General features: G+C 38.0%; 4 protein-coding genes and 1 long non-coding RNA gene across 8 annotated transcripts; 1 reads left to right on the forward strand and 4 right to left on the reverse strand.

The window, feature by feature from the left end:
* Positions 1 to 12335: 12335 nt before the first annotated feature.
* Positions 12336 to 14337, reverse strand: LOC125207875 (putative xyloglucan endotransglucosylase/hydrolase protein 32). Its single transcript, XM_048107376.2, has 4 exons — positions 14083 to 14337; positions 13839 to 13939; positions 13441 to 13658; positions 12336 to 13089 (listed from the first exon to the last, which is right to left on the reverse strand). Exons 1-4 carry the CDS (start codon positions 14288 to 14290, stop codon positions 12723 to 12725), a joined length of 894 nt encoding a protein of 297 aa, XP_047963333.1. The 5' UTR covers positions 14291 to 14337; the 3' UTR covers positions 12336 to 12722.
* Positions 14338 to 33213: 18876 nt separating this feature from the next.
* LOC125207686 (bifunctional cytosolic FAD synthase/FAD diphosphatase-like) lies at positions 33214 to 40586 on the forward strand. 4 transcript variants are annotated; one of them, XM_048107136.2, is made up of 17 exons: positions 33214 to 33373; positions 33683 to 33808; positions 33893 to 33938; positions 34212 to 34381; positions 34669 to 34780; positions 34881 to 34963; positions 35622 to 35681; positions 36179 to 36427; positions 37302 to 37398; positions 37922 to 37972; positions 38118 to 38198; positions 38430 to 38501; positions 39120 to 39182; positions 39501 to 39653; positions 39876 to 39933; positions 40019 to 40071; positions 40142 to 40586. In XM_048107136.2, the coding sequence occupies exons 2-17, from the start codon at positions 33708 to 33710 to the stop codon at positions 40217 to 40219; spliced, it is 1527 nt and encodes a 508-aa protein (XP_047963093.1). In that variant the 5' UTR covers positions 33214 to 33373; positions 33683 to 33707; the 3' UTR covers positions 40220 to 40586. The 4 variants fall into 4 exon arrangements, with proteins under 4 accessions (XP_047963093.1, XP_047963091.1, XP_047963092.1 ...); XM_048107134.2 differs by having other exon boundaries at positions 33217 to 33373; positions 34663 to 34780; XM_048107135.2 differs by lacking the exon at positions 33214 to 33373 and adding an exon at positions 33386 to 33499 and having other exon boundaries at positions 34663 to 34780.
* Positions 40587 to 40648: 62 nt separating this feature from the next.
* On the reverse strand, positions 40649 to 42970 carry MAT3 (methionine adenosyltransferase 3). Its single transcript, XM_048107137.2, has 2 exons — positions 42754 to 42970; positions 40649 to 42105 (listed from the first exon to the last, which is right to left on the reverse strand). The coding sequence occupies exon 2, from the start codon at positions 42096 to 42098 to the stop codon at positions 40926 to 40928; it is 1173 nt and encodes a 390-aa protein (XP_047963094.1). The 5' UTR covers positions 42099 to 42105; positions 42754 to 42970; the 3' UTR covers positions 40649 to 40925.
* Positions 42971 to 48857: 5887 nt separating this feature from the next.
* Positions 48858 to 51176, reverse strand: LOC148923231 (uncharacterized). Its single transcript, XR_016132591.1, has 2 exons — positions 50471 to 51176; positions 48858 to 50356 (listed from the first exon to the last, which is right to left on the reverse strand). It is a non-coding gene; the product is annotated as an uncharacterized LOC148923231 (long non-coding RNA).
* Positions 51177 to 68619: 17443 nt separating this feature from the next.
* LOC125204974 (S-adenosylmethionine synthase 1) lies at positions 68620 to 70962 on the reverse strand. The gene is made up of 2 exons (XM_048103750.2): positions 70807 to 70962; positions 68620 to 70083 (listed from the first exon to the last, which is right to left on the reverse strand). The coding sequence occupies exon 2, from the start codon at positions 70074 to 70076 to the stop codon at positions 68904 to 68906; it is 1173 nt and encodes a 390-aa protein (XP_047959707.1). The 5' UTR covers positions 70077 to 70083; positions 70807 to 70962; the 3' UTR covers positions 68620 to 68903.
* Between the last annotated feature and the right edge of the window lie 1127 nt (positions 70963 to 72089).

The following is a 72089-nucleotide window of genomic DNA, read 5'->3' on the forward strand; positions in this document are numbered from 1 at the left end:
TTCCTTTAACCAATATAGATAACAATAATATTAAAATAATTCCATATAAATATGCATATGTCACTCTGTTCAGTTTATTATTCTGTGACAGATCAAGCCTGGCATCTGTCCGGGATTCCATTGTATCTGACCTGAAGGTCTCATTGCCATTATACATATATATATATATATGACCCGAAGGTCCATTTCCATTGTATATATGACTCGTAGGTCTCATTGCCATTGTATACATATATATGACCCGAAGGTCCATTGCCATTGTATATATGACCCGTAGGTCCATTGCCAATGTATATATGACTCATAGGTCCATTGCCATTGATATTAGACCTAGGGCAAGACTGTCACATATCCTCTTTAATCCAATGATTCAAATAATTCCAAAACCATATGCAAACATATCAATTGCATCAATTACATATTTCTATCATATAATTCATTTACAATATATAAAACATATCCATTGCAACAATCACATGTCCATACCATATTCCACCATCTGTATCAAATAACACATAATTATATCAGAGCCACATCATATAATCAAATTATTCACTTTATTTAACACTTAGCAAAGAAGCACATAAAACATTTAAAATTAAAATTGTGATTTATACACACCTGGTCACGATGGATAAACTACTCAAAACCTCGATCTCTTCTCTTCGTCTACCACTCTCATTTATAGTTGTTACTTCTAAAGCCTAAATATTCTTCTTTCTCATTCTCCTGTTCTTTTACTGTTCATATTTTGTATTAAAAGCTTCCGCTCCTTTCCTTCTAAAAATATATATAGCAAAACTTATTCCCTTCTCCCTTCCTAATTCTCATCCTCCAAAATAAAGAACAAAAATATTCTATATATAGGCATGTACATTGACGGCATAATTTGGTGACTCACCTTATACTTATTTGTATTTTAAAAGCAAAACAATGAAAACTAAAATGTGTAACCTTTATAAAAATTTTGGCAATACAATAATATATTAAAATGGCATTTGCTATGCCACGTACAACATATATTTATTTAATGTATATCAATCTTAGTTTATACAAAAACATGCACATATCTAAATTTATATATATATAAATACGTACATGAATACTATTAATATTATCTCATGCAAAAATACACATGTTACTACTATTATTTATATTATATTATATTAATTTAGGATACTATCATTTCCTATGTAATACTATATATTTCCATGTACTAAAACTCTCCCATGTGTGTGAAATTATTTATATTATATTATATTGATTTAGGATACTATCATTTCCTATGTAATACTATATATTTCCATGTACTAAAACTCTCCCATGCGCACACACGCATTATTACATATGCACACACTTAAATTAGCTATTTAAGGTCACGTACACATACACGCTTATACACGTATATCATATTTATGTAAATAACATTATATATTTGCAATGATAAATTAATGTATTTCAATATGCAAATTGATGCATGTTTCGGGTTAGGGATGTCACACTATGTATCAACAAAACAAATCAAATCAATCACAATGTAGTCTTCAAGAATTCTTCACTTTTATATTCCGCATTTTAGTTTTCAACATAGTATCAGAGTAGGTTCGATCTCTCGCATGGATCAATCTGTCTCTATAGCAAAAAAAAAAAACGAAAAAAGAAAAAAAAAGAAGGAAGATGTTGTTCTTCACTAACAAAGGGATGGCATAGCAAGACCCGACGGAAACAGCGTCACGACGACAATGATAGTATGTGTCTGGGATTGGTGATGGTAGTAAGGAGGCTGGGAGAAGCCAGCACGGCGCTGGTGGTAGGCAAAGGCGATGGCAACGACAGCTGGACAGAACCATGAAGCCATGAAGTGTTGTGTTTCCAAAGAAATCTCATCGCCAAGAAAGGAACTGATGGAGAGAAGAAGAGAGGCCTTCGAGACGAAGGCCGAGAAAACGGAGGAGACAGGCTGCGACCCCAACCGCCCTCAAAATAGAGGAGAGGAAAACAGATGAGGAGTCCTCGGTTTGTCCAGCCGAGGGGGAGAGAAAGTATCCGACCTAACTACCCTCTCCAAATTTATGTTGGAGAAGAAGGCAAAGATGACCAGATTAGGAGGAACGAGCCAAGAGAGGAGGGGCTACTGCCAAAGAGGGGGCAGCCGTGAGAGGCTAATGTATGAAGTGTTTGGCCGAGGGGGAGATATAAGCCACCGCCAAACCATTCATCTCCTAATCAAGGAGACAATCGTCGAGGACGAAGACGGGGCAACCAACGTCTGCGCAACGAGGGGAAGAGAGATAGTGTCGCCGTACAGCCTCAGTATGGGCGGTGGCGGTGATCGGAGCAGTTACAACAGCAGCGGGAAGGAAGATGGAGATGCTGAGTGGATGGCCGCCATAAACTCAGTGATCTCCTCGGAAGTGCACGCCTCCAATGGCGCATCTCATCAACAAAAAGATGAAAACCCTAAACCCAAAGGTCTCGAGCATTATCAAATCAAGGCGGGAAGGTTTCTGAAAGACCTCCTAGACAAGACTATCGAAGTGGTCACAGAAAAAGCTCCTATTGTGGAGAAAGATCCTGCACAAGAAGATGTTGGAGTTCGACTTTTCAGAACTGCTCTTCGTGGCATAGTGTGTGTTTGATAAAAGAGAATGAGCTGCCCAGAAAGCCCTTTCCGGATGCACCGAAGAATAAGAAGAGAAGCAGGAGTTGTGAGTTGAAGGCAGGGGAATTGGAAAATCTAAGACGAATCTCATTTCTAAAACTGCTCAAAGGTACATGCTTTATTGCATTAGGGGGAATCAATTGAAGGTATTGAAGAAGGGTTCTGAAAAATTGGAGGGGACAAAGCCATTCCTGAGTTCAACTCCCCTACGTGTCTGACGAGATGCCGCAAATTGAATTGGATTCGAGAACAGCTGAATTGGCAACGGCAGCGAATCGAATGGAAAGCCGTCGTAATGGCTGAGAGAGGAGAAACCAAAGTGAAAGGGTTACCGCAGAAGTCTCACCGCCGGCTATTGATGCATTTCGTGAGGGGATGATGAACAGCCGATCTAGTAGCCGAGAAGAGGTTGCCCGGAATAGTGAGAATTCCGAACAGACGGGAAACACAATGCCGGAGAAGCCACGACTGATTTATTGGAGAAGAAAGTAGCGGCTAGGAAAGGGCGCACCAAAATTGTTGAAAGGGGGCCGCAAGCCGCCTTCAGAGGAGAAGGGTGTTGACGTCTTCTCAATCGAGTATTTCCAAGAAAAAAAAAAGAAAAGAAAAATTGGGCCTAATATTATTGGGCTCAAGAAATGAGCTCATTGTGTTTGAGCTAGAATGGGCCAAGAATGGCCTTCCAAAATGAAGCTTTGGGATGCAATTTAAATTTAGTTCAAAGACGAGTTAGCTCCTCGACACGAGTTAAAATTGTCAGTCAGAGAAAAAAAAATGAAGAGGCTCCTGGATACGAGCAAAAAAAAAAAAAAAAAACTGTCTAAGAAAGCTCCTCGACACGAGTAAAAACTGTTAGTCGGAAAAAAAAATTAAGATGCTCTTAGATACGAGCTTAAACTGTCTAGATTGACTCCTTGTCACGAGTTAAAGCTGCCAACCAAAAATTGAAGAGCTTTATGACACGAGTTAAAACTGTCAACAGAAAATTGAAGAAGCTCCTTGATAAGAGCCTAAACTTTCAATGATGAAGAGCTCCTTGATAAGAGCCTAAACTTTCAATAAAGAAGCTCCTTAAAACGAATCTAAACTTTCAATGAAAAAAAAAACCAACTCTTTGATATGAGTATAAACTATCAATGATGAATTGAAGAAGCTCTATGATACGAGCATAAACTGTCAATGAAAAGTGAAGGACTCCTAAATACGAGTATAAACTATTTATCAAAGTAAAGATCGTGCAAGTTAAGTGCCGAAAAAACTCGATACTTAACTCGAGGGAGAGTGTTGGAAAGATCACTTTAGGTGTCCCAAGTATATTGGGAGAGAAAGTGTGGAGTCTCGAGAATATTGGAAAGAGTCACTTTAGAGTTTTAAGGAATATGACATTAATAGTGTTATAGTTCCAATTGTTTAGTTTCTAGATACCTTACTTCTCTAGTCCTATAAATAGGAATGTACTCCCTCCGTTCCATAGTAATGGAGGCAAAAACTTTTCAGCACGGAGATTAAGAAAAATTGTGTTAGGTGAGTTAAGTAAAGAGAGAATAAAGTGGAAAATGAAAAACGTAGAAAGATGGAGATAGAAAAAAGTAAGAAAGAGTAAAGTAGGTGTGAAAAAATGTGTTGCCTTTTACTAAAAGGGGAAATGACTCTATTACTATGGAACGGATGGAAATGGAAAAACGCTCCTATTACTATAGAACCGAGGGAGTACTATGTATCAACAAAACAAATCAAATCAAATCAATCACGATGTAGTATTCAAGAATTCTTCACTTTTATATTCCACATTTTAGTTTTCAAATGGCAGCTGATTCAATATCTCGTCTACGGAGATGATGGTATGACACTAGTTGCACGATTGGTGAGTGCTTAACTCATTTTCTGGATATTGCTACCGCACGTGACTGATGCGCTGGTGCTGGTCCATTCACTACTTGTCTCTCTCTCTATTATTTTAATTGGAATTGGTGAGTATTCAATTTAATTTAATTTAATTTAATTTAATTCAATTGATAGATTACGCCTTTCTGTTATTTACCAAAATCCAATCTAACCTATGACAATACCACATTAATACAAACCTTACTTTCATTTTTGCATAGGATTAACTAGTCATCTGTACAACACTACAAATAAGCAATGGAATCTGATCAATCTGGGGCCCAGTGCTGTCATCCGTTTATCAAGAACTTTTACACATTTGCAATTTTAAATTGGCTGGCTCCATCATGTTTTAAAGGGTTCTTATTCTAAAAGCACATCTTAAAACAATTAAAAGATGGGTTGAAAATAAATCAAAGCTACTCCATAAAAGACTTCAATCATCATCCACCAAATATGTGTCCATCGTAATATATATGTATGAACCTATAAAGTTGAAGTACTGGTACGCCTGCTTTTTATCCATCAAAATAATTGCATCTTCATTATAAATTAATATTGTATGACTGCAGATGTTCAACATTATGCTTGTCCATACATAAATGTTGTAAAGTTCCATTCAAAAAAACAATTTGTTGTAAAGTTTGGCATGTTGACGCTAATAATATTAAATATAAATATATAATGCTACCAGTCACAAAACACTACCCTATGTCCAACCCTAAAGTGCTAATAATAGTAGTAGTATTTTTTTTATTAGTTGGAAATTGGACTAGGACGGAATCTAGTGGTTTGGATAGAGTTTGTGACTAATGTATAGGAATATTCAACTTAGAGACGGCAGCCAATGATTATTTAATATTGTGGTAAGTAGGCACCACTTATTTTCAGCACTCATCTTCAAATAATACAAATAATACTACAAGAATAAGCATACGGTGTCTTTCAACGCAATTATTTTAATATCTACATGGAATATTGTGTATTCATTCTCCAACTCTACTACTACTAGACTACAGTCATATATTAGACTTTAGTGTCTCATTGTAAAACACGCGGTAGTTTAATTTAAATTTTATTTCAGGTGCAAAGTTTTATATTATCACCTAGTAAATTGTTTTTGAAACTTTCAATGGATCTTAAATTAGTATGGTTAGCAACATCTCATTAGTATGGTTACCACGTACTAGTAAATTGTTTCTGAAATTTTCAATGGATCTTAAATTAATTAGTATGGTTAGCAAGATTTCACAAGCAACATCAAATAATTTCAGAAGCTACTAATTGCAAATGATGTATTATTTGACAACCATTAGAAATGATCGCATAATCTACACTCAACTACTAGAAAAATAAAATACAATGGATCCAACAAAATTCCCAGAGACATGAGAGTGTTTGTTGCTCAAGCTCAACGGTTTAATAAGAAATATTAATATCCATTCTTTAATTTCTCTTTTATTTTATCTTATAAAAAAGATCTTTTTTTATATACTATTAAAAATAATATACTCACTATAAAATTTTATGACGAAAAAGAAAGATTCTAGATTGAATAGGGTTGAAGGATTGTAGTCATTGTACAAATAAATTAGGCATGTACATATAAGTGTGACACGCCTTGAAAAATTATTGGAAACACGTGTAATGTGGTGTGTGTAGGATCAACACTCAGTGTTGTAGTGAAAGTATTTTGCAAGGGCATTTGGATCTTATTATGGAGATATAAGCAGTTAAATTCACACTTCAATTTTTATGGCTTTAACTGCTCCAAGATATTATTTTCAATCTATGTATACTAAAAACTACTTAAACCTTTAGGTTTTAACATTATTCACATTTTTTCACTAGACCTGATTTTTGGAAAATGCACGGACCTCAATCGGATCATTTGGAAGCTGCAATAAGGTTTGCGAGAGATGTCTAAATGAAAAGTTTGGCCAAAAACTTATTTAATAAGAATGGTTTGAGATACATGGACCATGGTTACAAACAATGATGGGTTCTAGAATTAATCATCGTTGGGATCGAACTATACTATAAAGCTAATATTTAAATAATTATTTCTTAAAAATGTACAATCAATACCAACAAAAATTTAATATTGACTTAGTATACCTAACAATGTAAGTTACATTTAGTATTTTTTTACTCCCTCCAACTCAAGGAAGATGACCCCTTTCTTGAGCGGCATGGAATTTTATGCAAATTTATTTTGTGTGTTGAAAGGAGAGAGGGAATAAAATAGAGATAAATGTGTTTCCATTTTAAGTAATGGGTCATCTTAGTTGGGACAAATAAAAAGGAAAGTTGGTCATCGGGACAGATGGAGTATTAAACAAAATTACAAAACTAAATGTTGAAGGATAGAATATTATTTACTAGTTTTTTTAGTTTCAGAATTTACGTAACAACTTAAAACGGTACGGAAAAATATGGCTACAAAATTAAGAAAAGTATTTAGTAACTTTTAGTAACAACATAATTATTATGTAATTTTAAATTAACAAATTAATGACTACAACTTATATAGTTTTTAGAAATTTTAATATAGTTGTAAATGTAATCATTCAATACCCTACACCTAAAACTCATTTCAAGTTAGTAGGATGCTATTGGGCCATCATTTTTAAAAAATTAAAGGAAAAATTAAGCCCAATCTATACAATATATGAAAGGGGAGTTTTGGAAATATTCACAAAATTGCCATTATGAAAATTTTGTAATATTAATGAAAAAAAAATTAAACATGTGACATTATCTCAATATTTTATCAGTAATATGTTGGTACTTCACGGAATCATGGGAGCAGTTCCGTATTAGTGGAGTGGTGGATGTAGTAATGCATTGTGAATTTTAATCGTGTTGTTATTTTTATTCCTCCAAATGATTTTATTGTATTTTACCTATATTCTAACAATAGTATTTAATTTTTACAGTTGGGTGGCAAATGGTGTCGCCGGTTCTCCTGCGTTTGCAGCCTGATCAAGGTTTGTACAATATCCAAAAGCTAAACTCGGTTCTTGAAGATATATAGCAAGTATAATTTGTGATATTGATTTTTCTTTTCCACTCATATGAAGGTTATGATGTTTTTCTTGGAAACATTCTTGGATTAGTTTCGAGGGAACACATCAACATGAAAATCTCATCTTGGACCAATTGTTGCATTTTTCCTGCTCCTGTTTGACCCCCATCAGGTTCACACTGTTGAAAAATAAAATGCGAAAAATAAAACTCAAGAACTCTTGAAGACTACATTTTGATTGATTTTGAATTGTTCTTTGTGATACATTGTACATCTCTATTTATAAGACTAGAGAAGTAAATGTGCATAGGGACTTATAAACTTGGGACTCTACCATAATAACTATATATTCCCTTGAGACCCTAAAGGTACTATTTCCCACAATCTTGAGACTCTCATATTCTATTTTCAACACACACAGTCTTATCATTAAATGTGTGATTAAGTGGTTTAAACGTTTGATTAGAATTCTAAATAAAAATATTTTTGGTTCTTTCATCGAATGCATGTGGTGTGAATTGTTTGATTGTGTACTTTCATGAGTCTCATCTTATGCTTTGCTATTGATTATTGATTTTATTCCTTATTTTTATTGTAGTTTTAGGTGAGGCGGGCGGCTTTAAAGATGACAAACGAGTTATTTTACCTATGAGTTCTATTGAACAGTGAAGAATTATGAAGAATTGAAGGTTTTAGTTTATAATGATTAGATTGAATTTAATTTTAAAGTTAATGCAGTGTATAAAGAAGTTTTAAAAATAATGACTAATTATCCATTGTGTTTATTTTTTTATTGTGATAGATTTTTATCTTCCTACTCCACGATTTAATGTTTAAACATTATAGTATGTGATTTGTTTCAAATTTATTATGCTTCAATGTTGATTTGTATAGATTTTTTTTTATTCTTATATAACTAAAATTGTTACTCATTATTTATTGTTAATATTAATTCTAATTTTATTTAATTAATTTAAAATTATATATTAATATATTAAAAATATACTGTATTAATTTGTGCATAGCATACACTTGATACTAGTTAAAAATAAACTCATACTCCGTATTTTCATAGAAAACACAAAAGTAAAGGTTGTCGGTGGATGGGGGAGAATTAATATATAAAAATAATATTTTTATTTCATTAATTTTTTCACTTATTTTTTTAAGATTAAATACTTTTTTAAAATTGGTGATGAATTAAAATGTGTATCTTTTATTCTTGATTGGAGGGGGTATAATTTTAAATTCTTACATAGAAGAAGACACTAGCTAGACCGAATTGAAAATAATAAAAAATTAAAATACTTACTCATTTCTACGAGAACAATGCACTCTTACATTTTTAATTTGTTCCATAAGAATATGTATTTTTTAATTTTGAAAAGTCTTTTCTTTTTAATGAGGTGAATCTCATTCTCCACTAATAATACTTTAATTACTTTTTATCTCTATCTCTCTCTTATTTTACCAATTTTAGATTAAAACATATGTCACACTCAAAGTGCATATTCTTCAGGGAAGGAGGTAGTATGACGTACATCAGAATAAGGTCTTGAGGCAATATCTCAGAAGGTTCAGCAGCCGTTAGATTAAATTTAGTAGTGATTTTCTGTTTGTTAGTTTTTCATTAGAGCATCTCCAATGGTACATAGGCCAGCAATATGCTAGCCATTCTCTCCCCTGCCACGTCAGCAACACTAAAAAATCTACCTGCCACATCAGATTTAGGCCAGCCATAGGCTAGCCATAGGCCAGCCGCAATAAAAATAATTCAAAATATACTACATTTACGGAATTAAAATTACGATTAAAATACGGAATTAAATTTACGAGACATATACGGGAAAATTAATCCATTCCATTAAAAAAAAGTACAAAGATTTTAAAAAAAAAGTACATGATTTTTTTTAAAAAAAAGGGGCTTTCACACACGAGCCCCGCCACTCTCTACTCCTCATCGCCGTCGCCGTCGCCGCCGCCGCTGCCGCCACCCGTGGTATCTGAGCCCACATCGGAACCCGCTAGCCGTGCCCTCGCGATTTCCAAATCAACCCGCATGCTCGCGAGCATCGAGTGAAGAAACATCTTCTCCGTGGGGTCAGTGGCGGTCCTCCAATCTTGGAAGACCTTGTACATCTGATCCCGCGTATGGTTACGCGAATGGAGAGTGTACTCGAGTGGGGCTGGTGGGAGGGCAGAGGACTGGACCTCGCGGGGCGATAGGGGGGATCCGCCCCTCGCAGCCCGTTGCGCCCGCTTCTGTCCAACCGGGCGGGGGCGACCAGCAAATGAAGGAGGGGATGGAAACTCCTCAGCATCCGGGGGGAGATCGTGGGATCCGCCGCTGCTGCCGCTGTAGTCGCCGGTATAGTTCAGCCTCTGCTTCTTCGGCCACCCAGCGTCGCACCCCGCCCGAAACTTCTCGGAGTCCTTCAGCAACAAGAAGCACTCCCAGAAGGTGAACTCCTTATACTTCCCCGCCAATGGGAACTGCCTCTCGGCTATCCTCCGGGCGTCGTCCTCATTCTGCCCACTACTGAGCTGACGGAGGGCGTTGGCGTACAAATTCGCAAAACGGCCCACCGCGGCCCTGATGCGCTCCACCCCTTTCGGACCTCCTCCCCACTGAAGTCCTTCCCGTGCGGGCAGTGCCTCCTATAGGCAGCTCTGATCTTCGCCCACATGTTGACGACCCGCTGGTTGTTCGCAACCAGCAGATCGTCGCACACCTCCAACCACCCCCTGGCCACCCCGGCGTACTCATCCTCCGTCCACTTCCTCCGGCCAGGGGTGTCGTCAACAGCGGGCTGCGATGACTCGCCGACCGCCTTGGCCTTCCCCCTCGTCTTCTTCTTCGGCGCGGCCCGCCTCGCTGGAACGGGAGTATCCGGATCCCCGAGATCGATCCCCATATCATGCAATGACAGAAGGTCATCGCTAGTGAACTGCGTCTCCACTGGGGTCGACGTGTGAGACGAAGCCGTCAAAAAATCAAGCGAGGGACGATATACCGTGTCCCCTCCCGGTGACCCCTGCATCCCGGGATGCATACCGTGCTGCATCCCCCCCTGCATCCCGCCCTGCCACATCATCCCCATCATCTGCTGCAGCATCATCTGCTGCTGCATCTGGGGCATACCCCCCCCCCCCCCCCACCCGGGCGCTAACTGCCCGCCGCTCCCCTGCCCCCCGCCCGGCATCCCCCACGGCATACCCCCCGGCATACCCCCCTGGTTCCCCCCCTGCATCCCCCCGGCGCACCGGCCATCATCCCCATCATCTGATTCCGAGGGATGTTAAACCCCGGGCCCATCTGCCCGCCCATCTGCCCCCATCCAGATCCCACAGGTACCGTGGGAGTCTGAGATCCACTCGTCGCTGGACTGGACTCGTTGTTGTGATCCATCGCTCGATGATGCTCTTGTACAGAAAGTTAGAGAGAGAGAAAACTCGTTAAAACAAGTGGTGCAAATGAAAATGAAACGAAAATCGCGTTTATATAGGTTTTTTTTTAAAAAAAAAAACAAAAATCGGCGCTGGCCGATCGGGCCGCCACAATGGCGGCTAGCAGATCGGCCAGCGCCGAGCGATCGGCCAGCCCACGCCGGTCAGCTCGCCGATTTCGCGCTGGCCGCCTCCAATGGTTCGGCTAGCCGATCGGCCAGCGCGAAGAATCGGCTAGCCGGTCGCTAGCCGACCATTGGAGATGCTCTTATATATTCAATTTTATGTTAGTCATTTCTTGAGCTTGATTAAGTGAATAAGATCTCTCTTTAAGATCTCTCTTTCATGAAGTTTCATTCTCATCTTTGGTCACATGATTTCGGTTCAAACATTTCAGGTCTCATAAATCAGCAGTTGATAATTAAACCAGCTACACTAATGAACTTCTCTGGCATCTCTCTAATAAAGATAATTAATATATAATCAATCTTCTAATTGTTAGGACCCATGCCGCAGTGTACAGCTGTCACTGCACTCTCACTTTAATGACACGAGTGACTGAGTGAGATACCAAATGGAATTTTTTACAATAAAACCTTGATATAATTAAAATTCAAAGACGATATTGGTGTTGGTTGTTACGGTAACATCCTACAGTATAATGGTGTAGATCAAATTGCATTGATCACTCTCCAACCATGAATATGCTTTATATTTATATGTACTCTTTATGTCCAATAAAAATAGCATATATTTTTAAAATAATATAAGTTTTAATATACAATTGTTAAAGTATGAGAAAGAAGAATGTCTATTATTTTTATTAAAAAAATAGGATATAGATAACACAAGTTTTAATAACACAAGTTTTAATAGCATATATTTATTAAAAGAGGCCCACTTCTTTAAAAAAAATTTATCAAATTAAAAGTATAAATAAACTATTAGGACAGATCCAAATAGAAAGAATGTCTATTATTTTTATGAGATGTATAGTATTACCCTCTTCGTCTCATAAGAATATGCATTCTTTCCTTTTTAGTCCGTCCCACAAGAATATGGACTTTATAATTTTGGAAAGTCTTTTCTCTTTAATAAGGTGAGACAAATTCTCTATTAACAATACTTTAATTACTATTTCTCTTTACCTCTCTCTTCCTTTATCAATTTTACATTAAAACATATGCCAAACCCAAAGTGCATATTCTTTGGGGACGGCTGGGGGAGTATTATTTACCACATATATATTGAAAAAACATGAAATAGCGTCGACTTTTAACTTTCTCCAGCTAGGAAAAAATGACATATCAGGAAGATTAAAACTTAAAGTGGCTTTATTTGAGAATTGACAAGTGAATACATACTATATATAGTGGCGGATCAAGTGAGGGTCAAGAGGCCGATCGCCCCTTCCCCAGAGACCCGCTACCATGGACCGGACAACATTACTATATACTCATACAGTACTATAGTATAGTACCACTGACACCACTTATTTTCTTGTTATCTCCAATAAATACCTTGAAACAAATACATCAACAAAAATCCACAAGCAAATAAATACTAGAAGTAGTACAATAGTTTTTCCCTCTATACTTTTTGGTGGGTTTGGATGCAGCTTCTAATCTTGCAGTCACATCTCAAGAAACCATTTTTTTAAAATTTAAGAATATTGCAATTAATAATAAAAATTCGACATAATTAGCGCCAGCACTCCGGTGTAAGGGAATGGTCCCTTTTATAGTCCTTGCAATAGTCATATACCAAATAGTGACTTTGCACCCATTGCATAGCTCTGGCCTGCTGCCCGGTCAGACGGCCCGACCGGTACGGGGATCCGGAGACAGGGCGACAGCGGGGCGGGGAGTAGGCGGTGCAGCCGGTAGCCTTGAAGTTGGTGAATCTTCCGACAAAGGGCTGGTAGCGGTAATCGGCCTTATATTTTCCATTCTCTGTCGCCCACGATGATGCATCCCATATCGATCCATAAACCCACATTGGCCTTAGTGGAAATGTTGTTGCACTCTTTCTTAGATACCTCCTTATCGGCACATCATCCACAAAGAATCTGAAATTTCATTCCCACCAAATTATTACAAAGTGCTAAGGTACAATGTAGATCACATCATCATCTATCATTGTGTTATTGTCATTGCCAATTGGATCTCAACATTTATTTGGAGTATTATTATTGAAGAATGTGATAGTAGGTATCGCTTTTTTCCGATGCTATTCATATTGTTACGGGCTAGCATTTATTGTTGAATGAAAGTTCTAGGTAGTGTTGGCAATTAATCTAGTGTGTGTGTTCAGTCAATCATAATGAATATAATTAAATTATGACTCATAGTGAAAATATGTTCGGACCACTAAATTTTTACTATTTTGTTGTGACTAACATCGATATTTAAATACTTACGTGATTTCTTTAGGGGTCCATAGGATGGCATAATGGTGAAAATCTTGAGTGGGATCAAACCATAAACGAAATTTCATCTCTCTCCCAACAATTCTTCCATCCCCACTTCCTCTCACATAGACATTAGTTTGAAGAGTGTAAGGCTTCCCAAATGTTGTCCCAAGAAACTCGATGTCCACCTCATCGTGGAAGCCCGGATGAGCTTCACTGTTGGAAAGCTGCATAATTCATGTCATGATCAAAGATTTAGCCTCATAAAAATAGGGAATCAAGAATAGTTACTAGTTAAATTCGGTGAAGATGAGTTGTCTCACTAAATGTAGTTTCGGTATTTACAATGCCACTTAAAGTTTTATGTTGCCATTCCTTTTTTAGAAACAAAAAACAAAATATCTTACATAGAAAGCTGTAATAACTCCGGCTGTATAACCACGCTGGAGTTTAATAGAGGCTCCAAAGTAACCGGAACGAAATGGTTTGACAGACTTAAACCCACTTCCTAAGCACCATCCAAAACTAATAAGAATTAGTCAATGATTTTACTATACTACTCGAATAAGTTGGTAGTACATTACATGAAGTAGAGACAATACCATTATAGCATATATTGCAAGTAAAACAAAAGAAGTTAAGGGAACCAACCCGAGTTTCTATCGAGCCAAATGGTGACACCGTTATTGTCCGTATTCTGGTGAGCCGGACCCCATAGATTCCTATAACCTTGATAGAAGCTCATGGTGCGGTACCGGGAGCTAGGGTAGTAGCCAGGAGAGGGAGGCCATTGAGCTGCATTTGCAAGAGTGGAAATGAGGGAGATGATGAGAGTAAGTGGAAGAAATGGAGATGCCATGACAAGAGGAGATGATCCAAATCAATGGCAGGGTAATTTAGTGTTTGGAGTTATAAATGTGAGGATGGGGAGGGAGTATGGCGTATTAATAATGGAAAATGGTAGGGCCAAATGGAGAAGTCAGTGATTTTGGCTTTTGGTGGCAGAGTAACTCAGATTGCTATGCCTATAGTCTTTGCCATAGGTGAAATTTTGTGGTGATGAATTACTTGCATTTTTCAGTCAATTTAGCTAGGCCAAAATGTCCAATTATTTGTGGATCTACATAGGAGAATTCTAGCCCCTATTGTATGATTGGGGTAGTAGTGCACACGGTGAGTTTCGCTTCGGGCGTTTTTTACTGCTCGTTTTATCGGTGCACCATTGCTACTTGATTATCACGGACTCACGAATTTGTTGGTATAATGCCATCTATATTAGATGTACGTCGTTCTAGATAGGCATTTCTTTACTTGCTGTTGGATATCATATCATCCTCTTTTTTTTTTTTTTACTTTTTTTTTCTACTTTATTCTTTCTCCACTTAACTAATCAAATCAAGTATCGCTTTATTTATTAATTATAATGGCAAAAGGAAACATACTCACCTAATTCTAATCGGTGGGGTCTGAAAATTTAAGGATGTGAGGGATGGTAAGAACTTAGTTTACCTAAAAATAAAAATGATTTTAGCTTATAGCAAATTTTCTTTCATGGAGTAGGGACAAGAGTATCTTAATATTGAGTTTGAAGATATGATTTGATTTTCTGTATGTGTCTGTGCACAACATTCATGAGTTGATGACTGATTTTTCCGGAGATTTAAATTTTGGACGGTGATTTTCCTCTGCAATTTAGTTCAAGTACACTCATATATACATCGCATGATCGCAATATGCTTAATTTACATTATTCAAGCTTATACAATACTTGTTTTTCTATATAAATAGTTTTTCAAGTTACAATTATTTTCATTTCACAAGAAATAACCGATTGATAATATGTTATGGAGTAAGGTATAACCAAGCAATCCCACACTAAAGATGCACTTGACTTGCAATATTTATAACTCATATACTTAATTTTTCATTCATCACTTAATATCAATGGGACACTAAGAACTTTAATGATCTAAATTACGGAAATAAGGAACAAAAGCTACAATAGAAACTTAAACGTAGTACAGTAATATTTTTTTATTTTCCAGCACCGACACTAAGCAACTTGAAACAAATAGAAACTTAAAGAAAGGTTGTATCAAACATAAAATAGTAAGTGTAATCAATGTAAATAGAAACTGGAAGTGTGAAATAAACAAAAATGATATACTTAACTAAGTAAATTGTTTACAGCAGTGATGCAACAGATCACTAACTACGAAATAGACATAATTAAACTACTCCACTACTATGGAACAGAGGGAATAGAAAAATTATTTTAGAAACAAACTACATAATTGAGGTGAGGCGCCCGTCTGTGCTGCACGCGCGCATAGTGTATGTCGTGTGAATTAGAAACAAGCGATTACGTGCTATCTTGGCATGCACTTCCCCTCCAACGTAACCGTGCACCTTGTTGTTCTTTGCGATGATCTAACCAGTTTAGACTTGTTATTTTGCATGATAAGTATGTGTTTGTTGTGGATTTGGTGACGAATTTTGTTCATATACTTACCATTCAGCAATCCAATCTTTTATCTCTCGATTGTTTGGGACCAAAGATTGGGCGCTCAGAATTTGTTTCTTTATCTTATTATTTGTTTATTTAATTTTGTGTGATGACAACTCGATATATAAGTTGATATTATTTGAGCTTTTAGTGCTTCAGTTTTACTTCTTTTAAATTATACAAATATGCGTCCGTCATTCAAATATTAAATGGTTTCCCAAAATGATAGTGAACTTTGTTCTTTGTTGGTGAGGGAACTCCCTTGTAGGATGTGATGAATTAAACCTTAGCCTATAGTGTAAATTGGTTTCTCATAATAAAGTCCAAGGTGGAGTATGTTGAATATATGTTGGTGGACTTTCATTTGTACTGGTTATTTATTTGGCCCGTGTGAGAATAGTTTGGGCTGAGCCCAATTACCTTACCTCTTATGCCAAATGCTGCCACGTGTACTCTTCACCTGGATTATGATCTGAAGCCGTTGGATTGTGGTTGTGTTAGATATGTGAGAGGAGACTCTTTGAGTCTCTCATTATTTTGATTTCTCTCTCTCTATTCACTCGATTCAGTGAATGCTCTCTTCTCTCTCTACTCTCTCTTCCTCTCCGATGTCTCCTCCGGCCATTGACTTATGGTTATCATGGTTTCCTTGAGTGATAGACCGGTGACTGAGTTGGTGGAAGCAACTGCTTCGGTTGCTTGGATGTTTCAGAGACCTAGGGTTTGGTGTGTGAGAGATCTTGCGTGAGATTGTGCTCTGTGGTTCTAGATCCGATGTGAAGGAGTTGCTTGGTGTTGGAATCTGCGGTGTGAGGTGAATCACTTGTGGATTCAACGGTGCTCCCTTGGATTTAGGTTTCTGGTGAATAGATTTGTACTATTAGCGGGTGGCTGAGCCATAGCCTTGATCTGATCCTTGTTCTCCTTAATCTGCTATTAACTTGTGTAACTGTTTTAGATCCGAGAGGATCTTGTTTAGTGTTTCTAAGTGTGCAGGCTATGGACACTCAAGAAGCGAGCTGGGGTTTAATCTTGATTGTAATAGCTAGATTGTAGTCACTTGTATCTAAGCTTGTAATCTTGATAACAAATTAGTCGCTTGGTAGAGTTTGAATGAGCTCTTCTAATGAAAAACAAAGAGGTCTTAGTAATTAGTGAATTCGAACCTAGTCTGATCCCTACAGAAACAATAGCACGAAATGCAATAAAATATGCGATTACAAGTTTGTCGAAATCAAAAAATTTAATAATATGTATTACGTGGTATAAGTTTCTTATTTGCCCACCACTCGGATATTATAAATTTTGCGCAGTGGCAAGAATTAAATAGAAATTACAAAAATAACGTAGGAGAAAAAAATAGAAAAGTATTGTCGGTCATTCCATTAATTTGTAACAATTAACTCTATTTTATTCATTCCATTAATTTGTAACAACTCTATTTTAGAGGGAACATTTTTTAGTCTACTTCGACTTATATCATTCGAGCTCTTTTTTATTTTTTTAGAAAAAATACCCTATCGCCATGAAAAATAATTTAGTCTATTTACTCTCTCTTTTTCATTAAAATATTTAATTTCCCTTTCTTTCTTATTCCCCTCATCCTTCTCTCTCTTCTTCCACATCTCAATCGTCCCGATCCAAGTGGATTCCTAGTTTCCTACATCAATTTGAAAAATACAAAGCATCAAATACAAGAATCCAAATTCACTTTTTTTTTTCTCTAACTACTTGTCACCCCCAATTTTAATGAAAAGAAATTTACCTTTCCTGGCAACTAATTGAAAAACTAATTGAGACAGAGAGAGTATAATTATGAATTAAAAATCACACGTTAAATCGAAAATGATCCACTTAAAATGAGTATAATTATGAATTAATACTACAGAGATTGAGGACGCTGTCCCCATATAATTTATACAGAAAAGAAAAAAAACTTAGTCTTTCCATTTGGTGAAGCATCGTATGCGTGTGTAATAATTAATTCTGTACCACCAAATTCACGAAAACATGCTAATAATTCATGTACGGCCACTATATATATAGTATTTGCATTTGCAATCGGCAGCAATTCTAAAATTCGAGTCATTCGACAGTTTTAATGACTAGGGACCTCTTTCATGTGACTTCCATACTTTTCACTTTCTTTTACCCCTGAATTAGTAATAATATTATTTTATGTTGCAGTTGAACTACAATTAGGATAACGTTATTATTTAGTTTAATTAAAGTATCAATCTAGCAGTATAAAATTAATAATAATAATAATAATAATAACAATAATAATAATTATATTATTATTATTATTACTATCGTTAAATAAATAATATACCGCTAGATTATTTTTAAAAAAATCATCCTAATTACTACTTACGTACTACTCCACTTGTCATTTCTTGAACAATTACGACTTTTCCATTGTCGGCGATATTTTAGCCTAAATTACTAAGTACATCGGATATTGTATGAGGGCGTGCTGTTTATTGTGAAAATAACAATTGAAAACTTCCTGCTTTAAACCAAAAGTCTCAGTTAATTAGTTAAATTTTTTATAGCTCTATGGGTAGATCACCCCATGGCGGATCAAGAAATGAGTACTCATGTTTGTCATTAAGACTTGAAAGAAGAGTAATAAGAGCATCCACAGCGGTATAAAAAAAATTCGTCAGTCTATCCGTGCCAGTGGCACGACGCTGCTCTTAGCTAAGAGCACGTCCGTGCCGCTAAGCAGCCCTACGTGGCACGATTTGATTGGCCAACGGCTTAGCCGTTGGCAAAATTGATTTTTCTTTTTTTTTTAAATTCAGAAATAATACCAAAAATTTTTAAAAATATATTTTTAGATTCCCAAAAAATAGAGCCGTTTATGGACGTTTTTTTTGAATTTTTGTGATTTTTTTAAAAATCCCAAAATCATCTATAAATACACACATTCATCATCCACTGTTCACATCAAATTATCTTTCATTCATACTTTTTCATACTAAATCATCTACATCTTCCTCTCTCACTCAAACCCTCTCTAAAAAAATTCAAAGATGGATTTCACCGATCTCATTGCGGAAGCGGAACGCGAAGAACAAGAATATTATGAACAATATCGTGCCGCCTATGTCGCCGCCAAAACCCCCGCCCCTCCTCCTCAACCAACTAGATCAAAACGTCGCTACATCCCTCATGATCAGGAGGGAGCCCACGAAAGGCTCGTTGCCGACTATTTTTCCGACCAGCCGCGGTATCCAGAAGATTACTTTTGGCGTCGTTTTCGCATGTTAAAACGGTTGTTTATGAGTATTGTCAACACATTGTCTACCCGTGTTGAATACTTTCAATTAGGTGCAGATGCAACAGTCGGCAAAGTCTCCCGGCGTTGCAAAAGTGTACTTGTGCCATCCGACAACTTGCTACTGGGCAAATGGCTGACCTCTTCGATGAGTATTTGCATGTCGGTGAGTCAACTGGAATCCTATGCCTCAAGAGTTTTTGCGACGGCGTTCGTTCTGCTTTCGGCGAGGAATTCCTTCAGGCACCCACCACCGACGATTGTCAACGGTTGCTTCATCTTCACGAAATAGTCTACGATTTTCCTGGTATGCTAGGCAGGATTGACTGCATGTATTGGAAGTGGAAGAATTTCCCGACCCAACGCTTATCCTTGAAGCGGTCGCCGGCTACCGCCTATGGATTTGACATGCATATTTCGGTGTTGCCGGATCCAACAACGACTTGAATGTGCTATATTCTTCACCACTCTTCGATGATGTTTTGAATGGTGTAACACCGGCGATCGACTTCACCGTCAACGAAAATGCATACCACATGGATTACTATCTCGCCGATGGTATCTACCCAAGGTGGTCGACTTTCGTGAAGTCGTTCAGCAATCCACAAGAGCCGTCTTTCTTTTTGCGCAGCATCAAGAGTCTGCTCGGAAAGACGTCGAAAGAGCTTTTGGGGTCCTTCAAGGCCGATTCAACATTGTGAAGTCCCTTCTCGGCTTTGGTACGTTAAGAATATCGCCGACATCATGTACACGTGTATTATCTTGCACAACATGATTATAGCCGACGAAGGACCGATGGCGGCTAACTTTTATGACGAGGATGAAGCTGGAAGCTCAACCGCGAGGTCTCCCCCAAGCCGAGGTGTGCATACTACGGTGAACGAGAGGATCGAAAGAAGACACACAATGCGCGATACAAGAGCCCACACTGAGCTACAAAAAGATCTAATCAATCACATTTGGGCGAAATTCGGTAACGAGTAGTGGGTCTTTTTAATTTTATGGATTTTAATTATGTAATTTTTAATTTTTAGGATTTTAATTATGTAATTTTTAATTTTTAGGATTTGAATTATGTAATTTTTAATTATTTTGTAAGTTGTAATAGTATTCCGAGTATTTTTTATGCATTTTAATATTGTGAGAATGTTTTTATTTTAATTGAATAATAGAATGATGAGACCCTTGAGCTTGTCCTTAGCTAAGAGCACGGATGTGGGTGTTATGCTCTTAGCTAAGGACAAAGAGTAAAATTGGATCCGAGTCCACTTCCGTGCTCTTAAGAGCACGGATCGAGATGCTCTTAAGATGGAATTCATGAGTAATTAGGATCGGATTATCATAGGACATTTCACTTTCACGCCCTAAAAAGCAACACCTATTGAAAACAAGCTGTTTGTCTTTATGATCCAACATTAAATCATCTTCAGCAAAAAAGCACAATATCCCTTAAAAAGGACAATACGTACAAAATTAATACTTCACATTAACCCAGATGCAATGTCTTAGGGTGTCCACTATAGTTGATCGAGCCAAGCCACAAAACATAGCCAAGCCACCACCCATGTTTTATACTATGGTGGACATCCTCAAGCCATCAAATAATTTATTTTTTTCATTGTTATATTTTAATTAAGAAAATGGGGGAAAATGAGTATATTTATAGAATTTGTGTAGAAATGGGGTTAAAAAATGGGTATATAAATATTTATAGAATTAAGAAAAAAAAAATTGAAAATAGGGAGAGTCGCAGTTCGTGGCCGCTGCAATAGGGGAGCCGCGACCAACGCCCAAGAGCCGCGGCCGGGCCACGCGAGTGGCGCTCTCGTGGGCACACCCCACACCCCCCACCAAAGCCCATGTTTCGCACTCTAGGGAGGCACGGCCGGGCCACAGGAGAGCCACGAGCCGCGGCTCTCCTATAGTGGATACTCTAAACTCACTCTTTCTCGTAAAAATATGAATATTTGATTTGGCATGAATTTTTAAATATAATTAGTAAAGTAAGAAAAATAGATAGAAAAAAGTTTTTAAAGTATGTTAGTGAATAATGGATCCCACCTTATTAAAGAGAAAATGGTTTCTAAAATTGGAATATTCATACTCATTAAGACGGACTAAAATAGAAATAGTTCATAGTTTTTATGGACGCGAGGAATATAAAAATAAATGTTTACTGTAAGCTGTGAAAAATTAAAATAACTGCATCTAGATTTTATATTTTGTCAATATAATTAACTGCAAATCTTCTACAATATTATTTTGATACTCTATGTCTTTTTAGCTCAGGTAAAGATAGCACTATTCGTAGGGAGTATATGAGAGCAAGTAATTTTGATGTCTACCGACAATATAGGGAATGCCTTAAGATGCTGCCAGCTGACAATAAATATTTATCAATCTACTGCAAAAGTTCAATCATACTTTAATTTATAAAAGATGCACCGTCGATTTTTCTACATATGCGAGAGCAGCTAATAAGTCTCCCTTTTCGGTGCCTACCTATAAATGCCAAAAAAATTTATATACGTCGACGACTGATAGATTAAATTTTATTTTTTATTTATGGTATCAGAGTATATTATAGTACAAGAGTTAATTATAGTTTATATCCAATTTTTAAAACATTTTTATTTATGTTAATATTTATAAATATAATTTTTATAGTTAAATTTTACAGTAAATTTTTTATTAAATCTATAACTGATCTATCACTCAATCACGTTTTCATAGAGATACCTATCCATTTCATCGATTTTCCCTATTAATTTAGAATATAGTAATAGGAGTATTATTTAATCTATTTTTATTAAAATATTGTCATGTTTTCCATAGATGATAAGGATATGCTATGTTTTTATTTGATTTGTTTTATTTTCTTAGGATATCTTTTTGTATATTTATATACTTTATTCATCCACTAATAGAGTCACATTTCTTTGCACGAGTTTTAAGATATAAGAAAAGTGAGTGAAAAATAGTTAGTAGCATATGAATCTCACTTATAGATATTGATTTTAAATGAAATATGAATGTAATGAATTAGTGGAATGTGAGACTTATTATCATTTATAGCAAAAATGAACTGGTTCCGACAATTATATTTTCACCTAGTCTAACTTATCAGTTTAGCCTCCTGTTCTTATTTGAAACCCAAGTAGTAATTCTTAACCCGTTTTTTGTGCGTGGCAGCAAGCAATCAAATCCTGTCCCAAAATGTCCTTCCACATACTTTCATATGCTAGTTAATAGCTACTTCCTCCGTCCGCCATTAGGAGTCTCGGTCACTTTTGCGCATTCATTTTATAAAAATGATAATAAATAGTTAAAGTGGAGAAATGATAAAGTAAGATAGCGAATAATATAGAGAAGAGTCTTCTTAACACTATTCTCTCTCTTACTTTAACATTTCTCCACTTTAAGAGGATCAGCAGCGCGGCTCGTCACTGGCTCCATCTCGTCCCGGCGAGACCGGTCGGCGGCGAGACCGCGTTGCAAAACGCATCTCGTCCCAAAGAGACGGGACGTCTCGTCGCGTGTCGCGCACGGAAGGGGCCGGCCACGAGCCGTCTCGCCACGCGCCAGCGGCACGTGGCGCGCGCTGGCGCTAGGCGTGACGCCCACTCTCCGGCCCGCGAGTGGGCGTCGTAATTATGACATCATAATTTGTTTTTTTTACATTCGAAATTTTGAAAAAAAAATTAAAAATTCAAACGGTCGATTTTTTTTATTTTTCTTTTATTATTCTATAAATACTCTCTTCCTCTTCCATTCTCCATTCTACACACAAACACTATACTCATCTATTCTTCTCTCAAATATCTTGTCTCTTTTATCTCCAATTTTTGAAAAAATGTCTGGCGATGGAAACTCCGGCGGCGGCCGCCGCGGCTCCGGCGGGTTCGACTTGAACTCGTTTGGCGATTGGGCGGGCATGTACAACGTTTTGGGTACTACCGATACCGGTTCGTCGCCGGGCACCCAAGGCTCGACGACTCCGCCGGTGTACCAAACACCACATATTTTGATGTGGATGCATACTATCGTCCCTCCCCCCCAGAGGTACGGGCAATCGCCGGGATTATCCCAAATTCCGGAGAATTTTCCGGATGAACGCACTCTGGAATACCGGCCGATAGGTGGAGGCTCCGCAGGATCAGCGTCAATGCCGAGGTGGCCGAGGAGGAAGAAGAGGAAGAGGGCGACGACGAGGTTGTGGTCGACGGCGACCGTCATCCATACAACCAAAAGGAGACGTTGGCTCTGTACGACGCTTGGATCACCGTCTCGTACGATCCTGTCTTCGGGAATCAACAAACCAGCTTGTGTTTCTGGAAAAAAGTCACCAAACTTTACAACGCAAGAAGGCCGAAGAAGACCTTTGCCCGCAACGTGAAGATGCTCCGCGGTCATTGGGACCGATGCGACAAAGATGTCAAAAAATTTTGCGCGATATACAGGGTAGAAGAGGCAAATTACCAAAGTGGAACCAGTGGAGCCGACATTCTGAGAGCGGCGTTGCAGGTCTTTAAAGACGACGTCGGTATAGATTTCAAGCATGTCGATGTTTGGTCGCAAGTCCACCACCTTGAAAGGTGGACTGGCGGTGTCCAGTCGGGCTCGAGCTCGAAACGCACGAAGCACACGGCGCGTGGCCAATACTCGTCTAGTGAGGGCGGCGAAGGCAATACCTCACAAGAGGGCACGCCAACCGATGATGCAGGGGGTCTTCCGGTTCTAGACGTCGGCCGCAAGGGACCAAGACGGCGAAGGCGGCTAGAGCGAGGGGGAGGGGCCGCAGCGAATCAAGCCATGCGGGCTCAGGCTCGGGCTCCGGCACGGGCTCGAACACCCTAATGTCCATGTACCTGCTCGCCACGATGAGTCCTCCCCAATTTGAAGCCCATATGGACGGAATTGAGCATATGAAAGCTTAACTTGGTATTCGGTCTCGATCTAACTTGGGTGCACCGCCACCAACTTCGGGGGATGATTCGCTGGCAGAGTAGTTTTTATAATTTAATTTAGAGTATTTTAATCATGTATTTTTATTTTTTTTAGGATTTTAATTATGTATTTTTTTATTTTTTAGGCCTTTAAATTGTAATTTTTATTTTATTTAATGAAGTGTGTTTTTATTAATTGAATTTGTTGGAATTAAAAATAAAAAATGAAATTGAATGAATAGTTAAGGGATGAGATGGTTAAGAGATGGAGGGATGCATGTGTTGTCTCTAGTTAAGAGATGGGCTGAAAAGTATATATAGTGGAGCCCATGAATAGTTAAGGGATGAGATGGTTAAAGGATGAATAAGAGATAGCGTTGTGGATGACCTAACTATTTATTACTGCCTCCGTTCTATAATAATGGAAACGTTTCTTTTCGGCACGGAGATTAAGAAAAATTGTGTTAGGTGAGTTAAGTAAAAAAAAGAATAAAGTGGAAAATGAAAAAGGTAGAGAGATGAAGAGAGAAAAAGGTAAGAGAGAGTAAAGTTGGTGTTGAAAAATGTGTTGACTTTTACTAAAAAAGGAAATGACTCTATTACTATGGAACGTACCAAAATGACAAAATGACTCAATTACTATGGAACAAAGGGAGTATCATTTTTATAAAACGAGTGTGCAAAAGTGACCGGGACTCCTAATGGCTTTCAACGACAAATGGGCTGAAAAGTACAGTAGTTTTGAACACATAGATTATGTGTTCAACGACAAATGATTAGGTCTAGTGTGTGTTTACTTGATCAGTCTATTAATATTTTCATGCACCTTGCACATTTGCATCTACGTCTCGAACTTTCGGCTGCCATTAGCATTTTAGAGAATCTAGTCCAACATGATAGGACCAAACATGTGGAGGTTGATCGACATTTCATAAAAGAGAATATTGAAGCTGCGATTATTGCTTTTCCATTTGTTTGATCTGGTGATCAGCTTGCAAACATCTTTACCATGGCAGTGAGCACGAATAACTTCCTAGGTATTCTTAGCGAGTTGTGTATCGGGAATCCTGTTACTTAATTTGATGGGAAGTCTTAGAAGATCATGCAGAATATCACAAAGATGGGAGCAGATCATATGGAATATCACATAATATGTTACCCTTGTATTGGCACGCTGTTTGTGGAGTTGTTGCATGTCTTCTTAATTCTTCCAACTCAATATCACGAAGATCGTGTTCACGCTTTTGGACTTCTCCCGGAATGATCCTTCGACATGGGGCTTCATGAATCTCGTGTCTTATACCACAAAGAAGATGGAATTCAATGATTATGATAAAAAAAATGTATGATCATTTTGGGAAATACAGAATAATAAATTACCACCTTCTACACCAAAACACAACTCGAAAGAATATAAAAGAGATAAAGGCTGGAAACTCACACTTCAAGAAAAAATCAAAAGATAAAGAATTTCAGAGATCAAAGCAATCGGAGCCAAACTGATTTTATTCATAAAAAGGTAGTGTAACATCCCGAAATTTCGAACCCTAATTTTAGAGCCGTAAAATTCTTATTGATGACGTGGGAGACGTGAATTAATTGATGAATGAATTTATTGCATGAGTTCTTATGACCAAGTTGTGTCTAGGGTTGAGGTTTGGGTTGAAAAGTCAAACTCGATGAGTGTGACGTGGCTTGTGAAAATTTGATTTAAAGGTGAAATTATGTGGTGAATTATTTGTTTAAGGGTGAGTGAGAATATTAGGAAAATTTCCATAAATACTATAACCACATTATTTGATATTTTCGATCCCTACTATTATTGGAGAAGGAATTCTATTTTTCCGGATTTGAATTAATTCTTGAGATATTTACCCAAATTAAATCCAAAACCTAATTATTCTCTATTTCTTAATGATAAAAATTGACACCCTATTGATTCTAGGTGATTTTCGAAAATCACCTATTTTTGGGAAGGAAGAATTATTTTATTTGTTTAATTGATCCCTTATTGATTTCCTTCCATACCTAAAATTAAATATTCTAGCAAATCTTACCATACCTCAAGGAGATCTTGCCATATCTTATTTTAGTTAATATTCAAAATCCATTCCTTATTGAATAGCTATATTACACGCCTATTTCCTACTTGAATGGGAGGATTTTTATTTTTATTTTTTTGCTCCGTGATATTTTATTCTACTCCGAAAAATATACCAAACAAAATCTTGGCTAAATAAAAGCCATAATTTTCGAAAATCCCTTATTTCCCTACCCTAATTCACGCCATTTTCCCCCTTCCTCTCTACTTCACAATATTTAATTTATTTAATTATGTAGAATCAAATCTTCCCAAATATTCTATTTAATTACCTAAAGATTTTATTTAACCCTATAAATAAGAGAAACACCTAACCCTAGCCATCAAAAAATCGCCCCCCACCCCAAATACACGCCTCTCTCCCTTTTTCCCTCTCTCTCAATTTTCTTCCACTTTTCTCCAATAATTCTTCATCTTGTGAGAAGAGTTAGAGTTTGAGCCTCAAGATTTTTGAAGAATCAAGTCTCTACTTTGTTTCTACCGTTCGTTTTGACAAGAAAAGGTACCTATATATTAACCTTTCTTCATCTAACCGATTAATCGGTATTCTTGAACCCCCCATGCATCTAGATTGAGTGAAAGTGGGTTAAATGGTATACGGAAAATATGTGTGCGTGTATGTATGTGTGTGCGTGTGTGTGGGTGTGACACGTGAACGACCCTCATGTATGACATAAGTTGATGTTAGATCTAAGATTGTTGAGTGTATAAACTTATATGATGAACATGCCTTGGTTTTGAACGATAAATGTAAACCGGATCGGTGGGAAAAAGGGGAAGCGTTGAGACATGCATGATTTAGGAGTTGATGTTGAAACTGATTCGTGATATATACCTATGTGATTAAAAGGTGAAACCTTGGTTGCGAAGCCGGATAACGAAAGAGAGAAACGTACTTGAAATCTAAGCAGTCGAGGTGGACTTTATTCTTAAACTCTTTTATGTTGCAAATTTATAAATGTGGAGAGATAAGGGTGGTTTGAACTGTTATGCCATGCCTGTGATTATTTGTGATGATGATGTGCGCCTGATGCCCAGTTTGAGAGTTCGCTCCATTGGGCTATAGGGCTATGGATATGTATAAACGAATTCGGGCCTGAGTAGAGCCGCAAACCCTACCAGGCTAGTGTACACGGTGGGATCGGGAGCCGTCCTTGCTAGTCGGCCGGTCTCGTGGGCGAAAAGTGTGGCCACACTTTCGTCGCACCATGGAAATGTTGTGATTGTGGAAATTGATGAGAAAAGTGGGGAGTTGTTTAACTGGCCAGTCTATGAAAATATTTTTGTGATACTCGATGATATTTATTTTTGATAATTGTAAAACTCGAGTTTACTATGGTAAGGGTGGCATAACTAATAAAATATTTTGGCAACGAGTTCACTAGGTATTTCAAAATACTCAGCCCTGCATGTGTTTTCCTTATGTGCAGGTTGAACGGCGATGAGCGGTGGCGGGTGTTGAGCACATTAATAAAATAAGATGGATATTTTGAACTTCGAGTGTAGTTGTGTCTTCATACATAGCTGCACTTTCTCTTGGTTGCTTCCGCTGAATTTTTGAAACTTATTAGTATTATTTAGATATTTTGGACTTGTTCCTTTGAAATTAGAAGATCGAGACATGTTGTGGGTTTTTTTTTGTTGAATTTATGTCGACCCCTTGATTTTTGATCATAGTTTATGGTATCTATTCTTCATTGATTTTCTAGGTTAAACCGTTGACTTATTGCTTTGATAGTTCGTTTAATACCTTGGTCAAATCTCTTTAAATGAAACCCTAGTCTATGCTTTTATTGCTTTTGAGTCCGTTTTGGTAGCAGTCGCCGTATTTATTATACCCTAGAAATCCGGGCTGTTACAGTACACACGCACATGCACTTCCCATACCATCTATCCCACTTTCACTCAATCTAGATGCATGAGGGTTCAAGAATACCGATTAATCGGTTAGAAAGAAGAAAGATTAATATATAGGTACCTTTTTGTCAAAACGAACGGTAGAAACAAAGTAGAGACTTGATTCTTCAACAATTCTTGAGGCTCAAACTCTAATTCTTCTCAAAGGATGAAGAATTATTGGAGAAAAGTAGAAGAAAATTGAGAGAGTATGCCCACTTCTTCAAACCTTCTAGTACAATTTAAAGACATAAACATGACACTCTCGTGACGACTATTCACTTTTCATGTTTCATTTCCCATTGCATTGCTTAGTAACTCAATTAAATAGATTTTGATAAATACACTCTCTTTTATTCCATTATTCTCTTCATCGTGATGTGCATTAGCTCGTGCAATTTGATCCCGTTCCCGATTCCGATTCAATCCCGATGATGGTTCAACAACATTTATATGCTCCATTATCATCAGCTTCATTAACCCGTTGATCATTTGGCAGCAATTCTTCTAGTGGAAGTTGGAACCATACTCATTTCTATTCGAATGAAACTATAGAACAAATGAATTTATGCACATCAAATTATTCCATCTATAACTATATTAGAGCATCCACTATAGGGGCGGCGCGGCGGCCGCCCCGATCGCGGCTAAGCCGCGGCGGGCTACTGTGGCGGACGCGTCCGCCCCGGAGGCGGACGATTTTTTGGGGGCGGAAGGGATTTCGCCCCGAAAGCGCCGAGGACGAGCCGGAGGGGAGAGAAACGCGGCGGCCGCGACGGCGGTCGCCGGTTTCCTTTTTTTTTTTAATTTCGAATTTTAAATTGTTTTTATTATAAATATTCCTCCCATTTTCATCTTCTCTCCACACACATCTTCACACCCATTTTACTTTCTATCCAATTTTTCTATCTCTAAAAATTTGTGGATTTCCATTGTTATGGATGATTTGTGGAATGAAGCATGAGATTCTTTGATTCAAGAGGTGCAGAGGGAAGCTGACGAGGAGGATGAGGTGGCGGCGGACAATACCACGAGACCATGTCGGAGTAGCTGAGCGGCTTATGGCAGACTACTTTAGCGCTAACCCCCGTTACCCAGCTGAGATTTTCCGTCGGCGTTTCAGAATGTCGCGAGCACTCTTCACCCATATAGCGACGACATTGGCGGACCGGTACGGTTGCTTCAACCTCCGGAGTGATTGCACTGGCCGGATCGGACTATCTACTTTTCAGAAATGCACCTCTGCAATAAGGCAGCTTGCCTATGCCGGACCGGCTGATATGTTCGACGAATACCTACAGATGGGTGAGACGACTAGTTTGGAGGTGCTCCGGCAGTAAGGGCATGCGGGAAGTCTTTGGTCCGGAGTTCCTACGAAAGCCAACCCCTAATGAGTGCCAGAGACTGCTAGATATGCACGGTGCGGTGCACAGTTTCCCAGGGATGTTGGGCAGCATTGATTGCATGCATTAGGAGTGGAAAAACTGCCCGGTGGCGTGGAAAGGCCAGTTCACTACTGGTTTCAAAAGCAAACATCCTTCGATGATACTGGAAGCCGTTGCTGACTACCGTTTGCGGATCTGGCATGCGTATTTCGGTGTTGCAGGTTTGAACAACGACATCAACGTTCTGCAGTCGTCGCCTCTCTTCAATGATGAGTGTCGGGGAGAGGGTCCAGAGATCAGTTTCGTAGCAAACGGCACGCAGTATCGCAGGGGATACTATTTGGCAGATGGAATATACCCTCGTTGGCCCGTATTCGTCAAGACACTGCGCTAACCGGCTGGAGCGAGGAGACAATATTTTGCGTGAAAACAAGAGGCCGCTAGGAAAGATGTTGAGCGAGCTTTTGGTGTGCTCCAAGCGCGATGGGACATTATACGCTGCCCGACACGAGTTTGGCACGAAGATGATGTCGCGAATATTATGGTAGCATGTATCATATTGCACAATATGATAATAGAAGATGAAGGATTTGCTGCAGAACGTTGGGCACCGAAAGATGGTGCAAGTACAAGTCACGGCGTTGCCTCCGCGCCGATACCATATGGGTGTACCACGTACTAATGAATATCTGATCCAACGTTTCGCTGATATACGCAGGAGCACAGCACATGACCAACTCCAGGTCGATTTGATTGAAGAGGTCTGGGCACGTAGGAGAGGCGGCGTAGTGTGAAGAACATGTGTGATTTTCCGTAGATCAAATTTTCGTTGTAATTTTTCCCTTACTTTAATCCGACGAAAATTTAGTTTTCAATTTTAATTTGTTTTATTAGCCGTTTTTATCTAATTATTTTTAGTCCGATAATTTTAATTGTAATTGAATTAAAATATACAACAAATAAAATAAAGTGAAATGTGGCTAAAAAAAGTGTCCACTATTGTTGCGGAAACTTTTTTTTGTGTGGCCGTGGACAAATAAAAAGTGGCTATGGACAAAAAACGTAAAAGTGTCCAGCCAAAGTGTCCACCCTATTGTGGATGCTCTTACAATATAAAAATAGATTTAGCCTTCATAAAATAATCTATATATTTTCAGGCTTAAGTTTTAAACGAACTAGTATTACACCCGTGCTATGCACGGTCTAAAATTAATTAAAAATATTAATTTTAGAATGTAATTTAATTAACTAAAATTATAAACAATATCATTACATGAAAATTGTTAATTTTAGAAATGGGTTCACTTTTTACTAAAAAAAGGAAACGAATCCATTACTATGGAACGTACCAAAATGACAAAATAATTCCACTACTATGGAACGGAGAGAGTAGTATAATATTATATGTTTAAAAATATTATCACCATTTAAAACTTCTAACTCCGCATTCTTTTCAAAATCTAGATTAATTTAATATTATGAGTTAATTTATTATTAGACACATGCTTATTTTGTATTTTATCCTTTTAAATTAGTACTATAATTTCTAATTATTAAATGAATTCATTAATACGATTTTATAATTTGTGATTAAATTTTAAAGAATACATATTTGAATTCCATAGTTGGATAGATAGCAAATGATTTATCTCTATTAAATACTCCCTCCGTCCCGCTTTAGGAGTCCCGGTTGAGTCGGGCACATGTTTTAAGAAAAAAGTGTTTGAGTGTGTAATAAATAAATATTGTAGTGGATGTTGGGACCCACTTTTAATTGAGTGTCCAATGAATAAATGTTATAGTGGTTGTTGGGACCCACTTTTAACACTTTTTAATTTGTTGTAGTGGATGTTGGGACCCACTTTTAACACTTTATAAGTATTTTTTATTAATTTATCTCAACCGGGACTCCTAAAGCGAGACGCCCAAAATTAATTTTAAAATTTTAAAATTTCGGATTAGTTATTAATTACTGAGATTGAGTCATCCAAAGTTTGGGTATATAATAATATGTTTTAAGAATAAATTACAAAATGACAATATTATTAGTGTGACATGATAAATTCAAGGGCATGGATATTTTCCGGATTTAAACAACTTTCTTATGTAAATTACCCGTAATTCAAAAATAAAATAATAATAGAGTCAATTGAACTCTATGATCTTACGAAAAATATAGTCAATTAATTTCAATAAGATTACACGGCTTCATATGTTATGCCTTGATTGAAAAATGTATATATAATAAATAAATTTGTTCCAACAATCATGGCGACACTATAAATGCATTAATTGCTAGGTTTGGCCGAAAATGCTTCTATTCCCTAAAATACTGCATAGTATTACTTCCAATAAGAAATGTATGTGGAATAAGAAATATATAAAAATAAAAAATTAAAATATCTTGTCATAAAAAACCGTTTCCAATATTATATGTGTATACAATTTGTTATTAAAAAAAAATATCCCTATAAATCTATAATCTAGCTCTAAAACCGTCCTATACATTACATATATAAAATTTTAATTTCAAAAAGGAAAATATCCCTATAATTTAGCTCTCGGAACCACCTTCAACATTACATAAGCAGCCCTTCTCTTCTCTTTATTATTCTTTGTTGGTGAAAACCGTTGCTCTCTTTGTATTTTGTCTGCCGGATATATTCTACAAACACACAAAAAAATAATACACACCCTTAAGAATATCTTCATTTCGGTAGAGAATTTGTGTGGTTGAGAAGCTCACTCTTCGCCTTCGACCCTTCCTCTTGCAAGAACTCGAGCAACTGGAACATCAGACGCCTATCCATGAAAAATAAAGTAGTGAGTGAGTGAATTTTTAGATACCAAATACCAATATTTATAGTTCCTACGAAATGGAGAGTTTCTATCCTTGTAAACCTATGTGAAACATGGTGAGTGAGTGAATTTCACTGCTCCAAATGGTCCAATTTATAGAAATTTAGTGTTTTTTGGCATTCTTCTCGGTCGGAATATGACTCTTTGAATACAATGTCATTTTTATAAATTACTCCCTTCGTCCGCGAATAAGAGTCTCGTTTTTCCATTTTAGTTCGTCCGCGAATAAGAGTCTCGGTTCACTTTTACCATAAATGGTAATATAGTCTCACCTTCCACTAACTAATTCCACTCACATTTCATTTAAAATTAATATATAAAAATGATATTTTTGTAAATATCATCAAACCCAATGAAATTTGTCTAATGTTTACAAAAATTTCTTAAATAGGAAAATTAAATGATAGCAATTCGGCACATTGTATTCCAAGTAACCCACGCATCTCATAATAAACTTTGCATAAATTCTGGATATTAAATGTATTAATAGTGTTTAATTATCCTAATTAAATTTTAATCGTTACTATTACTATCTTAATTTCTTAATTATTGATGGAGTCGTATTAGTGGAGAGTCATTTGAGGTTCAGTCTTTGTAACATTATTGTCACAATATTGATAGAGTCGTGTATTAATGGCATTAACAATTCTCAGCTACCTAAATTACCCTAAAAACATCTCTAATTTACTTAAATTTCCCTCAAAACTCCCCTCTTATATATGTATAGATTTTGTGACAAAAGGTAGTATATATCGTTTCCAAGTGTTCACACATAATAGATGCTCTACTTCAATTTCACAATAACAGTATTTTCTTCAGCGGGAAGTTTGATGCATGATCAGCTACAATGATAGTTTTGGCATTTTGTGTATAAAATAATTTTTGGGATTTTATCCATACGAAACCAAATAAACGGCATAGAAACAATCACAACGTATGTTTCAGAGCCCTCCAATTTCTCTGAAGGTAATGCCGCACTCCTAAGCCCCTTCAAACATAAAATCTCCTTCACGTTTCGCGTTTCAGAGCTAATCATTTCTGCAGATTGGTTTTGGTGTTTGTTCAGCTGAATTTTCATTTTTTACAATTTTTGTAAGCAGCTTCTGTTTTTTCATTGTTAAACCCTTGAAATGGTATGATGATTGAGTGAGTTCCTTAAGAATGCTTATGTGTATTGTTACGGTTGCATAATTTTTCCGATTGTGAAGGCGAATTAAGTTACGCCGGAATAGAATAATCAGAATGTTACTTACTAATTTTGGCACTTGAATTCAGAGTGGTTCAATCATATAAGTCAAAGATGGAGATTGATAGAGCAATTAATGAATGCGATGATAGAAGGTTGAAGACAAAGTATAACAATGCCATCTATGTTATCCAAAGGGCTCTTGCACTGTACTCGTATGCTCCCATTCCCCATGATACTCCACCACATCACAATTCTACTTTCTTAGTAGATATAATGCTGAATATTTTCATTGACAGTGTTGAAGAGGTTGCCTTGAGCTTCAATGGAGGGAAAGATTCAACTGTAAGTAACACTTTTTCCCCCTAATAAATTCCTAGGCTGTATTTGGAGGGAGTGATGGAATCCAGTAAAGTCACTTCAATGATTATTTTTATAATTCATTTACAATCCATAATTCTCAGTTCAAATATTTCTCAAGTGATTGTGTTAAGTTGCAATGATATGTAGTCAATTGAAGTACTTTCCCCAAATTCTTCCACATAAATGCAACCTTAAGACGTCTATTATCATGAATGTTACACATATATAATAGCATATAGTTCTCTTTTTCTATAGGTTTTGCTGCACCTTCTTAGGGCTGGCTATTATTTGCATATGGCTGGGAGGAAGCTGTCCTTTGGGGATCATGGAGATGCTGAAACCACATTGCCAATAAGGACAATTTATTTTGAGAGCCCAACTGTTTTCCCTGAAATCAATTCATTCACTTATGAAACAGCTTCTATGTAAGCTCTCTCTCTCTCTCTCTCTCCTTTAACTTATATCCATGTACCTCTATATTTTGACAATTTTTTCTCCTTTGTTTCTTTGCGTGAAGCTCTGCATTCTTCTTCCTTTCTTTCCGTTATTATGAAAGTAAAGTAAAATGTATAAATATGCATGATACAGCATGATATATTTCTTTCTATTCTCTTGCAAATAGATGATAGGTGCAACACTCCTATTTTGCATCCTCTAATGATATTATCCTTTTATTATTTATACACTTTCTTTCCAACCTTGATAGTTTCAGATTGCAAATGGACATTGTCCGCTCAGATTTCAAGTCTGGCCTGGAAGCTCTTTTGAAAGCTAAGCCCATTAGAGCTTTTTTTCTTGGTGTTCGAATTGGTGATCCTACTGCAGTATGTGTTCAACTTTCTCCTTGCATGGATGTTGACTATGCATTATTAGTTTGAATGAGAGAACGGAATTTTTAAAGATTAATTTGACCATAATCTTTAGGTAGGGCAAGAGCAGTTCTCCCCTAGCTCACCTGGTTGGCCACCATTCATGAGAGTGAATCCCATCCTGGATTGGTCTTACAGGTTGGTTCTCTATTTTGAAGTTGTATCAAGTTTTGTAATTGTTTAGTATGTATTTATTTTCTTTTTCTGAATGATATAGTTAAAAAGATCTATGAGTTAGTGGAAGATTCTTGCATCATACAGTGACAAGGTTTCAAAACATTTGCTGATATCTTTCAACTCAATACTTCTTCAGTTCAGATAAAAATAGATGTACCTGGTGATTAGAGTATGCTCTTTTTATTTATCCTTGTTTTTAGAGGATTCAAAAAGTATGAATGTTTCTTTAATCGTAAGTCAGTTATCTAGAAACATAAAGAAACTTGTATATTAAACTGTTCTTAAGCTATAATAGATTTTTATCATACAACATTGTTGCATATAATGGTGTTTTTATTAAACTGTTATCATTAATCCAAACTGATACACACATACATGTACACAAAACTAGGACAAATAGAGAATCTAGGTAAAGGTGCTTAGTGGTTTATATTACTTAGAATGCATGGCTTGATTAAGTTTAATTATCATTTCGAAGTTATTGGCTACTTGTTCATTTTGGGAGGAAGCTACCCAATATCATGCCAGAAATTTAGAACTTGTTTCATTGTAGGATGAACAACTTCTTGTTGTCTGTTACCTAAAGTGTATGTCTAATCTTTAACTAATTGTTTTGCAGAGATGTTTGGGAATTTCTCTTGACTTGCAAGGTCTCGTACTGCAGTCTCTATGATCAAGGGTAATTTATTGCCTGTAGGTCTTTGAATCTCAAGTACAAAGAATACTACTCCCTCCATCTGTCAAAACCGGACATGTTTTGCCGTTTCCGGTTGTCCACCATTTAAAGACACATGTACCTTTCCATTTTTAGTAAATGGGTATCATAATATATAAAAATGGGACTCATATTCCACTAACTTTTTCACTCATTTCCTTTATAAGGTTAAACAATTTCTTAAAAGCCGTGCTAAGTCAAAACGTGTCTTTAAATGGCAGACAGAGGGAGTAGTTTTTTTTAGCTAGCATGCATCTTTTGAATAATTCGTTGAAATCTAATATCTTTGTAGTGTTTGTTGTTCTCTCCTTGATTTTGGTCTTGTCTTTATATTTACTGTATTCTGCTATGTTCTCAAAATTGTTTGTGGTATTTTATTTTCATTTTCTTTTCTTTTATTATTTTTATCTTTTCATGCATTTGATATTGTTCTAATTGTTTTTCTAAAACTTTTTCTCCAGTTACACTTCAATTGGTAGCATTCATAACACAGTTCCTAATGCACTGTTGTCCCTGAGCAAATCCACCAGCAGTGAAGATAAATTTAAACCTGCTTATATGCTTTCTGATGGAAGATTGGAAAGAGCCGGGAGAGCTAAAAATTTCATTTCTCAGCCATCATCTGCTGCTGTTAACGGCTTGAAAAATGAGGGTTATTTCTTGAAAAGCATGTTTACAGCCTCGGTCATTGCTGTGGGTGAAGAAATCCTGTACGTTCTTTGTTGTCCATTCCTATCTTGAAAACTCTTTTCGGCCTTGGCCTCCGTAGGGATGCATGTGATCAAAAGTTCAAATTGTGGTCGAATGTCTTCTTGCTTAATGCATTAATTATTTTTCCTGATTTAGTGTTTGTCTATTAGCTTGTAAGTATTAGATTTGTTTGGCTATCGTTTTTCTACATTGTGTATGCTCAATAGTCAGTCGTTCTTGTGTAGATGTGTTTATGTAAGTGCGCATGTGTTATTCTTATTTTCCCATGATAAATTAGTTTTGCTGCAGTTGGTTATGGACCCCATATATTGTTGTTTAGTTATAACTCATTCATGTTGAATTTCGATTTTTCTATTAGCATTTAGTGTAATGTATCCACAAATAGGTTTTATTATGCCAACATTTCCTCCTCCTTCTGAGACTGTTGCATCGATTGAACACACCTTATTCAGCATTTGTACACACAACTAGTTATATAAACTAGTGGCACTTGTTTCATGAAGAATTTAAATTTAAATGCAGAGGATCTCCATCTTGCTTCTGTATGGGAAAACATTTCTGTCAATAGAAAGGTATCTTTAGGGCCTGTTTACTTTGCAAGTTATGCCAAGAAAAGAATTTCAGATGGATTTTACTTGTGTTTAATTTGCAAGTTACAATTTTTAATGGGCCTTAGAAATTATGTTAGGTCCAAGCATTTGTCATTTACTAATTCATAGTTAGCATTGTCATTCACCAAAAAAAAAACTTTATATTCTCCAAAGACAGTTCTAAAGTCTAACCCTATCTATCTAGTTATTGTACTATATGGTTATAATATGTGATTCTCTTTGTTTTGTAAACAATGTTTTTTGTGTTGTTTCCATAGCTCAGGTTTGGCACAGTTGAGGATCCAATGAGATCCATATTGTCCAGGAAGCTTCATTCCATAGGCTGGGCTGTTTCACATGTTGCTGTTATCAGAAATGATGTATACTTTTCTAATATGACGCCTCTTATTTTTTACTTTGTTCATGCTCTTTGCTATGTTGAGCCATAGGCCTCTGCTATGTAAATATATGAGTTTTAACTCATTTAGTTAAGATATAAACTGGTAGGTTTCACTTGCACCTTGCACATTCCCCTCTGCACCTTGCACAAATTGCAATTTTCTTAACATCCTTCTGCTGAATCATATGTTGAGCTATAGGCCTCTGCTATGTAAATATATGAGTTTTAACTCATTTAGTTAAGATGTAAACTGGTAGGTTTCACTTGCACCTTGCACATTCCCCCCTGCACCTTGCACAAATTGCAATTTTCTTAACATCTTCTGTGTGCTTGCATAATGCTGGGAAATTCATTAGCATGATTTCTGAGTTCATCTTCTTCTTTCTCGAGCAAGACATGCTTGTTTGCAGCCCTTTCCTTTATAAGAGCTTATGATTTGTTGAGATTCTTTTTCTGTTCAAATTCATGTAATGCATTTAACTTCACTTTGGGTCATCTTCCAGATTGATTCTGTTGCGGATGAAGTTGAGAGACAAAAGTCTATGACTGATATGGTATACCTTATGTCTCTCTCTGTCTACCCTTCACATGTGTGCGTAACTGCGTATGCACACACATATGATTGAGAATTAAACATATTTAATTTCAATTTGATTTGAGACTTTCTCTAACTGATATAAGGGTGTATTGCTAACCCAGGTTTTCATATATGGAGGTTTTGGTCCATTACCATCTGATGTTACTGCAGCTGGTGTCGCCAAGGCTTTTGGTGTCCGCATGGTATATCTTGTCTGTTGCCTGGATCTTTTAGCCTATGTTAATGATTCAAAATTCTATTCCTTGTGAAAAATATTAGTAGTTCATTTTATAAATTGTCTGACCTATTTACCTGGGTCTTAGTTAATCTTATAATGAAAAGTGAGGAGTCAGTTACATACCTTTGTAGAAATTATTTATTGGCTGTTACCTTCACATACCCATACGCTTATTACTGCTCTTCTTTCTCCAAAGGCCCTTGAAAAAGAATTTGAAGAATGCCTACAGCATCTTATAGGGGAAAAGTGCACAGTTGACAGGAATGAGGTAACTTAATGAGCAATGTATGTGGAGTTAATGATTTCATTTCATGATGAAATATTGCTACAAATAGTGGGGCTATATGGATAAGCATATTTATACCTGGATGAATGTGAATTTACTCGGAAGAAAACCTTAATCACAACCTGCTTGAACTAGAATAAAATTTTTCTCATACAAAGCCGTCAGCACAATCTACTCGTTGAAGATATAACATCTTAGTTCATTTATTAGGTTTGCATAAGAAGTGGGTGTGAACTGAAGTGGAATTAATTCTGGACATCATCTTCTGTAAATGATAAGAAGGGTCAAAAGTACATGTGAAGGTGAAGCATGACTTCCTTGGCTCAGAGATTAGGACTGGAGCATTTAAAGAACTTGGCACTATTCCAATTTAGAGGCTTAAACAATCCAGTCAAGGATGAATACACATTAGTGAATAACTATCAAACCTTCTCTTGCAGGTTTTATGTTTCAGAGAATTGATTTATAAGAAAAGGGGCTTACTCCTTTTTTTTAATCAATACACCCTAAAGGGTGTTACTCCAGTGAATCATTGATGTCGCATATCATAAGTATATTGAATTTCTATTTTCACAGTTTAACTCTGTTTCCAATCGCTAGATGGCTAAGTTGCCTGAAGGAATCACTGAGCTGTTGCATCATGAAAATCTGAGTGTGCCTTTGGTAAGTTAATCTCATCTCCTGCAGTTTTGGCCCTTATAACAAGAGTGTTTGAGACGTAATGCTGACTGCTTTAAGATATTTGCCTCATGAGAGCAACGGAAAATCTTTTCATTTGATACATATAACATAGTGTTTGCTTGTTTAAGCTGCCAGTTAGTTCATGTGTTTTACATATTAGTTTATCTATCATGTGAGGAGACTTTAGAGATTAGTAACTATTAAGCATGTAAACCCATTATTGCTTGGAAATTCACTTGTTTTTATTTGGGTATCTGAAGATGGATCTCATATAATTCTGTTTCCAACTCTATTTTATAGATCAAGTGCCAAAATGTGATAATTCTTACTGCAACAAATGTTAAAGAGCTGGAGCAGGAGTGGGATTGCTTGATTGAATTAATGGGATCCCATGGCTATTTGCTAATGACGGGACCATTTGTGTCAAAGAGACTCGCAACGACGCTTTCTGATGTGAGTCTCTATTGGCCTATTATTTATAATGTTATTATTCTTCTGTTTGTCAAACCTTGCATTTTAGTCAATGGACAAATTTCATGTTCATAAGTCATAAACTTACATTCGTGGTTGAATCTGAGTAATATTATGAGTACACAATTAATAATCTTCCACTAGAAGAAGATATCTTCCTAAATTATGTCTGATGGTACAACATTGTAATCATCCGTGATGCAGGTGGAAATTGCTGAACCTCTGTCGGAAATTTGTATGGAGTTTCCTGATCTAGTCATTGGTAAGATTATTATGATAATGGATCACTTGGTTGATCTGATCTTCCATCAAACTATAATTATGTCATGTTTCATTGGTACGTGAAGGTGGCTATAGGGAATCAAGAAGCGGCCCTGTAGTCGTTACCTTCAAAGGAAAGGTATGACTGTTTACAATATTTCGACAACATACGTATAATGAGGTTGCATAACATGTCGAACGATTTGCAGGATGAAGCTAGAAGCAGTGCTGCTATAGCAGCATTACGTAAGAAGTTCCATCATGGCGCCTTTTCTGAAATCAACTGAACTGGATTGCTATTCAGTGCTTGAAAAGCTGCTTCGATTTGTCAAGATTGTGGTAAAGGACTATAAGGAGAGATGTCGAGCAGATTAGATGAGGACAAGGAGTGGAGTCCTGATTGAAAGGGAAAGGAATTGAAATATGAATATGACGAATGACTCACAGTACTATCACAAGGAAACAAATTTTAAGACCAGGGAGTAGAATGATCCAAGAAATGACCCAGTATCTGTTTTGTTTGTAAATGAAGCACCCCGCCCGACTTATCTTTGCTGATGCAGTATTGTTTTTGGCCCAAAACACCGGATTTGATCTCAGATTTGCTCCGTTTGTGATTGATTGCATCCAATAAAAGCCTCTAGTTAACATGCATTTGAATAGAGGCACACTGCACAATGTTACTATAATATTCATTTCTGAGGGAAAAGGCTTGATAAATCATAAAATGTATACTGGTATAATATTCAATCCAGAATGTGAAACGGGCTTGATAAAAATGGTTAAGAGGAAAGTTTTGCTAGCACAAAACAGAGGAAGGTAATTGAACAAAAAAGAAAGGAAACGATGAATTCAAAAATAGAGCAGGCTCCCACATTTGAAACACACAAAATAACATTACTACTGCATCTGGGAGTCCTGAAAAATATAGGCGTAGTCTTTGATATATCAATCCAAGCTTGTTATTGGACTGCAGCAACGAGCTCAAAGAATTCAAGCTTTAGGCTTGAGGACCTTGACAGTCTCCCAGGTGAAGTCAGGATCATCACGTCCAAAGTGACCGTAAGCAGCAGTCTTCTGGTACCTGAAGTTTCCTCCTCTCAGCAAGTCTAGGTTGATGGCCATCATTCCTGGCCTGAAGTCGAAGTTCTCCTTGATAAGGCTCAGAATATCCTTGTCAGGGATCGTCCCCGTCTTGTATGTATCAACAAACACAGACAGTGGCTCTGCTACTCCAATAGCATACGACACTTGCACAATGCATCTACGGGCAAGACCAGATGCCACAATACTCTTTGCTGCTTGCCTCACAATGTATGCACCACTCCTGTCCACCTTGGTTGGATCTTTTCCGGAGAAAGCACCTCCACCATGAGCACCCCACCCACCGTAGGTGTCAATAATGATCTTCCTACCAGTAAGACCAGCATCTCCATGGGGACCACCAATCACGAACCGGCCAGATGGGTTGAGATGGAAGATGGTCTTGTCATCAAGATACTGTTCAGGAATCACGGGCTTGATGACATGCTCCTTCAAGTCAGCTGCAATCTGATCATTTGTAACAGTCTCATCATGCTGGGTAGAGATGAGGACTGTGTGAACTCTAATAGGAACCATGGCACCTCCGTCATTTCTGTACTCAACAGTAACTTGTGTCTTGCCATCAGGTCTCAACCAAGCACAAGTCTTGTTCTTCCTCACTTCAGTGAGTTTGGCCCCGAGCTTGGTCGCAAGGACGTGAGTAAGCGGCATCAGCTCTGGTGTTTCATCAGTGGCATAGCCAAACATGTGCCCTTGGTCACCAGCTCCAATCTCCTCAGGTTTCTTAGTGAGGTGACCGTGAACTCCTTGGGCAATATCAGGGCTCTGTTGCTCAATGTTGACAAGGACCTTGCAGTTATCAGCATCGAGGCCAACATCTGGTGATATGAACCCGATCCCTCTGCAAGTATCACGAACTATCTTTTCATAGTCAACCTTAGCCTTGGTTGTGATCTCACCAAAGACCATGACCATGTTGGTTTTCGTGCAAGTTTCACAAGCAACCTTGCTCTCAGGGTCCTGCTCTAGGCAAGCATCAAGAATGGCATCGGAGACTTGATCGCAGAGCTTATCGGGGTGTCCTTCATTGACAGACTCTGAGGTGAACAGGAAGGTATCCATATCGTATCTGCAAATCAGGATCAGTGATACGTCAGTTATAGATTCTAGCATATGCAAAAAAATTCAATAATTTAAATGACAGTTAAGTAACTATATAGGCGCCAACCTAAAAAACTACCCCTATAAAGGTGCAACAGAATTTAAGTTGACTATCACAAAATGAATAAACAGCAAGTAGCTATAGTAGAATCAACTTATATTTCTCTTCCAACTCCTAAGTTACCGGAGTAAATGGTACAGACTAATTGATATATAGGAACATTTAGAACTTTTGAAACGCAGATGTAGCAGATCTAGACAATTTCCTAATCACGGATCAATAAACAATCTTCCGAATTATGTACAGAAAAAAAAACGCAGATCTTAAGCTGATAACCACAGCATTCTCTTAATGACGAACAAGATCTGAATCTAACTAACAATCCAGTACAAATATCAACATCCAACATCACCATTGCAATTAAAAATCTTCGATTCAGTAAACGAAAAGTACATTCATCATCGAAAACAATATAACTGCCGACATTAAAGAGGCATTAAATTCAGAGATCGGTATAACACAAAAATGAAAGCGAAACACTAGATCTACAACAGTAACAAAGCATGATTGCCAAATCTAACACAGTAATTAGAAAAAAGCAATCATTGTGCATACCTTCTGGCAAAAGAAGAGGCCGAGATCTGCAGAATGATACGAAGAAGGATGAGAGAAGCAGCGCAGTGAGAGACTGAAATGAGGCAAGGGTATTTATAGATCCGGATCCAAAGGAATCGCTGACATGCTAATTAAAATTCAAAGAATAAAATATACACCACCCGGGTCCACCTAGAGGCCATTAAGATGTTGCCAGCTGACGCCGGAGGCTCGATCGACGGTTGCCTGCTGTATTCTGTCGGTAGGTGAGTTGTAAATTCATAAATATCAGAAAATACTGTAATATGCGAGTTGTACCAGGGGCATGAGGGATTGTACTTGGGTTGGTGGCGGTGTTGTTGACAACTAAAGTTGAATTGGAAATCAAGAAATATCATAAAAATAGAAAATATTGTGGGATCTTGACTAGAATAATTTTTGTTTCGAATTAATGCATAACCATTACTTTTTCCATTTTCATATTGCTAATGGTAAAACAATTTATTAAAATTTTTTGTTTTAATAAATTTGTATGTATCTATATGCCTATATGTGTCTTTGTTCAAAAATTTGATAATTTACCTACCCTAAATATTAAACTTTCATGTATTGTATACGTATATGCGTCTTCGTTCAATAATTTAATAGTTTGCCAGAAATATTCACTGTCTCACCTACTTATACATTAATTAGTTTTTTCAATTTTCTAGGTAGATATTGCGCAATGTCACTACCAATTTTAAATGCAACTTGCCTTTTATTTCATCATCACATCCGATTGCATCCAATTGCAAATTGTTTCTCTCTAGAATTAGGATGACCATGACCCTCATAACTGCTTCGCCCCCAAAAAAATAACTATGCAATGCCCAATCAGTTAATGCTCCAAGGTCCATAAATTACAAAATAAAATTATATATATATATATATATATATAGGAATGTGTTAATATGACAACCCTCTTTATTGTAACACCATACCACTATTTTAGGCCATTGGATCTGAAAATCGTGTGCTTGTCATATTGCCACGTGTAAAAACACGGAGGGGTAAAATAGGAAATTTCTAATTTTACGTTACCAGATTGCAGTGCTGTTCATTGAACATTGCAGTCTTACCACAACAATATTGCAGTTTACCACGACTGCAATATCTAATACGGTAGACTGCAATATCTAATACAGTAGACTGCAAACCTGTGTTTTTTCACGAAACTTAATCCTAGGCGTCCATAAATGAGATCTAACGGACTATATTGGTGGTATGGTGTTATCCTAACTATGGTGGCACCCTAGTGCACCCATATATATATATATACTGAAATATATATTTCAAAAACTTAAAATTTAACAATTGGTAAAAAAAAAAAATTAGACTCCCTCTGTAGTATAACAGTTGACACAATAGGATAATAAAACAAGATTTTAAGAAAAGTTATTTTGTGTGTTAAGTGAAAAAAGAAAATAATATATTTATATCAATGTGAGAGATTATTTTTTCTAAAACATCTTTTATGAGACAACCTAAAAATATCTTTTGGAATAATTACACAATGCATACAAAATGTTTCACTAATGTTTTAAATTTACATAAATATACAAAAGATTTCATTTGTGTTTTAAATTAAGAGGGAACATCTTTTTTGGTCCACGAACTTTGTCAAAGTATAATTTTAGGTCCGTGGACTTTAAAAATACGTCCTCCGTTCCACAGTAATAGATGCATTTCATTTTGCACACTCATTTTAGAAAAATAATTATAAATAGTTAAAGTGGAGAAAAAGTAAAGTAAGAGAGAGAATATTGTAGATAAGACTCTTCTCTACATTATTTTCTTTCTTACTTTACTCTCTCTCCACTTAAATTATTTAATATCATGTTTTCAAAATGAGTGCAGAAAATGAAATGTCTCTATTATTGTGGAACGGAGGGAGTATCATTTAAGGTCCATCAACTATGGTTAATATCATTTGAAGTACTTTTTTACTATTTCCAAGTTTTTCTGGACGAAAATACCCTCAATACCTTAAAGGGTATATATTCTTAATAAACTTATCATATACTCATATTTTTTATAAATATCTTTACAATATATTTTGACGAATTTTCTAAATATAATTTGACCTTCAATATTATTTAAAGAGTTAAGTGGAGGAGAGTAAGTATGAGAGAATAAAGTGTAGAATTGAAAAGAAAATAAAGTAAAACAAAGGAAAGTTACTATTTTTTGCTAAAAATGAAAATGACTCATTTTGGGTGGGACGTTCAAAGACCAACACCAACAATCGTGAGCTTGAACATGCATATCCGATCCTTCCCCCATAGAGGATGAAATCGCTTCGAAGTTTGACCAAATTATGGCGGTTATCGCCAAGTTGGAGGTAGACCTGCCCACGGTTCATAAACCGGTGGTTCCGGTTTTGGAAAATATAGAACCGGAACCGAACCGTGAGGCTATTTCACGGTTTCGGTTTTGGTTCCAATTCCGGACCACCGGTTTTAAGACGGTTCATAACGGTTTAGGTTTGGTTTTGCGATTTTTTTTCTTTCTTTTTTTTCTATGTAATTTGAGCTTATAAAATAAATTGGAATAAGACAGTGGATAGATTAAATTGAAGTAAGACGAGTAAGGTGAAAATCATATCAATTTCATTGAATTAGAGTTGTAACGAGCAACGATACATTACAAATTTACAATTAAGATATACTCCCTTTGTCCGCGAATAGAAGTCCCGTTTTTCCATTTTAGTCCGTCCGCGAATAGGAATCCCGGTTCACTTTTACCATAATTGGCAATAGGGTCCCACCTTCCACTAACTCATTCCACTCATATTTCATTTAAAACTAATATATACAAGTGAGACCCTTTTCCACTAACTTTTTTCCACCCACTTTTCTTAACATTTCTTAAAACTCATGTCGTTCATAAATGGGACTCCTAATGATGGACGGAAGGAGTACAAATTACAATTACAATGTGATATAATTTTCAAGTATCGTACTCATCGAAACGTAAATAAAAAAAAACATGAAATGGGGGAAAAAGGAAAAAATTGAAGGGCTTGAGCTCAACTTAAACTTTAAAAGTTAGAATTTTTAAATTTAAGTTGAGTTGCCTACATATCCACAATTTTATTAAGGAATCAAAGCCCACGTAGTTCTCTTACCTCGCTTACCTTTTTGGTCGGTCGTGCTCGTAGCCGCTCGTCGCTTCCCCGTCAATGATATTGTTGTGCAATCTCGCTTCCGACCTCTTCATCGGTGGTAAACTCTTCACCATCACTTTCTACACGGAAGTCAAAATCTGGCTCTTGTGTCCTCATGTCCGCCTTTGCCCAATCATCAAGTAACATAGTGGCTTCCATGTTTTTGGCTGAGAGGTTGCTCCTTTTGTCGCCTAGGACACAGCCGCCGACACTAAAAGCTTGCTCAACGGCGACGGTGGAAGCGGGAACGACAAAAATCTCCTTGGCCATTATCGAGAGTATTAAAAACTCATTGTCATGTGTTGACCACCAATCAAAGACATCGATTTGTTAATTAGGAGGACCTGCATCTTGAAAAATAGAGTGCAGTTCCAAGTATATGTCCAACTCACTACTAGCTCTAGTCCTATTGGTTGTAGTACCGTATAGATCTTGCAATTGTGATACTACGTCTAGATCAATTATGATGTTGCTATAGTTCCCTCCACCAAAATCAAATGTAGAAGGACTAGGAGGAGGGCGTACCTGGTGAGTGGTGTTATAAAGCATTTCATATTCCGTGTAGAGAGCACGAAGTGCACTATCTAACCATAGCTTGATTTGTTCAACATTCGGAAGATTTTGTTCGAAGGTTTCTCGTCTTCTCAAATCCAAATCTCGAAGTTCAGAAAAATCCAATAATACCAAACAACCATAGTACATGTCCAAAATTTTATGAACCCCATGCAACTTCCACTTCGGATACAAGCATTTTGCAATCATAAACACATTTAGAATACGTTCGAAATACTTGAGCCATTTTTCGATCATATAAAATAAAATAGCCTTCAATTCCATGTTTCTGGTATTTTTCACACATGTCTTAAAGCCAATTGCGACATATATGCAATGCTCCAAAACGCGCACACAAGTAGGATAATAAACATCGGATAACCAAATAGTAGCATTTTTTGAAAGCTTGGAATAATCGAAACAAATCCATGCCTTGTTTCCAACAAGCGGGTATCAAAAGAAAATAAGAAGGAGCATGTGGGCAAGTTCTAAAAAAATCACGTAAGTACTCAATGTGGTTCAATGGCGATTCCAACATATCGTACGTCGAGTTCCAATGAGTTGAAACATCCGTACGAAAATTGGTGTACATGCACTGCTTGCTATGACAATATTTCTTCCAAGCTTTACCAATAGGAGGCTTGTTATGAATTAACTTAATTAGTTCTAATAGGATCAACATATTTTTGCCACAACTCGCTTGCATCTTGAACACATAAACGCAAAATATGAGAAATACATCGCACATGAAAATATTTTCCATCAATAATAGGAGAACATGCAACGATTAGTTCATCTATACTAGCAGTGTTAACACTTGCATTATCAAAACCAAAAAAAAAAAAAATATTGATCAATTGAAATTCGTTCAAAACTTGAATGATCCAATCAAACGTTTGTTCAAACTCTAACTGTTAACAACGAAATGTACAGTGATACCCATAAATGAATTTTTGCAAAAATAATTAGTCCACACACCAGAGCAAATTGAAACTTTATGTCTGTTACGCCCGCCCTCTCTAAGGATAGAAAGAACAATTTATCGCGACTTGAGATGGATAAAAGAAGCGGGGAAGAAGGGGGAATAACTTGAATATAATCAGAGTATCATCTCGACAATTACATAAACTCGATCAATATATGTGATCTCAATAGAAAAAATGTTTTAGGGGAAGCGTTCAAGAGCGAATGACATCATGTATGGAGACATGATGCATCCAAATACTATCGAAGGAAATTTGCCAACTCTGTTCAACACCGCTCATCGTCATCACTGCCTCAACCTGCACATTTTTAAAACACATCCAGGGCCGAGTATTTGATGTACCCAGTGAACACAAGCCAAAAACATTTTCATAAAATTGTGATGTCAAGCCATTACTAAGTGAGCTCGGGATTTTATCTTAAAAAAGGTCCGAGTACACTAAAATCATTTCATTTCGTAAAATAGGATTAATCGTCTAAGCTTTAAGTTTTTTTACGTAAAGTACCATCTCATTGCCTTCGACTGATCCTTGAGTTCTTTGAAAAACTGTCATATATGTTGTTTCTGGTGCCGTGAAAGTGGCCACCTTCCACGGTCACAAAACAATAACCGACCAACCCACTCGATGGCTCACGGTCTCTGGTGTACACTAGTCAAAGTAGGGATGCTACCCATACTGAGACCCGAATTCGATTAACCATACGTGGCAACAACCACATCAGATAGGTCCCATAGACCACATCTGAACTATACATGAACCGGAAATGTGTGATGCACTATTTTTTAGCACTAAATAAACCTGCAAGTATAGAGTATATATAGTATAGCTAAAGGTCAGTACCAGATATCGAACACGGGGAAAACAAACACAAAGTGTCTATCCTCTACTAAAACTCAATTACTATCTGGAGAACCCAGAGATTCTGAAAACTTTTGAAAACTGAAAACAATACAAAGCAAATAACAACTAGATGCAAATAAAACACAGAGATAAACGATAGAGATAAGGGGAATTCCAGGGATGTGCATTCACAGTTATGGTTATTCAAATTCCAAACTACAATACCCTAGCACAGTTATTACTTTGATAGGACGAGTCACCTAGCTTATGCTCATGCGATATAAACGTTGATTACAATATTAGGGTTGTCAGTCCTAACACGTAACTCCAAAAAGCTCCTAAGACCCTTGAAAAATCCTCACTCTCAATTAACAGTATCGTTTTAAGGGAAGCTAACTGTAGCGTCTACTAAGTGGACCTAACTCGCTAAAACTCTCTCACAGTTATGAAACAAGTTATATTAAATCATACATAATTGTGTCACTCAATCATGTAGCATTAAGATTACTTATGGAAGAAACAAAGTAAAAACAAAACGAATATTAAATAGAAAACTGGAATTGTATAACTAAAGTCGTTACTAACACATCCCTAGAATCCTATGAGTTTAGTTACACATAGTGAAATAAGCTAAACACATAGATTGAAGGGAAGACAATTTGAACATAACACTAAAGCAAATAAAACCCGTAGGTTGAATCCTTGTCGTTTTTAATGTTCTTGAAATCCTTCTTCAAATCCTTGCACAATGACGTACTCTAGCTTTTAATCTCAGGAATTTTTGTTGCAAAAAGAAGTTCTCATTTAATGAAGCTTGAGGTCCTATTTATAGGGAAAAGTTAATCCTCATTGTAGATGGAAAAGATCTTCAAAATATGGTAAATCTTGGAGCAGATCTAGGGCAATTCGGATTCACCGCCTTTCTCCGGCGGGGCGCCGAACCTTGGCCGACGGTCGCCGCGTTACAGTCTAGAGTCTCTGTTCCTTCGACGGCGGACCGCTGCATGACCTCCGACGGTCGTCGGGCGAGACTCGTTTTCAAGCGTAAATTTCTGAGGCGGGCCGCTACATAACACTGACCGCCGGGCACCGGCGGTCGCCAGTCGCTATCTGAACTCCAGATTTCCAGACGTTGCGTTTTGACTCTCTTTTTCGGCTCAAATATGCACATTTCTCACAAAACACGTCAAAATACCAAAATGTATAAAATATGCAATTATTGGACATATAGAGTGACTTTGACATAAAAAACGGACCAAATAATGGCCTAAAACAGTGCAGAATCCGAGCGTATCAGTGTGGCCACATTTTGAGTCCACTAGACCGGCCAACTCGAAGGATGGCGCCCGATCCACATGTTGTCTACACTAGTCTGGGTTGGGACGCTCACCACACCCAGACCCGAATCCGATTATAAAATAATTGGGACGCTCCCCTTGCTAGACAAACAGATAGACATTTCTTAAAATAAAATATGGCATGACAAAATAGTTGTATCCTCATTTCCTCATAAAACCAGTTTGAAACATAACTCATGTTTATCGGTCAACATCGAGCATCGAATAACATCATATCAACCAAGTCGAACATCGTATAACATAATATCAGCAAGGCTGAGCGATTCACAATCCACTCAAAAAGCTATACATAGCAACACATGTCAATCACTTCCACTTTAAGCACATGTATCACATCATCTTGGATTAAAAATAATAATTTCAATCACACTTAAAAGAACATCTCTTAAATAGAAAGCTCACACGTAGCACCAATTTCAATAAAAGATAGACTTGACACTTAATTTGTATTTAAACCGAAAGCCTACCTCGTTCGTTTAAAATCCTTAACTTGCATTTCTCGCTCCAATCTTAACTCGTTGAGATAGCCCCTTTTTCTTTCGTGGCCGCCCGAGGCATCGTGGGCGACGCCGGCCGGCCATTTGCGCCTTCCGTCCGCACTTAACACCTTCACCACTTATTTTCAGCTCAGCTAACTAATCCTTATACCCCGAATTTAAATTCTAAGATTTATTTGATCCAACCTTCAAATAAATAACCAAGCCCATATATCTTCAATATTTGTCTCAAAGTCACTAATTAAATTTAAAGGCCCAAGTCGATTAATTAGAAAAAGAATCCAACATTTCATATATTACCTTCTCTCTATAGTGAAATCTAAAATCAGAGAGGTCACACTCTTCCCTTTCTTTTGTGTATTCAACGCCGTCTCAGCTTCCAATTGTCGGTGCTCCGTTGCTGATGTCGCAGTGGCTTCCTAGCCATTTATTTTGTGGCGCCGTCGTCGATTACACATATTGGGCGACTTCTCTGCCTCGGATAGCGCCGCTGCTCCTGTGCTGCATTGGGACTAGCCCATAACCGTCGCCGCCGTCATTGCTGGGAGAGAACAACCATGATCTCAGCGCACTCAGCTGTCGCCACCAATCCATGCTGCTGCTCGCTCTCAGTGAGAACGCAGCGGTGTTGCTGTCATGATGCAGATGGCATCGTCCCCGGCAACCTCCAGACTCACCAGCAGCCACCATCAGCTTCGCTTCACTACAACGCTAAAACTGGTAGTCCTCACCGTGAGACTCCGTCGAGCAGCTGCCTTGCCGTTGTGTAGGTGTTATCCCAGCTGTCTCGGCTCAGCAATTCATGTTGGCCTCTCATCCTATCTCTCTTATTTCCTTTCTTGTAAATTCTAATTGAAAGAACGTGGTGGCGATCATGGTGAAGAGCAGCTATGTAGATATACTAATTGAGATGGTTGGAGTTAAATGAGTGAATTGATTGGAGAGTAAAGAAGATTAAATTGGTGGGTAGATTTCAGGTAGTGGAAAGGAGTAACCGTTGGAAAAAAAATAATCTGGACTACTCTCCCACTTTAATATCTCAAGTATGAAATGTGTAGTGTGATCGTGTATGAAGTGTTGAATCATTTGGGAATACACGTATATGTTGCAGATCGCATTTGTTGGGTATTAATGTGCATAAATGATTGTGTAAATGTGGGAGCGAATGAAATTAAAAGAAATTGATGGGCGAATAAATAGTGGTAATGAGGATTAATTATGAATTAATTTTCAATTATTTTGTGTTTAATTGGGATTTAATCTGTATTGATTTCAGGTTTAATTTTGCAGAAGCAACGGATAGAGTATAGGAGCAGATTTGTTAAGAAGGACAATCTGCGTGAAGAAGAATAACTCTGCATCCGGACAATTTGGGTTCAAAGAAGAGTTTTGTGATTTGGGCTCACAAAAGAATTGTACTTTATTTTAAAACGATTAGGCCCATAAATAATAACAAAAGAAATTCCTTGTTATTATTCCATGTAGTAACCGCAATTTGAACTCCTCTTGATCGATTGTACTATCCAATACTACTTAATTGAGCGCAGGAAACTAAGAAAAATTTGGCTCACAAATTCGGCCTTCTTTACAGAACGATTAAAAGAGATAGTAAAAGACGGGGTGTTACAATGTCCCAAGTAAAGAATATACGTACCTAATTGCACCTTCTTTTCCAAGCATTGTCGAACAACAGCCCGAGTCATAGAAGTTCGACGCAATTTTTTTTGCAGGAAGCATTATAAACTTGTCGCATACTCAATTCAAGCTCATTATTATCAAAAACATTGGAAGGAAAATTTTTTATCACAACAAACCTAGACATCACATTCAGAGCAATTTTGTGATCATATTTTAAAAGAGAAGAGCTACACATACCTGATGTTTGGGATGATCCCGTCCCACTCCCAGCTCCAAGTCCAAAGTTGAGTTGACTTTGGGTTGGAGTGATACCAAACTCGACCGGATGGGCTTTCTCCATGTGACAAGTATATGTAGTTATGTACCATATCCCCTCTCCCTTTCATAATATGTACACGTTGTCGCAACGCACATTAAAAGCGGTCAGGTCATTAGGATCCCGTACCTTCTTGAAATGTTTGGTCATGATGATTGAGGTTAAAGTCCTTTCAGTAGATTTAGGCGGTTGTGGAGGTTTTCCTCGACCACGACCACCACGACGAGCCCTTGGTTGTGGTGGTGGCGGCGGCATTTCTTGTCGTTGTTCATCTTCCTCCTCCTCCTCCTCTTCATCATCAAGATTCACCTGGGTTGGGATTGATTGTTCAAAATAGTCGTCGGGAGCATTACTACCACCACCAACATAAGTTTCACCACCACCGTATCCACGCCCGCCTTGGGATTAGGAGCGGGAGAGAGCTATAGCATGAGCCATATCTTGTTCTTCTCGATTCTACAAAGCAAGTAATGTTTGTAGTATAAATATCAAATTAAATTATGAACAATAATTAATATAATTAGCAGATAATAAATATTAACCTGCCACATATTCACGTTCATTTGGGAAATCTCGTCAGTCATGGATTTCCGACTTGACCTCTTAGTCTTGGATTTTTCCTTTTCCCTTATCAACACGGGCTTCACGAGATGAATACATCTTGATAGTAATATAGAATTATATATTTTTTTATCAATTGGGAGAAAATGTCAACTTATATAAGTATAACAAACAATACGTAAATAAAAGTAGCACTAGCACTTGAATTCTCAAAATGTAAGCACAACTGCACAAATGAGAAATATGAGGCAAAGAGAGAGAACTGAAGGACTGAAGAGAGAAATTCTTATTAATACAAGAATGAAGTGAGTCTAAGTGAAGATAGAGTGGGTATTTATAGATAAAAGAGGTAACATCTTTTTTGGCATACTAATTATGCTAAATGAGTAAATTTGGTCCATAACATTTTATAATATCTTTTGAAGTCCGTCAACAATGCCTTAATATCTAAACAAGTAAATTTTTGCTATTGCATATATTTTTCATCTAGAATTACCCTCCTGCACATCAAAGGGCAAATTAGTCAAATAATTTATGCATCTATGTGTCAGATGTCTCATCACTGCAAGTGTAGGTCTTAGGGAGTGGGGGTGAATTGAAAGGTTTTTGGAGAGTTTAGGTGTGTAAATGAAAAGGTGTATTGGCAAATCAAAATCACATTATACCTAATTCCTTCTCATTCCATCTCTCTCACGCCTTTTACATACCATCCATTTTTCCACACCAACTCCTAAAACCACCACCAAAGTCCAAAATTGTCGTCGAAGTAGAAAAAACGTTGCTAACGACGATACAACAAATTGCTTTCGAAGACGAGGCAAGGAGGGAAGCGTTTTGCTACTTGGAACGACGAGGCGAGAAGTAGTGGGGCTAAATACACAAACCCCATACTTGTGGAGGACGAAGATGACTAGGTAGTTCGGCCGGAGGAGCTTGAATTTTTTGACCCTTATAGTAGCGAATATGGTGAGTTCCCGACTCTCGTATTCTAAATTGTAGGGTTCATTTGAATTGCAATACCTTAATTTGTGTTGTGTTTTTATATTCGGTCCAAAACTAAGATTGTGTTGCCCAATTTTGCTACAATTTTATACCCCGTTAATGCGATCCCGCAACTATTTTGAATTGATTTGTTCATTTTTTTTAGTAACCCTTTGACGTGTGGTTTTGTAACAGAGGGAAAAGCGGACTATTTTACCATAGGAATGCATTATGGTGGGGTATTTCACGATGCAAAGTACTTAGGTAGGCAGGTTAAGTTCATAGATTTGTGCAACGTGAGTCGGTTTACGCTTAACGAGATTTAATCGATAATAGTGGGCCTTGGCTGCGGTTAACAGTACGTCTGTGACCTCTTCTATGCTCTTCTAGAAAATAGCCTGAATCGTATAGGCTCGGATGTCGGGCATCCGCTACGGACCCTTGTTGATGATACACATTTCGAAGGTTTCATTGCATTGCTTCTTGGTGCATTGAAAGAAGTTCATATATATTGTGTTGAGCTTACAAGGACCAAACCCGTAGCGAAGGCGAGATCAACAGAAGGTGTTTGATGAGTTCTACAAAGTGAATTCGAAACCGGTTGTTATCGAAGAGATTGAGGAGCTGGATATCCCTCAGCCAAAGCCAAAGCCTAGACAAATATTGAAACGCAAAGCAAGTCTGTTGTTACTCGAGTGGTATGAAGATCCCGAATTCGAAGAATACATGAAAACTAGCTTGGAGAAACAATGCAAGATTCTGCGTGGTGAGGAACTGGAAAGTATGACAGAGGATCTTGGCTCAAAATTTGATGGTACAGCAGATTGTGTAAACGTGCATGGTGTAGAAAATGAAGAGGCATTGTGCTCTTATTTGACTACGTACCTGATGCACTATTTTTTAGCAATACAACTACATAGCAAGTATACAAGGTACAAATAGTATAGCTAAAGGTCGGTACCGGGATATCGAACTCAGGGAATATAATTGCAACTGGCTATCATGCACTAAACATCAAATACTATCTAGGGAAACACGAAGTTTTGGGATGAATTAATTAACTAGGCAAAAATAAATAAAATAAATAAAACAAAACATTGAAATAACCAACGTAAATCAGGCAATGAGTGCAATTCCAAGGATAGAGCTTTCACAATTATGGTTTATACGAAACACAGTTATGATAACCTAGCACAGCTCATGCATTACTAGAACGAGTCACATAAGTATTGCTCATGCGACACAAAGCGGTTACACACTAAGGTCGTCAACCTTAGATTAGGAACTTCCAAAAGCTCAATTACACCCTCAAGATGTCCTCGCTCTCAATTAACAGTGTCGTTTTAAGGGAAGCTAATTGTAGTGTCAACTAAGCTCTTCTAACTCGCAAACCTCTTCTCACGATTATGTTGCAAGTCAATAGATCATCACAAAATGTGTCACTCAAACGTGAAGCAATTATCCAACACTTAGAATAGAAGCATGCAATGAACAAAATAGATACCAAAAACTGGAATTATGTAAACCAATAAAATTTACTAACACATCCCAAGAATTCTTATTGTTTAGCTACTCATAGGAAAATAGTAAAAACTACAAATTAAAGTACAAAAACAAAGAAAAAGCGAACAAAACCCAAGGATGAATTGTTGTGCAATCTTTAGTCTTTCCTTGCCTTGCTCCAATCTCCAAGAATGATAGATGGAATGATAGATGAAGGATTAGGGTTGGAGGATGAGCCTTGGGGGCTCCCCAATTTTGGAGGCTATGAATGTGTGAATATTATGAATTAGGTTATAGGGTATATATAGACTTGTAAAAGATTTAAACTTAGTAAAAAGTGTCCTCAGGTTGGAAATTTCGTGATCCGTAGGTTAAGGAAAAGATTTGTTTTCCCAAGGTAATAGTTTCTTTCCTTCCTTGAATTTCCGCCTAAATTCAGCACTTTGACATCATTGCGCGACTTTCGTAGAATGACCACAACTTTCTCCACATAACTCCGATTGAGATGATCAAGATAACAACGAGAAGCTCTTTAAAAGACGAAGAGAATGGTATGTAGAAAATCTTGATCGGACCTCAGAATCATCAGAAAAATGAGTTTGAACTGGGATTGTCGTGCTCGAACATCCCAGCGTGCTGGACTGGTTTTCAGCGGCCGTTGGCGTGCGCCAGCGGCCCGCTGGGTGGCCCTCTGCTCCAATTTCTGAATTTTGACCTTTTTATGTCCTTTTTCAACTCTATTTTGGAAATTTCTCACGAAACACGTCAAAATACCAAAACGGGCCAAATAATGGTCTTAAAACAAAGCAAAATCCGAGCGTATCAATACCTTATTTGATATTTATGAATTTGTTGAAGACTACTATTAAAATTATTTGTTTAACATGTATGATGGTGCTATTGACAAGCAGAGGTATGATATCCATGGTGTGTCTGTTGACTAACCTATTCAGAAATAAGTGAAACCGGAGGTGGAAGTTGATGGTGTCCATGGTGAGGCTGAGCTAATAGTACAACCAGAGGTAGAGGTAGATGATGCAAATCCAGACTCTTTGGAAGAAAAAAGTGCACAACAAGAAGAAGTTACTCACTTTGTTTCATTGATTGACATGTGTCGGGATGAGCAATTGTTCAACTTTGCCCTTTGATGTGCTGGAGGGTAATTCCGGATTATAAATATTGGCAAGAGCAAAAAAGTTACTCCCTTCGTCCCACTTAAGATGACACGTTTTCCTTTTTATTTTGTCTCAACTAAGATGACACATTTCATTTTTTGGAAACTTTCTCTCTCCAATTAATACACCCAACCACTTCTTCCAACTCCTATTCAAATATTCATCTCTCTTTCTCTCTCTATTTTAATACTTACACCCACTATTTCTCTCTCCAATTAAACACATTAACTAATAACTCCTAAAATCACAGGACCGAGGCAGTACTTATTTAGATATTAAGGCATAGTTGACGGACTTCAAAAGATATTATAAAATGTTATGGACCAAATTTGTTCATTTAGCATAGTTGGTGTACCAAAAAACATGTTCCCTCTAGATAAAAATGAGGGGGAAATGGATCCAATTTGAATTCAAAATCAGCATTGAAAAAAAAAGGCCAAAACCGCTAGTTTTTGTCAACAAAACCGCATGCCACTGCAGCCATAACCCATCCAATAAATTCAAATCCTGCAGCTCGCGTTCTCCCATGTGTCACCATAGTGTTCAATGCTAAATCATGAACCGTCGGTTTTCTCATTGAACTACCGGTTTTGGTAGTTAGCCGTCGATTTTAGCCGATTAACCGCCAGTTCTGTTCAACAAACTGTCTGCAAACAGCTGAAACGGCATCAGGTGCTATGACACCTCTTGTCTCGTATCGAAACCATGAAAATTTCGGTTAACTAGTGGTTCGGTTGGGGTTTCAGTTCAAAAAATTTTGAACTCACAGTTTCGGTTCGGGATATTTCTCGCAGTTCCGGTTCGGAACCGTAACCAGCGGTTAACTGCCAAAACCGTAAACCTTGAGCAGCTCTAGTTGGAGACAGGGGCAGATGCCACTAACCGCCAGGTTACCGAGGTGCGGGAGCCACCCAAGTCCGATCAGGTGTTGCCTTTTCGTAACCATCTGTCTCCCCAATCGGACAAGGCCGCCCCACGGAAGATTCCAGGTGCTAAATCTGCCTAAGCGCAATAGCCGTCAGACAACATCCCGCTTGGCCGAGACCAGCTGGTCCTGAACTATAGACCCGCGCCAGCGTACCCCCCAGCTCGTTCCGCCAACGGCAACATCCCTACCCACATGACCGCCTTTGGACAGGGGCGGAGCTAGAAATTAATTCAGCATGGGCAAAAATAGTTATACGAAGAAATTTTAAAAGTTTGAGGTGGGGCAGTTGCCCTTAGTTGATCTGCCCTTGCCTGTGGGGGTACTAACTGGAATGACAAAGCCCATGATCAAACCAACGTGATTGATACGCTCGGATTTTGCACTGTTTTAAGGCCATTATTTGGTCCGTTTTTGATGTCAAAGTCACTCTACACGTCCATTATTCGCATATTTTGTCTATTTTGGTATTTTGACGTGTTTTGTGAGTAATGTGCATAATTGAGCCGAAAAAGGGAGCCAAAACGCCAAGTTTCGGAATCTGGAGTCAGACGGCGGCCGACCTCGCCCTAATCTCTCTTATTCTAACAATAATTACTTGCAACCCCCCGCAGGATTTAATGTTAGCAAGGGAGGAGTAGTTGAGACACTCAAGAAGGAGGAAAAGTATGAACAAGGGATCACAAGGATCTTGGAGGTAATCGTAAAAGACGGGAAGGTTAATGACACCAAGATCAGAGTGGTCGAAGCTAGGATAAACAACCTCGAGCAGGGAATGAACACGATCTCAACAGCCATAGCCAACATCAACACACAAATGGAGCAAATCCAAAAGAAATTGGATGAGGATAGGGCATACGCAGCCGCACTAGTGGACGACGTCAACAAAAGGTGGGTTGCAAAGCAGAAAACTTGGGAATGCCAAGACGCCGGCGGACCGCCGCACACCACGCGGCGGACCGCCACTGAAACCCAGAATGGAGTCTGCCCAGGCGCCGGCGGACCGCCGCACACTACGCGGCGGGCCGCCACCGAGAAGGCAGAAGCACCCGCCCAGCAGGGACTCGTGCGGCACAATGGGATTGTGCTACCTTTCCAGCCAAAGAGGAAGTTTAAGCTCGAAGAGCAGTTCAAACATATTTTGAACATGTTTTGTAAAGTTCATACTAACATTCCTCTAGTTGAATCGTTGCAGGAAATACCTAAATATGCGAAGCTACTAAGGGAGGCAGTGATGAGAAAGAGAAAGCCGACAAAAGCCGACCTTAAGCTACCACATCATTGCAGCGAGATCACCCAAAAGGAGAAGGTAGTGAAGCAGAGAGATCCGGGCCAATTCATTATCCGATGCCGGATTGGAGAGGGAAAGGTTGACAAGGCCCTATGCGATCTAGGATCTTCCATCAATCTCATGCCGCTGAAGTACTATGAAAATCTCAACATTGGCCCACTCAAAACTTCAGACGTAACACTCAGGTTGGCCGATAACTCGACCATAAAAACTTTTGGTATGATTGAGGATGTCTTAGTGAAAATAGATGATTTCATTTTTCCCGCCGATATTATTGTGCTTGACATGAAAGTAGACAAGAATGTCCCTCTAATTTTAGGGCGAGATTTTCTTGCCACTTGCAAAGCTTTGATTGATGTAGGTCGTGGCGAGATCACAATCAGCGACAATCATAGCCAGTCCACCTATAAGATCGAAAGCGAGATGCTCAAGTTTGAGGAAGCAAAGCGGGTAAGATGGAACGGCAGGGCAATCATGGTCACGGATTTGACCAAACCTCAAGACCCCTTTGAAGTGGAGGATCCTACTACCTCCACTATCTACATTGTCAACGAGGTAAGACGTTCTCCCAAAAAGGACGATACTAACCCCTCCACCTCCATCCCACAGAAAAAGAAGCAAAAGAGGAAGGAGGCAACCAAGGAGGACCCCGAAATTTATGTTATCAAAACAAATAAGGGTAAATACAAGTGGTGGAAGAAGCTAGGGACCAAGTTGCTCCCTATGCCCATTTTCAACACTAGAGTCGTTGATCCGCCCAATTAGTGGGCCACTTCAAGTCGAGCTAACGACTAAAAACAAAAGCGCTTGTTGGGAGGCAACCCAATTTTTCGTTGATTTAGTTATTTTCTTTTATTTCTTTTCGTTTTCGTTTTCGTAAAAAAAAATAAAAATTAATTCAACGCGTGGCGATCGCCGCATTTAACACGGCGGTCGCCACACGTATTTTCACATGTGCAGGATAGGACAGGTTTAGGGCAGGCTTAGGGCAGGCCGGATGAACCGCTGAATGGGCCGCGGCGGCCCGCCAGAAATCGCTGTTTTAGAACGTCCGTGCGGCGGCCCGCCGCGCGCAGTCCAGGAGACGGGAATGCAGTTTAAAAGGTAAGTTTTCCATTCTTTCTCTCATTCCTTCTCAAATTCCTTCCTTGCACACAACCCCCACCTTTATAAATCACCAATTTCACACACCCACACCATAATTCTCTCAATTCTCTTCAAGTTTAGAGTTCTTCATTCAATTCTCAATCAACACAAGGTATGCATCCTAACTAAATTTTTGAGTTTTGTTCTACTTCTTCCATGGATTTAAGCATGTTTTGGATGAATTGTTCGGTGAAAAATCTTATTTTATGATGGGGGATGATTGTGTATGCTTATTTATGGATTTCCATGGTGATATTGTGTTTTGGTGATAAGTTTTGAAGCTTTGTGAATAGTGATTCCTTCTTATTTCTACTTGTTTTTATGTTGCAATCATGTTCATAGCATTATGAAGCTATTATTACTTCCATGAATTGCAATACTTTGGTATCCTATAGAGATTGTTGATATATATTGAATTCTTGTTGATACGTCTCTGCATGGGGGATGAATTCACGTTGGGGGATGGTTTAGTGTTTCCTAGTTGGGAAGTTTATGTTTTACATGTTTCCATGTTACCATCTAGGAAAAATTTCTACACCTAAGCTTGCTTCTACATGTTGATCCATTGATATTGTTTATAAGAGTGCAAGTTTGGGGGAACCTTTGATTTTTCCATTATTGGTATACTTTCTAATTGTTGTACTTCTCGTTTGTAGGAATATGGGATCAAAGGGAAAGCCCGAGAATGCGAAGAACTACGGCGTTAGCCTTGCCTCGGACGAGCAAAAGGCTATGTGGAAGAAGTTGTCGGCGCGAGAGTCGGCACCTTCGCGGTATCCCCACGATTTCCCTCTTCAAACTTTGGGGATCGCGGAGGACTTTTGGGCATTATGTGATGTAGGTGACGGGAACGGCCTCCGGTACATGTTTGAGAGGAAGTGGTCGTCGTTTAGGAAGTATACTCTCGAGTTCCTAAGATCATTGAAGGTCACAAAGGATCGCCGGCAAAACATCCCGCTTAGCATCGATTTCCGCTTAGGCAACCGATGGCACTCGCTCACTATGGAGGAGTTTTGCGGAATCTTCCATTGCTTCGACCCCGACCCCGAGACCGATAATGAATATGATTTTGATGAGGTTTGGGGTGCGATGACGAATAAGCATGAGCATGCCGCGGGCTACGCAAAGTCTTCCTCAATCCACAACCCGGTTTTGCGGTACCTCCACCGAGCCATGACCCAACTTATGTTTGCTAGGGTCGACGGGGGAAGTGTCTCCCAAACAGAGTTAAATGTGATTTGGTGCCTCCTCAACAAGAAGAGATTCGACTATGGAACCCTTTTTACTATCTATGTGGATCGTATCACGAAGAAGGATGGCGGCGTCATATGTTGTGGTGGTTTGATCACGGCAATCGCCGAGCATTTGGAGGTGTCTTTCGCGGGTTTGACGGAAGATGGCGGGGAGCGCTTCATCACTTATGAGGTACAATTTTCAGTGGGGCTCTTGAAGACCGATTATTGGGGGCAAGGATTTTTCCTACAAGTGGCGGGGGATCACTTCCCCGTTCCCATCCCGCAGTTGACTAAGGTCGACGTTTGGGCGAACCAAGCCAATTGGAAGCTCAACACCCCGGCGCACTGGAGAGCCATTGAGGCTAACCCCGTCAATGGGGAATTTAGGAAGAGGAACACCCCGGCTCGCATCCCCATCTTTGAGGCCGATGAGGACTCTGCCTTCGATGCTATCGATCACTACACCGAAGAAGGGGAGCACTCGCACGCCCAAGAGAGTCAAGTGCCGCCGCCACCGCCGCCCCAACGCCGCCAAGAAGAAGAAGAAGAGGAGGAAGTCGAGGGACATCGCCGCCGGACTAGAGCAAACCGCCGCCGCGGAAGGCCGAACCCCGATGAGGAGTTTCAAGCAAACACCTCCGCCCAACTAGGAGATATCTACTCCTACATGCAAAACGTGTCCAACACTTGGGACACCCGTTGGGCGGAGCAACAAAGGGAGAACGCCTACAACCGCCAAGGATGGACGGCTCAAGGCGATTGGCGCATGGCGGAGCAACAATTTTGGGAGCAACAAAGGCTAGAAGACGTGCATCGCCGTCAACAAATTGAAGAGCTCCAAAGGATGGCCGCCGAGGCTCGACAAGAGCGCCAAACAATGAGTGGCGATATCGCCTATCTTATTGGCGCATTCGACGACCTCAATGCCCGTTTCCCTCCTCCTCCTCAAGATTGAAGAAGTCAAGCTCAATGACTATAAATGAGCATTTGTATCATTTTTGGATATTTTTAAGACAATCTGTTTCCTTGTTTTTGACAATTTTTGTTATAAGTTAAGTGTTTTTGTGTTAGTTTTAATTTTTGTGTTTTGAAAATTTTCGCAGGTTCTCACCTCTCCGCGGCGACCGCCGCATGTGCTGCGGCGGTCCGCCACATACTCGCTGGAACATTATAATGTCGCGTGGCGACCGCCGGACATGCTGCGGCGGGCCGCCGCCTGGGCGTATTTTTCCAGTGCGATTTTTCCAAGGTTTCTCAACTTTCGCCCGGTCAAGCCTCGACACAAGAATTTTCAAGGTACGTTTTTAAGTAGTTCACTCACGTCCCTACCAACTCTACAAACTTATTTTACACTTTGTTGTAAATAAGTTTGGGGGGATGAAGTGGTGGACCGTGAGTTTAGGATTTGTTTTGCTTTAAGTTTTTGTTTCAATAACCCCGTAGGTGAATTTTGTGTTCTAAAAAATATTTTCTTGAATCCATGTCGTGAACTTAACATGAAGAACTTAGAAACACGCATGCTTAGGGACACACTTTAGATTGAGTTGCCGATGATATTACATTTCATCTATGTTGGCTTAACGTTTTGATTTGATGGTTTGGTGAAAAGGTGCATAATTAGTGAATTGCTTGTTCGCCTTGAATCATGCTTATACCTTGTGAGGATTTGAGCCTATTATTTCATTCTTGTGTGATTTATCTGCATTCATGTATTTGTTTCTAGAACTTGCTCCTAGTCTTGCCTAAGTTTACATAGTGTTTAAGTTGATTTAGGAGGATGATTGGCCATCTTTTCTTAGCCTACTTTTATCCAAAATTTTGACCCTCTTAAAAATTCAAAATTTTTCCATTTGGAGCCAAGTTTGAGCCTTTTAAGCCTTTTCTTTGGAAGCCAAAATAATGGGGACAATTCCTTGGGTTAGTTAGTTTTTGCTATCTTATTTGTAAAGGAATTGGAGAGATTAGGGAAAAGTATAAAAATAGTGTGCTTAATGTAAAGAAAAGTACAAGTTGTGAAATTGAGAAAAATTCCAAATTTGTGCTTGATCTTAGAAAAAGAAAAAATGTGAAAGGTTGAAAAAAAAATTATAGAAAGAAAATCAAAGGATTGGAAAGTGAGTTGAAGGAGATAAATAAAGTGTTAAAAGTGCCTTGGGTTTAGAAAAGTGGAGTTATCTTTACTCTACTTGGGATATTTTTATTTTTAGTCACTTTTTAGCCAAATATTCCTCACCTACCAAAAAGCCTACATTATTACCGAAGATAAAGACCTTTCGGACTTTTGAAGCTTAATCACATTTAGTAGAGGAGGGAGTAGACTTTGATCAAGCCTATGGTAAACTTTGCATGATGTATGATTTGAGTGCTTATGTCACACTACACATTATCCTTATATACTTTGAGAGTGAGAGAACACTTCCCATCTTTGGAAGTTTGCCACGTGCGAGGGCTTGAATTCAAGGTGTTCCACGAGTTAGTAATGAAAGTGCACCAATAAGCCTTGCTTGATTTGATTGCGTTAATACATGCTTAATCTATTCTTCCATCTTTTGAGGCAATTATGACATCTAGTCCTTGTGCATTCCGTGCGTCTATTCTTGTTTCTTTATTGTTTTGTTCGAGGACAAACAAAAATGTTAGTTTGGGGGAGTTGATACGCTCGGATTTTGCATTGTTTTAAGGCCATTATTTGGTCCGTATTTTTATGTCAAAGTCACTCTACACGTCCATTATTCGCATATTTTGTCTATTTTGGTATTTTGACGTGTTTTGTGAGAAATGTGCATAATTGAGCCGAAAAAGGGAGCCAAAACGCCAAGTTTCGGAATCTGGAGTCAGGCGGCGACCGGCGACCGCCCCGGATGTGTGCGGCGACCGCCGGCGCCCGGCGGGCAGATCAATGCAGCGGTCCACCTCGGAAAAATGTGCTTGGAAGAGAAGTCTCGTCCGGCGACCGCCGGAAGATGTGCGGCGGTCCGCCGCCGAGAGAACGGACTCTCTAGACTCCAACGCGGCGACTGCCGGCCAAGGTGCGGCGGCCCGCCGGAGAAAGGCGGCGAATCCGAGAAGCCCTAGATTTGCACCCAATTTTACCATATTTTGGAGATTTTTTCCTTCTACAACAAGGCATGGTTTTCCCCTATAAATAAGTCCTCAAGCTTCATCAAAAAGAGAGAACTTCTACTTGCAAAATACTCCATAGAGATCAAGACATAGAGTACTTCATTGGTGCAAGGAGTTGGAGAAGGATTTCAAGAACATTAAGAACGACAAGGATTCAACCCACGGGTTTTATTTGCTTTAGTTTTATGTTCAAATTGTCTTCCCTTCAATCTATGTTTTTAGCTTATTCACTTATGTGTAACTAAACTCATAGGATTCTAGGGATGTGTTAGTAACGACTTTGGTTATACAAATTCCTTTTTCTATCTAATATCCGTTTTGTTTTTACTTTGTTTCTTCCCTAAGTAGTTTTGATGCTGCATGATTGAGTGAAACAATCGTGTATGATTTAATATAACTTGCTTCATAACTGTGACAGAGTTCTAGCGAGTTAGATTCACTTAGTAGACACTACAGTTAGCTTCCCTTAAAATGACACTGTTAATTGAGAGTGAGGACTTTTCAAGGGTCTTAGGAGCTTTTTGGAGTTACGTGTTAGGATTGACAACCCTAATCTTGTAAACAACATTTGTATCGCATGAGCATAAGCTAGGTGACTCGTCCTTTCAAAGTATAAATTGTGCTAGGGTATTGTAGTTGGAATTTTGTATAACCATAATTGTGAACACACATCCCTGGGATTCCCTTATCTCTATAGTCTTCCTCTTGATTTATCTGCTTTTAGTTGATCTATGCTCTTATTGTTTTTAGTTTTTCAAAAGTTTTCAAAACCCAATTGTTTTTCCAGATAGTATTTGAGTCTTAGTAGAAGATAGACACTTTGTGTTCGTCTTCCCCGTGTTCGATATCCGGTACTAACCTTTAGCTATACTATATATACTCTGTATACTTGCAGGTTTATTTAGTGCTAATAAAAAGTGCATCAGTGATGCTGGGGTCCTCCAAGCCAATGCGCGCTCACTTTAGACCACCGCAATTCGACCAACACCATACACGCATCAAGACGGACACCCCGCACTTTGTTGGGACCAATGTGAATGATTGGATTTTCAGAATGCAATATTATTTTGATCATCTTGGTATGCCTGATCCCGGTCGCCTCCACTACGTCGTAAATATATTTGATCCGCCATCTGCTGAGTGGATTTGGCACTACTGCAGAAACGAGTATGTTACATGGAACGTGTAACACCTCTTACCCGATTACTTAATAATTGATAATACATGTGTTGTCACGAAGTAAAACGTTTTCAATTATTATAAACAATGATGAAATTTTGGGACTATTTTTTTTTTTTTTTTTTTGAGAATCAATCTCATAAGACACCATAGTTAAGATGGTGTGGACTAATTTAACGAATAGATAAATAAACAAAAGTTTACACGACTATTCCTTATATGAAAATCATGACATACCACGGTACTATCTTACTTACATATATTTACCTAATTTTACCAATTACTTGACCAACATACTTGTCGTATACTCAGTAAGATAATAACACCATTTAACCTGCAGTGAGAGGAAAATATAAATGAGCTACCATATCTAGGTAGATCATTTATATTAAACAAGACTTGGGAAAAGAACGTTATACTTCCTCCCTATTTGGTCAAATAACTTTTATCTTGAACTTGTTTACCTAGCCATAAGTTCGTTCTCACAAGTTACTTTTATATCGACATGTGTAGCTTAACAAAGTATATCGTTAACAACCTTTAGACATTGGTAGTACAATCTGTATCCACAAAACTTTAACTAAATAAACTTTATCAATAGTTCTACCCTTATCGCATCAACCTTTGATCACACAACTCTTGTCAATAATATACCTGGTCAAACTCTAAATCATTTCACAACACACGTCAGTAACTCAATTCCACAGAAGCACATTCCAAGTATCCCAATTTTAAAAAATGATATCTAATTTATAAAATCATCGAATAAAAATATATAATTATTTTATATCCATTTCCACAGTCCAACTAACAAATTTCAAATGTCCATATTCCATACATATCGCATATTATTCACATAAACTTTATAACGAATGTTACAGAACTAACTATATAGCAACTCCTCATATAATCTTTATCAGATTTTACAATTATCTTGTTCACATTATTTTTACTAATCTTTCAATCATAATGTTTCACTTAGTAATACATTTCAACCGAAATGACATCTAGCCACAAATATAACATACTCCCTCCGTCGTATAAAAAAAAATGATTTTGAGGACGGTATAGTTTTTAATATCAAATTGGTAAAGTAGGAGAGATGTAGAAAGAATAAGTGATTGAGGTATTATTAGTGAAGAATGAGGTCCATGGTCCACCTTTTAAGAGAAAAAAAAAACTTGCCAATAATAAAAAAGTGGCTATTTTTGTGGGCGGACCAAAATGGGAAAAGAAGACATTTTTATGGGACAATAGGAGTATCATTTAATACCAATCACTACGCCATTCCATCATATCCATTTTAATACTCCCTTCGTCCCAACTAAGTTGTGTCAAAACTTTTGGGCACAAAGATTAAGAAATTGTGTTGAAAAGTGGAAGAGATGAATAAAATAGAAAAAATAAAAAGAGAGTAAAATAGGTGATGGAATAAAGTAAGAGTGATTGGATGTATTGTTTTTTGTGAAAAAAAGAAATGACTCAACTTTGTTAGGACATTCCAAAAATGAATACGACTCAACTTAGTTGGGACTGAGGAAGTATTACTTTCAGTCTTCTCAATTAATAAGCATGTGTAACCTTTTAAGTTTCCAAGTATACCACATATATAGCCCCCTAAAACTTGCTTGGTGATAGACACGAGTACACAGACACATATAAATAGCCTGATGAGGGCATCTAACATATACGTCCATATCAGACGAAACACAACTCCCATATGGCCTGTAAGGTTAGGTAGTGCATATTCACATATGGCCTATCATAAGGTACATGTCACATATTACCCATATATGGTACATATCATCTAACAACATATCATATGGATCATCGCTTTGGTTATCCAGAAGATAAATGGTCAGACATGTGTGTAGTATACTGTTGTCCTATCGCATGCCAACTAAACCTTGTGACTCACTCAAGCAATGGGGTGGAACACCCAACATTCCAATCTTATGCTTTTCATATTGCTAAACATATACACGTGCATTTTGAAGTATATTTTCTGTGTATGAACTGTTGCAAATTTCTTTTAAGTCACATTTCACAGCACAACACATATCCCTGCTTTCAATATATATACACACACATTTTCTATTCATTTAAACGTCGTCAGTATTTTTCTCTATTTCTAATGTAGAGTGCCAATGGCTTCTCAAAGTGCTCAATGATCTAGATGGGGTTCTCCAAATCTACATAAACCATTAAGTTTATTGTTTATCTTTATATCTGCATAGACCGCCAAGTTTATTGTGTGTCTCTGATCTTTGTTAAGGATCAAAATTTAATTATTAGCGAGACCCTCCTGTTTTCTTACATCTCCGACGGTTATGTAGATTGGAGTTAATTTATCGGGGACAAATATAACAAAATATTTGTTTTTATGTTTGAGATATGATACTAAGATGAAAGAAGCTCATCAACGTCATGATACCGATGAGTAATTAGGCCCTCATAGGATGAGTATTTTTTTACTTATAGACCAACAGTAATAAATTTAATTATTTTTATTGATAATTCCATTATATTCGATATTAACTGCCATATTTATCTTTTCTACATAAAAATTTATTCTCCAAGGGAAGGAGTATTTGAGAAGGTATTATACCATCTTTAATTTTGAGAATGTATATTTACCTCTTATGTACACAAAAGATAATAAGTTAGGGGTGAAAATTCGGTCGGTTCGGTTCTGACCGAACCGATTAGTTGGTTAACCGACTCCCATTTTTTCCAAAATTCAGATCCGAAACCAAACCCTTTGTCGGTTCGGTTCGGTCTTCGGTTCCAACGAAGGAACTGAAATTCAAGTGCAATATAATACATTAAGTAATAAGTCGTAAAATCAAAAGGACAAAAACCATAATTTCATTCCATCATCAAAAACCAAAATTCCAACAAAGTTTACAAAACTAAGTCCAAAACCAATATAAACCAACATCATTCATCAAACTAATTTTTACTTTCTAAAAAATAATAATAAAACTAAAATAAATATATAAAAATTAAATATTTAGAAAATAACGGTTATTCGATTCTAACCTTTCGGTTCTCGGTTAGAACCGGAACCGAGATTAGCTTAAACTTAATAACCGGAACCGAACCTTAACCTTATTTTTTCGATTCTCGGTTAACCAATAACCGAGAACCGTTTCCCCAGGCCTAAGATTAATAATTTGGTTATTTTGTTTGCCTTTCAATTTAGCTTCTTCCCTTGGAGTTTGTTTAAAAAGGTATAGTTATTTTTTTGAGAAGGTAAATGAGAATGATACCTTCTCAATTTACCTTCTCCCGCCAAACCTACCTGACTAAACGAACCTAATTTGCACAATGCTGCAATCACTTAAAAATGGAGTTTATAAGAGTGGAAAAAGGCTTGATAAATCATAAAATGAATATAATATTCAATCTCTGACTCCAAACTGTGAAGCTTCACTTAGGAGGAAACTTTTGCTAACACAGAACAACAGTAGGTAAATAGAAAAAAGGAAAGGAAAGGAAAGTACGAAGATGAATTCAAAAATACAGCAGGCTCCCACATTTTGAACACACAAAATAACACTAGTAATACTGCATCTAGGAGTTCCGAAAAATATAGGCGTAGTCTTTGATATATCCAGCCAAGCTTGTTATTGGTCTGCAGCAACGAGCTCAAATAATTCAAGCCTTAGGCTTGAGGATCTTAACAGTCTCCCAGGTGAAATCGGGATCATCGCGGCCAAAGTGACCATAAGCAGCAGTCTTCTGGTACCTGAAGTTTCCTCCTCTCAGCAAGTCTAGGTTGATGGCCATCATTCCTGGCCTGAAGTCGAAGTTCTCCTTGATAAGGCTCAGAATATCCTTGTCAGGGATCGTCCCCGTCTTGTATGTATCAACAAACACAGACAGTGGCTCTGCTACTCCAATAGCATACGACACTTGCACAATGCATCTACGGGCAAGACCAGATGCCACAATACTCTTTGCTGCTTGCCTCACAATGTATGCACCACTCCTGTCCACCTTGGTTGGATCTTTTCCGGAGAAAGCACCTCCACCATGAGCACCCCACCCACCGTAGGTGTCAATAATGATCTTCCTACCAGTAAGACCAGCATCTCCATGGGGACCACCAATCACGAACCGGCCTGATGGGTTGAGATGGAAGATGGTCTTGTCATCAAGATACTGTTCAGGAATCACGGGCTTGATGACATGCTCCTTCAAGTCAGCTGCAATCTGATCATTTGTAACAGTCTCATCATGCTGGGTAGAGATGAGGACTGTGTGAACTCTAATAGGAACCATGGCACCTCCTTCGTTTCTGTACTCAACAGTAACTTGTGTCTTTCCATCAGGTCTCAACCAAGCACAGGTCTTGTTCTTCCTCACTTCAGTGAGTTTGGCCCCGAGCTTGGTCGCAAGGACGTGAGTAAGCGGCATCAGCTCTGGTGTTTCATCAGTGGCATAGCCAAACATGTGCCCTTGGTCACCAGCTCCAATCTCCTCAGGTTTCTTAGTGAGGTGACCGTGAACTCCTTGGGCAATATCAGGACTCTGTTGCTCAATGTTGACAAGGACCTTGCAGTTATCAGCATCGAGGCCAACATCTGGTGATGTGAACCCGATCCCTCTGCAGGTATCACGAACTATTTTTTCATAGTCAACCGTAGCCTTGGTTGTGATCTCACCAAAGACCATGACCATGTTGGTTTTCGTGCAAGTTTCACAAGCGACTTTGCTCTCGGGGTCCTGTTCTAGGCAAGCATCAAGAATGGCATCTGAGACTTGATCGCAGAGCTTGTCAGGGTGCCCCTCATTGACAGACTCGGAGGTGAACAGGAAGGTATCCATATCTTATCTGGAAATCAAAATCAGCGATGTGTCAGTTATAGCTACTAGTAGTATGTGCAAAAGATTCAATAATTTAAATGGCAGTTAAGTAACTATATGGGCGCTAACCTAAAAACTATATGTCGGCGCTAACCTACAAACTATTAAGGTGCAATAAATTAAAGTTAACCATCACAGCATGGATAAACAGCAGAGTAGCTATAGTAGAATCAACGTATATATTTCATGCAACTCCAAAGATATCGGCACAGACTAATCGATGTATAGGAACATTGTAGAACTTTGAAAGGCAGATGCAGATCATTGTTAAGGATGAATAAACAATTATCGAATTGTGCACAGAAAAAAACGCAGATCCTCATCTTATAATCACGGCATTCTCTTAATAATTAACAAGATCTGAATTTAACTTACAATCCAGTACAAATGTTTATATCCGCCATCGATTCGGAAAAAAACACAGATCCTCATCTTATAATCACTGCATGCTCTCAATAATCAACAAGATCTGAATCTAACTTAAAATACAGTACAAATATTTATCTCCGCAATCACACTTCTAATGTAATTCTTCGATTCAGTAAACAAAGAGGTGTTGCAGCACATTCATCATCAAAAACAGTATGACTGCCGACACAAAATGAAAGCGAAACACTAGATCTACAATAATAACAGAGCATGATTGGCAAATCCAACACAATAATAAGAAAAAATCAATAATTGTGCATACCTTCTGGCAAAAGAAGAGGCCGAGATCTGCGATCAATATAGAGTAGGATGATAGAAGCAGCGAAGTGAGGGATTGAAATGAAGGCGAAGGGTATTTATAAATCCGGATCCAATGGACTCGCTCTTCACCGAGACAAACTCACATGCCAATTAAAAATAAAAGAATAAAAAATAAAGTACCGGCCCACCTACACGCTATTTAGATGCTGCCAGCTGGCGGTCGGAAGCTCGATCGACGGTTGTGAGGTGCTTGGATCTGTATTCACGCGGTAGGTGAGTTGTAAATTGAAATTAGACGTTATTCGGTTTACAAGTTGTACCAGGTGCATGTTGAATTGTACGTGGGTTGGTGGAGTGGGACAAAATTACGCGGTACTGCAACGGCGTCGTAAAAGGGATTATATTAGGTTTACCGTTTACCTAAAGAATAAATCAAAGAAAAATGTTTCACACGATTTTATTTTATTTAGTTTGTTTTTAGTTTAAAAACTTAATCAAGATCCCCTCAAAAACTTAATCAATTCGGGAATTTACTAAAAACATATAAGTACCACATAGTTTGGAATAATTGAATTATCGCTCCGAAATGATTATTGTATCGCATAACTATTTAAAAAATAAAGTTGAGTTGGAAATTAACTAAAATCATAAATATAGAAAATACTTATTTTGCTCTCTTGAATAATAATTTGTATTTTTTCGAGTAAATACATACTAGTACTTTATGATTTATTTATTTTTATTACTATTGTTTTAGTGAAATTGTTTGAGAATTTTTTTTTTCGTGAATTTGATTAAGTAGGTAGAAAGCATATTTCGAATTTGTGAGTTTATCAGTCAAATGTTGTCCCTATCCCACCAAATTTAACATTGATTATACTTTTCAATTTTCAATATTGCCAATATCGCGTCCAATTATTATTGCTACTTACCCAACCCATTTTATCTAATCCAATCACCCTTAAACAATGTTTAAAATGGAATGGGATGAATTGGTTCGGCTGCAAACTAGTAAGCAGTCTTACCCAACCCATTTTATCAAACCTACATGTTAAGACGTTTTGCATTGGAAATATCGGATGGTCCGACTAGGAACCCATAAACCAGTTCAATTGATTTTTCCATTTTTATGTTTTTATAAAAATTAATTTATTATGTATTTAATTGCTTTTGTTTTGTGACGGTAACTCACCGACTTCATCTACGCCTCCTCCATCCTGCAATCTTCCCTTCTCCCCTCACCACTGGCGCTCTTCACCGCCTCCGATGCCCTCCTCTTTTGAT

Source organism: Salvia hispanica, chromosome 6 (genome assembly GCF_029641045.1).
Source record: "Salvia hispanica isolate PSC_SH4W2 chromosome 6, Shi_PSC_v1, whole genome shotgun sequence".
NCBI lineage: Eukaryota > Viridiplantae > Streptophyta > Magnoliopsida > Lamiales > Lamiaceae > Salvia > Salvia hispanica.

Bases quoted from the DNA above. Each gene is read 5' to 3' on its own strand.
- LOC125207686 (XM_048107134.2), top strand. From the start codon at position 33,708: ATGGAGATTGATAGAGCAATTAATGAATGCGATGATAGAAGGTTGAAG. The intron at 33,939-34,211 runs GTAAGTAACACT...CTTTTTCTATAG, and splicing joins ATGGAGGGAAAGATTCAACT to GTTTTGCTGCACCTTCTTAG. The intron at 39,183-39,500 runs GTAAGTTAATCT...TCTATTTTATAG, and splicing joins AAAATCTGAGTGTGCCTTTG to ATCAAGTGCCAAAATGTGAT.
- LOC125207875 (XM_048107376.2), bottom strand. From the start codon at position 14,290: ATGGCATCTCCATTTCTTCCACTTACTCTCATCATCTCCCTCATTTCC. The intron at 13,940-14,082 runs GTTGGTTCCCTT...GATGGTGCTTAG, and splicing joins TTGGCTCGATAGAAACTCGG to GAAGTGGGTTTAAGTCTGTC. The intron at 13,090-13,440 runs GTAAGTATTTAA...ATGAAATTTCAG, and splicing joins TGGACCCCTAAAGAAATCAC to ATTCTTTGTGGATGATGTGC.
- LOC125204974 (XM_048103750.2), bottom strand. From the start codon at position 70,076: ATGGATACCTTCCTGTTCACCTCCGAGTCTGTCAATGAGGGGCACCCT.
- MAT3 (XM_048107137.2), bottom strand. From the start codon at position 42,098: ATGGATACCTTCCTGTTCACCTCAGAGTCTGTCAATGAAGGACACCCC.